This window comes from Aegilops tauschii, chromosome 6 (genome assembly GCF_002575655.3).
Source record: "Aegilops tauschii subsp. strangulata cultivar AL8/78 chromosome 6, Aet v6.0, whole genome shotgun sequence".
In the NCBI taxonomy this organism is placed as follows: Eukaryota; Viridiplantae; Streptophyta; class Magnoliopsida; order Poales; family Poaceae; genus Aegilops; species Aegilops tauschii.
The window spans coordinates 352,203,118-352,272,746 of NC_053040.3; the positions used below are offsets into that span (position 1 = coordinate 352,203,118).

At 46.4% G+C, this 69,629-nt stretch overlaps 2 long non-coding RNA genes across 7 annotated transcripts; both read right to left on the reverse strand.

Annotated features, from left to right (window-relative positions):
- Window positions 1-38,174: 38,174 nt before the first annotated feature.
- On the reverse strand, window positions 38,175-39,048 carry LOC120966514 (uncharacterized). Its single transcript, XR_005760323.3, has 2 exons — window positions 38,795-39,048; window positions 38,175-38,544 (listed from the first exon to the last, which is right to left on the reverse strand). It is a non-coding gene; the product is annotated as an uncharacterized lncRNA (long non-coding RNA).
- A 216-nt stretch (window positions 39,049-39,264) lies between these two features.
- Window positions 39,265-48,034, reverse strand: LOC109742530 (uncharacterized). Of its 6 annotated transcripts, XR_012187894.1 has the most exons (10): window positions 47,540-48,009; window positions 47,180-47,466; window positions 46,762-46,828; window positions 46,267-46,321; window positions 46,054-46,191; window positions 45,755-45,913; window positions 43,455-43,577; window positions 40,650-41,780; window positions 40,030-40,148; window positions 39,265-39,555 (listed from the first exon to the last, which is right to left on the reverse strand). It is a non-coding gene; the product is annotated as an uncharacterized lncRNA (long non-coding RNA). The 6 variants fall into 6 exon arrangements; XR_012187890.1 differs by lacking the exons at window positions 39,265-39,555; window positions 40,030-40,148; window positions 40,650-41,780 and adding exons at window positions 42,269-42,802; window positions 44,216-45,076 and having other exon boundaries at window positions 46,054-46,150; window positions 47,540-48,034; XR_012187891.1 differs by lacking the exons at window positions 39,265-39,555; window positions 40,030-40,148; window positions 40,650-41,780 and adding exons at window positions 42,269-42,802; window positions 46,395-46,429 and having other exon boundaries at window positions 46,054-46,150; window positions 46,632-46,828.
- Between the last annotated feature and the right edge of the window lie 21,595 nt (window positions 48,035-69,629).

Genomic DNA, 69,629 nt, shown 5'->3' on the forward strand with positions numbered 1-69,629 from the left:
TAAAAGTATGCCGCTCAAAATATTATTTATCTCTGCTTTAAAACCGAGCTCTGGCACCTCTACAAATCCCTGCTTCCCTCTGCGAAGGGCCTATCTATTTACTTTCATGTTGAGTCATCACCCTCTTATTAAAAAGCACTAGTTGGAGAGTACCGCTGTCATTTGCATCCATTACTATTAATTTACATTGAGTATGACTGGATCTCTTTTACCATGAATTACAATGTTTAGTCAGTCCTTGATCTTCAAAGGTGCTCTGCATTTATGTTTTGCAGTCTCAAAAAGGGCTAGCGAGATACCATCTTGTTATATCATATTATGATTGTTTTGAGAAAGTGTTGTCATCCGAGATTTATTATTATTGCTCGCTAGTTGATTATGCCATTGATATGAGTAAACATGAGACCTTAATTGTCGGAGTTATTGGCCATGGGTAGCCTCATCTGCCCCCATGGCATTTCAAGACATCGGGGTCAGCTGCGGCCCTCAAGCCTCAAAGCTTGACCGCAGCCTTCTTGCGGCTGGCTGGTCCAAGCGGCCGGCTGTCGGAAGGCGGCGGACCCCAGAAGACGGCCACGAAGCGAGCCGCCTCCTAACGGGCGGCTTCCAGAGAGGCCGGCTCCAAGCAGGCGGCCCCAGGCGCCCTCAAAGTCTGCACCCCCATGAATGAGATGAGACGGGGCGTGGCTACAACAAAGCCTGCCACCCCCGAATCCAGGGCGGGTCATGGCCACAGTGCGCCTTACTAGCCGGAGATCTCCTGCGTGGCGCGGCACTATGGCCCCTTCGCCCATGACATCACCCAAGTCAGAAGGGCCATGCTCCCATGGCGGGCTGTCGACACGGCCCGCAGGCGGCAAGCCTGGCCAGTCGGCTTGGGGGAGAGGCCGGCACCTGGCAGGCGGCCCTCCCCTCCCTAGGAGTTTGTGCGCCATTAACCAGAAGAGATGGGGAATGGCTACAGTGATTGCCCGCCAGGCGTCGGGACTGTAGCCACACTCTCCCCGACAAAGCAAGCGTCATTAGAAGCACGGCTACAGTGATGAGCAGCCGGCAAGACCCGCGAGCGGCGGGCGCGGCCTGTCGGCCAAGTAGAAGACCCAGCAGCCAGCGGAGAAGCCGGCCACAAGAGACACTAACGGCTTGGGCCTACACCCGGCCAGTTTACCATCGTACCCCTGGGGGGTAGGCCTATATAAACCCCCTAGGGCACCCATGCAAAGGGTTCAGATCCTTAGCCAACACACACACACACACACACGTAGAGAGAGGAGAGAGCCAGCCTTGCCCTTCTTCCTCCTCTAGCAAACAACTCAAGGAGCATCTTGTAGCTACTTGTTGATATAGTGAGCATGCGGAGACCCCGCAGAGCAGGACTAGGGGTGTTATCTCCTAGGAGAACCCCAAACCTGGGTAAAGTTCGCCAGCGTATGTGTCTACGCCTCATCCCGCTTCCTGGCACCGGCGACGTCTTACTAGCCCCCACCATGATAAGCCACCCGTTGGCATATGTCGCACCAAAACCCCGACACTGGACGCCCACCGTGGGGCGAGGTGCACTGTCGTTCGGAGATTTGTTCTGGATGGGAACCCTCTTCCTTCCTGCCGAGCGCAGCCAGCCCGGCACGCCAAACGGCGTTTGCGCCGACTCGCTACATGGCGCGGAAGTCGCCTGCGCGGCGAGCTGCCTCGCTGACCTTGTTGGCGAGATCCGCCTCTCCGACGAGCCTGCGTCCGACGCCGGCACCGACGGCCCCCGAGAGCCACCTCGTCAGCCTCCTCGACCAGCTCCGCATCGCCAACGAGCCGGCCTCCGACCTGGAGTCGATCGGCTCCACTGACCTGATGCTCGTCGACTCCGACATGGCGTCACTCGACACGTTCCCCACCAATGTGGTGGTCATCAACGACCCTCTCCCTTGTGCCGACTGCGGCAGCAACACCGTCACGGAGGTGCTCGTCATCAGCCACGATGGAGCTTTCGGTGGCGGCGCCCGAGATCCGCTTGAGGCGACGCTTGGAGACCTGTCCGCACCCATTGCAGAAGACACTGACGCCGAGACGCTGGAAGCCCGTCGCCTCTTGCTCGTCGAGAGCGCCCAGAAGCTACCCAGCATCAGACGCCTCTCGGAGGCTTACCAGCGTGAGATGGACCGCGTTGTTGGCGGCACGCCGGCTCCTGGCGGGCCCAGTCGCATCGGCATGGTCCGGCAACACGGTGCGGCCATTGCCAGCATGTTCGAGGCAAACCGCCCTGTCTATGCCACGCCCATGGAGAACATACGAGCTGCCCAGGCGGCAGCAGACGAGCTGGACCACCTCGAGGGCGACGAGTGTCGCCACACGACGGAGCGCATCTAGCGGCTCATCGACGCGGCTGCCAAGCAAGAAGAAGCCGGCTGCCGCGCCGAAGCACCCAACTGGCGAAACGACGACCTGCCTCCTCGCTGAGATCAAGGCGCGACATCCCAGACGCCGACTGGCGGCGCCCGCAGACGACGAGACAAGGAGCCGGCTGCAAGACGCAGCCGGACGCACATCACCATCGAGCGTGATCAAGACGGCCGCCCACGAGCAGTGGAACGACCGGGCGACTATCAACCTCCCCAGCGCAAAGAAAGGCGCGTCTCCCCGCCGCCTGTTGATCATCCGAGTCTCGGCGGCCGGCTTGGCCCCCGAGAAGGAATCAGAGAGAATGATGCCCGCCATTGGATCGACCGTCTCAATTGATCCCTGGCGCTAGAAGAAGAAGACGCGCTGGGCCCGCCTTGTTTCGGCCCCCGAATCCGCGATGAATCCTTCCCCAAAGGGTTCACGCTCCCAAGAGACACGCCCAAGTACAACAGATCTGTGAAGCCGGAGGACTGGCTGGTTGAGTACTCCACGGCCGTGAACATAGCAAACGGCAACAAGCGCATTGCCGTGAAATATGTTCTGCTCATGCTCCAGGGCACCGCCCGGACATGGCTGAACAGCTTGAAGCCTCGCAGCATCAACAGCTGGGTAGATTTCACCGAGGCCTTCGTCCGCAACTTCACCAGCACGTACAAGCAGCCGCCCAAGCCCCGCCAGCTCTCCTTGTGCGTTCAAGGCCCCAACGAATCAACTCACGACTACCTCACGCGTTGGGCCGAGCTACGCAACTCTTGCGAAGGCATGCACAAGGTGCAGGCTATCGAGTACTTCACAGCCGGATGCAGGGAAGGCGCACTGCTCAAGCACCGACTTCTCTGAGACGAGCCGACAACCCTCGACGAGCTGCTGATCATAGCCGACAAGTACGCCACGGCCGACTCCTCCATGAAGACGGAGATTCAAGTTGTTGCATCCGGCAAAGTGGCTCCTCAGGCCCCTCGGACTCCGGCTGGTGACACCAGCCGGCGACAGCAGCAGAATGACAACAAGCACAAGGCGCCACAACCGGCTTCCACCAGCTGGCAGGTGGCGACAGTTGAAGACCAGCAGCCGGAAGGGCAGCCTGCACCCAAGCGTCAGAAGGGTGGGAATCCAAATTGCTTGCCCGCCTTCTCTTATGAGCAAACCCTTGATGCACCCTGCAAGTTTCACAGCGGCGCGAAGCCGTCCAACCACACCACTCGGAAGTGTCACTGGCTCACCCGAATCGCCAAGGGCGAAGCATTGCTGCCTCCCCCACCAGTCGGCCCGCCGCCGCCGCCTCCTCCCCCGCAGCAGGCGGCCCGGCCAGTTGCCGCTATTCAAGATGAGTACCCAGAAGAGCAAGGAGCCTACGTTGTCTTCACCAGTGTGGCGGGTGACAGGCGTAGCCGACGCCAGCAGTCTCGAGAAGTGAATGATGTAGCCTCTGAAGCCCCAGAGTTCATGCATTGGTCAGAAAAGCCGATCAGTTGGAGCCGAGCGGACCACCCGGAAGTGATGTCTTCCCCGGGTTCCTACGCTCTGGTGTTGGATGCCACCTTTGCTACAGAGAGAAGAGCAGCTCGTTTCTCCCGAGTCCTGATAGATGGCGGTAGCAGCATCAACATCTTGTACCGCGATACCATGGAGAAGTTGGGCATCAAGCAGAAGCAGCTCCAGCCCAGTCGGACCGTCTTCCATGGCATAGTGCCCGGCCTCTCGCACTCACCAATCAGCAAGATCAAGATAGATGTTCTTTTTGGAGACAAAGATCATTTCTGCCGAGAGCCCGTCTGGTTTGAAGTAGTTGACCTTGAGAGCCCTTACCATGCACTGCTTGGCCGACCCGCCTTGGCCAAGTTCATGGCAGTACCGCATTATGCTTACCTCAATATGAAGATGCCAAGCACCAAAGGGATTATCACCATTTCTGGAGATTACAAGAAGTCGTCCGCCTGTGCAGCTGCCAGCAATCGGCTGGCCGAGTCCCTTGTGATTGCTGCCGAGAAGCGACTCCTTGACTGGGTTGTGGCCATGGCCGGCAAGCAGTCGGACATGTCCCCTGATCCCAAGGAGATGGAAGCTGAAGGTTCCGTCAAGCCGGCCAAGGAAACAAAGAAGATACCGCAGGATCCAGAGCACCCACAGAGGTACACTGTCATAGGTACAAACCTCGACAGCAAATAGGAAAGCGAGCTCGTCGATTTCCTCCATAAGAATCGGGACATCTTTGCATGGTCTCCCAAGGACATGCCGGATGTTCCGACGGATCTCTCCAAGCACAAGCTACATGTCCGACCTGACGCCAAACCGGTCAAGCAACCCCTCCGCCGCTTGTCAGAAGAGAAGAAAAGAATTGTTGGTGAAGAGATAGCCCGGCTCCTAGCAGCCGGCTTCATTATGGAAGTATTCTATCCGGATTGGCTAGCCAACCCAGTCCTTGTACTGAAAAAGAACAACAAGTGGCACATGTGTATTGATTATACCAGCCTCAACAAAGCTTGCCCCAAAGGTCCATTTGCCTTGCCACGGATCGATCAAGTGATAGACTCCACAACCGGATGCGAGCTGTTGAGTTTTTTGGATGCATATTCAGGGTACCACCAGATCAAGTTGAACCCAGCTCATATGCTGAAGACCTCTTTCATCACGCCATTCGGAGCCTTCTGCTACCTAACAATGACGTTCGGCTTGAGGATGCATGCAGAAGTGCCTCCTCAAGCAGCTCGGCCGAAACGCCCATGTTTATGTGGATGATGTTGTGGTGAAGACAGAGAAGCGTGGGACCCTCCTAAAAGATCTCAAAGAGACTTTTGAAAATCTGCGCCGATTTCAGATCAAGCTCAACCTAGAGAAGTGTGTGTTCGGAGTACCATCCGGCTAGCTCCTTGGCTTCCTGGTCTCAGAACGCGACATTGAGTGCAACCCTGTGAAGATCAAGGCCATCGAGAGGATGGAGAAGCCTACCCGACTGAGAGACATCCAGAAGTTCACCGGCTGCTTGGCATCCATCAGCCGCTTCATCAGCCGGCTGGGCGAGAAGGCCCTTCCCCTGTACCAACTCCTGAAGAAAACCACTCACTTTGAGTGGAATGACAAGGCGGATGAGGCTTTCCTCCAGCTCAAGAAGAGACCACGCAGCCTGTCCTGGCCGCGCCGGCTGCTAAGGAACCAATGCTTCTCTACATCGCCGCCACCAGCCGGGTGGTCAGCACAGTCATAGTAGTTGAACGCAAGGAAGAGGGCAAGGTTCTGCCGGTCCAGAGATCGGTGTATTACTTGAGTGAAGTGTTGTCAGCTTCCAAGCAAAACTAACCCCACTACTAGAAGATGTGCTATGGCGTGCACTTTACTACCAAGAAGTTAAAGCCATACTTTCGAGAGCACCCCATCACGGTTGTCTGCACCGCTCCGCTTGCTAAGATCATAGGCAGCCGAGACACTTCAGGCCGAGTGGCCAAATCGGCCATCGATTTGGCCCCCTACACTATCTTCTACCAACCTCGCACCACCATCAAGTCCCAAGCACTGGCCGACTTCCTCGTTGACTGGGCCGAGACACAGTACCTGCCGCCAGCGCCGGACTCCACCCATTGGCGGATGCACTTTGATGGTTCGAAGATGCACACCGGTTTGGGAGCCGCCATCGTCCTCACCTCTCCCAAAGGCGACAAGCTCAGATACACATTACAAATCCATTTCGCCGCCTCCAACAATGTGGCCGAGTATGAGGCACTAGTACACGGACTCTGGCTTGCTAAAGAGCTCGGCATTCGCCGGCTTCTGTGCTATGGTGACTCTGACTTGGTGGTCCAACAGTCGTCTGGCAACTGGGACCCCAAGGATGCAAATATGGCAAGCTACCGCTTCCTCATCCAGCAGCTCAGTGGATATTTTGAAGGGTGTGAGTTCCTTCACGTGCCACGAAACGACAACGAGCAAGCAGATGCCTTGGTACGGATTGGCTCCACCCGGCAAGCCATACCAGCCGGCGTGTCCCTCCAGCGCCTCCTCAAGCCGTCCATCAAACCTTTGCCAGAATCAGATTCTATCTTCGTGCCGAAAGCTCCTTTGACAGTTGGATCCGACTCAAAGGCCGCAGCAGTCGGCTCGGGGACTTCGGCAGGCGGCTCGGGGACTGCAGCAGTCGCACCCGGCCTGGGGACTTCAGATCCCAGCCCGGGGACTTCAGCAGTTGGCTCGGGGACTTCAGCATTCGGCTCGGGGACTTCAGTGACACAGCAAGCGGCGGCCGACTCAAACCCGCCACTGCCCAACCCAACCACCCCAATACAAGTGGCAGTACTGACAGTGGAGGAAATCACAGCACCATCATGGGCTCAGCCCATCCTCAACTTTTTGGTGAACAAAGAGCTGCCAACCGATGAGATCTCGGCCCGACAGGTGCAACGTTGGGCAGCAGCATACACCATCCTCAACAGGGAACTCGTGAGGCGCAGTGTCACTGGTGTATACCAGCGCTGCGTGGAGCCGGAGAAGGGCCAAGCAATCCTCAAAGATATCCATCAAGGCGAGTGTGGCTACCACGCGGCCTCAAGATCACTTGTGGCCAAAGCTTTTCGCCATGGTTTTTTCTCGCCGACTGCTCTAGAAGATGCCAAAGATTTGGTCAAGAAATGTAAGGGATGCCAGAAGTTCAGTTCCAAGCAACATTTGCCGGCTTCTGCACTCAAGACCATTCCCCTTGCCTAGCCTTTTGCCGTTTGGGGACTGGACATGGTGGGACCATTCAAGACAGCACGCGGCGGCATGACTCATCTGCTTGTCGCCGTGGACAAATTCACCAAGTGGATTGAAGCCAAGCCGATCAAGAAGTTGAACGGTCCGACTGCTGTGACTTTCATCGCAAACATCACCACTCGGTACAGCGTACCTCACAGCATCATCGCCGACAACGTCACAAATTTTGCCAAAGGCGCCTTGGCCCGTTTTTGTGCGACGCAGGGCATCCGACTAGACTTAGTGTCTGTTGCCCACCCATAGTCAAACGGCCAAGTGGAACAAGCAAACGGCCTCATTTTGTCCGGAATCAAGCCCCGACTTGTCGAGCCTCTGGAACGTTCGGCCGGCTGCTGGCTCGATGAGCTGTTGGCCGTCCTCTGGAGTCTGCGCACCACTCCGAACAAATCAACCGGCTTCACACCCTTCTTCCTCGTGTACGGTACCGAGGCCGTCATCCCAACTGACATCGAGTTCGACTCACCTCGTGTCACTGATACGTCTCCAACGTATCTATAATTTTTGATTGCTCCATGCTATATTATCTTCTGTTTTGGACATTATTGGGCTTTATTATTCACTTTTATATTATTTTTGGGACTAACCTATTAACCGGAGGCCCAGCCCAAAATTGCTGGTTTTTTTTCCTATTTCAGAGTTTCGCAGAAAAAGAATACCAAACGGAGTCCAAACGGAATGAAACCTTCGGGAACGTGATTTTCGGAACGAACATGATCCAGAGGACTTGGACCCTACGTCAAGAAAGCCACCAGGAAGCCACGACGTAGGGGGCGCGCCTACCCCCCCAGGCGCGCCCTCCACCCTCGTGGGCCCCACGTTGCTCCCCCGACGTACTCCTTCCTCCTATATATACCTACGTACCCCCAAACGATCAGATACGGAGCCAAAAACCTAATTCCACCGCCGCAACCTTCTGTACCTACGAGATCCCATCTTGGGGCCTGTTCCGGAGCTCCGCCGGAGGGGGCATCCATCACGGAGGGCTTCTACATCAACACCATAGCCTCTCCGATGAAGTGTGAGTAGTTTACCTCAGACCTTCGGGTCCATAGTTATTAGCTAGATGGCTTCTTCTCTCGTTTTGGATCTCAATACAATGTTCTCCCCCTCTCTTGTGGAGATCTATTCGATGTAATCTTCTTTTGCGGTGTGTTTGTTGAGACCGATGAATTGTGGGTTTATGATCAAGTTTATCTATGAACAATATTTGAATCTTCTGAATTCTTTTATGTATGATTGGTTATCTTTGCAAGTCTCTTCGAATTATCAGTTTGGTTTGGCCTACTAGATTGATCTTTCTTGCAATGGGAGAAGTGCTTAGCTTTGGGTTCAATCTTGCGGTGTCCTTTCCCAGTGACAGTAGGGGCAGCAAGGCACGTATTATATTGTTGCCATCGAGGATAACAAGATGGGGTTTTTATCACATTGTATGAATTTATCCCCCTACATCATGTCATCTTGCTTAAAGCGTTACTCTGTTCTTATGAACTTAATACTCTAGATGCATGCTGGATAGCGGTCGATGTGTGGAGTAATAGTAGTATATGCAGGCAGGAGTCGGTCTACTTGTCTCGGACGTGATGCCTATATACATGATCATACCTAGATATTCTCATAACTATGCTCAATTCTGTCAATTGCTCAACATTAATTTGTTCACGCACCGTAAAATACTTATGCTCTTGAGAGAAGCCCCTAGTGAAACCTATGGCCTCCGGGTCTATCTTCCATCATATTAATCTTCCAACACTTAGCTATTTCTTTTGCCGTTTTTATTTTGTTTTCTTTACTTTGCATCTTTATCACAAAAATACCAAAAAATATTATCCTATCATATCTATCAGATCTCACTCTCGTAAGTGACCATGTAGGGATTGACAACCCCTTATCGCGTTGGTTGCGAGGATTTATTTGTTTGTGTAGGTGCGAGGGACTTGCGTGTAGCCTCCTACTGGATTGATACCTTGGTTCTCAAAAACTGAGGGAAATACTTACGCTACTTTGCTGCATCACCTTTCCTCTTCAAGGGAAAACCAACGCAGTGCTCAAGAGGTAGCAAGAAGGATTTCTGGCGCCGTTGCCGGGGAGGTCTACGCAAAAGTCAACATACCAAGTACCCATCACAAACCCTTATCTCCTGCATTACATTATTTGCCATTTGCCTCTCGTTTTCCTCTCCCCCACTTCACCCTTGCCGTTTTATTCGCCCTCTCTTTTTCGTTCGCCTCTTTTTCGCTTGCTTCTTGTTTGCTCGTGTGTTGGATTGCTTGCTTGTCACGATGGCTCAAGATAATACCAAATTATGTGACTTTACCAATACCAACAATAATGATTTCCTTAGCACTTCGATTGCTCCTCTTACCAATACTGAATCTTGTGAAATCAATGCTACTTTGTTGAATCTTGTTATGGAAGATCAATTCGCCGGCCTTCCTAGTGAAGATGCGGCTACTCATCTAAATAGCTTTGTTGATTTGTGTGATATGCAAAAGAAGAAAGATGTTGACAATGATATTGTTAAATTGAAGCTATTTCCTTTTTCGCTTAGAGATCGTGCTAAAGCTTGGTTTTCGTCTTTGCCTAAAAATAGTATTGATTCTTGGAATAAGTGCAAAGATGCTTTTATCTCTAAGTATTTTCCTCCTACTAAGATTATCTCTCTTAGAAACAATATTATGAATTTTAAGCAACTTGATCATGAACATGTTGCACAAGCTTGGGAGAGGATGAAATTAATGATACGTAATTGCCCTACGCATGGTTTAAATTTGTGGATGATTATACAAAAAATTTATGCCGGATTGAATTTTGCTTCTAGAAATCTTTTAGATTCGGCCGCGGGAGGCACTTTTATGGAAATCACTTTAGGAGAAGCTACTAAACTCCTAGATAATATTATGGTTAATTATTCTCAATGGCACACTGAAAGATCTACTAATAAAAAAGTGCATGTGATAGAAGAAATTAATGTTTTGAGTGGAAAGATGGATGAACTTATGAAATTATTTGCTACTAAGAGTGTTTCTTCTGATCCTAATGATATGCCTTTGTCTACTTTGATTGAGAATAATAATGAATCTATGGATGTGAATTTTGTTGGTAGGAATAATTTTGGTAACAACGCGTATAGAGGAAACTTTAATCCTAGGCCTTATCCTAGTAATTCCTCTAATAATTATGGTAATTCCTACAACAATTCTTATGGAAACTTTAATAAGATGCCCTCTGAATTTGAGACTAGTGTTAAAGAATTTATGAATTCGCAAAAGAATTTCAATGCTTTGCTTGAAGAAAAATTGCTTAAAATTGATGAATTGGCTAGGAAAATTGATAGAATTTCTCTTGATGTTGATTCTTTGAAACTTAGATCTATTCCACCTAAGCATGATATCAATGAGTCTCTCAAATCCATGAGAATTTCTATTGATGAGTGCAAAGAAAGAACCGCTAGGATGCGTGCTAAGAAAGATTGCTTTATAAAAGCGTGTTCTTCTAATTTTTATGAAAACAAAGATGAAGATCTAAAAGTTATTGATGCGTCCCCTATTAAATCTTTGTTTTGCAATATGAATCTTGATAATGATGGGACTGAATATGATCCAACTTTACCTAGAAGGCGTTCCAAAAATTTGGAGTTTTTAGATCTTGATGCTAAAATTGATAAAAGTGGGATTGAAGAGATCAAAATGTTAGATATTAATAAACCCACTATTTTGGATTTCAAGGAATTTAATTACGATAATTGCTCTTTGATAGATTGTATTTCCTTGTTGCAATCCGTGCTAAATTCTCCTCATGCTTATAGTCAAAATAAAGCTTTTACCAAACATATCGTTGATGCTTTGATGCAATCTTATGAAGAAAAGCTTGAGTTGGAAGTCTCTATCCCTAGAAAACTTTATGATGAGTGGGACCTACTATTAAAATTAAAATTAAAGATCATGAATGCTATGCTTTGTGTGATTTGGGTGCTAGTGTTTCCACGATTCCAAAAAATTTGTGCGATTTGTTAGGTTTCCGTGATTTTGATGATTGCTCTTTAAACTTGCACCTTGCGGATTCCACTATTAAGAAACCTATGGGAAGAATTAATGATGTTCTTATTATTGCAAATAGGAATTATGTGCTCGTAGATTTTATCGGTCTTGACATAGATTGCAATCCTTCATGTCCTATTATTCTTGGTAGACCTTTCCTTAGAACGATTGGTGCAATTATTGATATGAAGGAAGGGAATATTAGATTCCAATTTCCGTTATAGAAAGGCATGGAACACTTCCCTAGGAAGAAAATAAAATTACCATATGAATCTATCATGAGAGCCACTTATGGATTGCCTACCAAAGATGGCAATACCTAGATCTATCCTTGCTTTTATGCCTAGCTAGGGGCGTTAAACGATAGCGCTTGTTGGGAGGCAACCCAATTTTATTTTTAGTTTTTTTTGCTTTTGTTTAGGAATAAATCTTTGATCTAGCCTCTGGTTAGATGTGTTTTTATGTCTTAATTAGTGTTTGTGCCAAGTTAAACCTATAGGATCTTCTTGGATGATAGTTATTTGATCTTGCAGAAAATTCCAGAAACTTTCTGTTCACGAAAATAATTGTTAAAAATCACCCGAACATGATAAAATATTGATTCCAATTGCTGCTGATCAATAAACAAATTGTCTAGGTCTTCCTATTTTGGCTTATTTTTTGGAATTCCAGAAGTTTGCGTTAGTTACAGATTACTACAGACTATTCTGTTTTTGACAAATTCTGTTTTTCGTGTGTTGTTTGCTTATTTTGATGAATCTATGGCTAGTAAAATAGTTTATAAACCATAGAGAAGTTGTAATACAGTAGGTTTAACACCAATATAAATAAAGAATGAGTTAATTACAGTACCTTGAAGTGGTCTTTTGTTTTCTTTCGCTAACGGAGCTCACGAGATTTTCTGCTAAGTTTTGTGTTGTGAAGTTTTTAAGTTTTGGGTGAAAGATTTGATGGATTATGAAACAAGGAGTGGCAAGAGCCTAAGCTTGGGGATGCCCATGGCACCCCCAAGATAATCTAAGGACACCTAAAAGCCAAAGCTTGGGGATGCCCCGGAAGGCATCCCCTCTTTCGTCTACTTCCATCGGTAACTTTACTTGGAGCTATAGTTTTATTCACCACATGATATGTGTTTTGCTTGGAGCATCTTGTATGATTTGAGTCTTTGCTTTTTAGTTTACCACAATCATCCTTGCTGTACACACCTTTTGAGAGAGACACACATGATTCGGAAATTATTAGAATACTCTATGTGCTTCACTTATATCTTTTGAGTTATATAGTTTTTGCTCTAGTGCTTCACTTATATCTTTTAGAGCACGGTGGTGATTTTGTTTTATAGAAACTATTGTTCTATCATGATTCACTTAGATTATTTTGAGATTCCTACAAAACATCATGGTAGTTTACTTTAACAATAATAGGCATACAAGATTAGTAAAAGAAAATTTCTTATGAGTGTGTTGAATACTATGAGAAGTTTGATGCTTGATAATTGTTTTGAGATATGAAGATGGTGATATTAGGGTCATGCTAGTTGAGTAGTTGTGAATTTGAGAAATACTTGTGTTAAAGTTCGTGATTCCCGTAGCATGCACGTATGGTGAACCGTTATGTGATGAAGTCGGAGAATGATTTATTTATTGATTGTCTTCCTTATGAGTGGCGGTCGGGGACGAGCGATGGTCTTTTCCTACCAATCTATCCCCCTAGGAGCATGCGCGTAATACTTTGCTTTGATAACTTGTAGATTTTTGCAATAAGTATATGAGTTCTTTATGACTAATGTTGAGTCCATGGATTATACGCACCCTTCTTCCTTCCACCATTGCTAGCCTCTCTAATACCGCGCACTTTTCGCCGGTATCATACACCCACCATATACCTTCCTCAAAACAACCACCATACCTACTTATCATGGAATTTCCATAGCCATTCCGAGATATATTGCCATGCAACATACCACCGTTTTGTTTATTATGACACGCTTCATCATTGTCATATTGCTTTGCATGATCATGTAGTTGACATTGTATTTGTGGCAAAGCCACCGTTCATAATTCTTTCATACATGTCACTCTTGATTCATTGCATATCCCAGTATACCGCCAGAGGCATTCATATAGAGTCATATTTTGTTCTAAGTATCGAGTTGTAATTGTTGAGTTGTAAGAAAATAAAAGTGTGATGACCATCATTTTTAGAGCATTGTCCCAAGTGAGGAAAGGATGATGGAGACTATGATTCCCCCACAAGTCGGGGTGAGACTCTGGACGGAAAAAAAAGAAAAGAAAAGAGGCCATACAAAAAAGAAAAAAGGCCCAAACAAAAAAAATGAGAGAAAAAGAGAGAAGGGACAATGTTACTATCCTTTTACCACACTTGTGCTTCAAAGTAGCACCATGATCTTCATGATAGAGAGTCTCCTATGATATCACTTTCATATACTAGTGGGAATTTTTTCATTATAGAACTTGGCTTGTATATTCCAATGATGGGCTTCCTCAAAATGCCCTAGGTCTTCGTGAGCAAGCGAGTTGGATGCACACCCACTTAGTTTCTTTTGTTGAGCTTTCATATACTTATAGCTCTAGTGCATCCGTTGCATGGCAATCCCTACTCACTCACATTGATATCTATTGATGTGCATCTCCATAGCCCGTTGATATGCCTAGTTGATGTGAGACTATCTTCTCCTTTTTGTCTTCTCCACAACCACCATTCTATTCCACATATAGTGCTATGTCCATGGCTCACGCTCATGTATTGCATGAAGATTGAAAAAGTTTGAGAACGTCAAAAGTATGGAACAATTGCTTGGCTTGTCATCGGGGTTGTGCATGATTTAAATATTTTGTGTGATGAAGATAGAGCATAGCCAGACTATATGATTTTGTAGGGATAACTTTCTTTGGCCATGTTATTTTGAGAAGACATAATTGCTTAGTTAGTATGCTTGAAGTATTATTGTTTTTATGTCAATATGAACTTTTATCTTGAATCTTTCGGATCTGAATATTCATACCACAATTAATAAGAATTACATTGAAATTATGCCAAGTAGTATTCCGCATCAAAAATTCTGTTTTTATCATTTACCTACTCGAGGACGAGCAGGAATTAAGCTTGGGGATGCTTGATACGTCTACAACGTATCTATAATTTTTGATTGCTCCATGCTATATTATCTTCTGTTTTGGACATTATTGGGCTTTATTATTCACTTTTATATTATTTTTGGGACTAACCTATTAACCGGAGGCCCAACCCAGAATTGCTGTTTTTTGCCTATTTCAGAGTTTCGCAGAAAAAGAATATCAAACGGAGTCCAAACGGAATGAAATCTTCGGGAACGTGATTTTTGGAACGAACATGATCCAGAGGATTTGGACCCTATGTCAAGAAAGCCACCAGGAAGCCACAAGGTAGGGGGCGCGCCTACCCCCCTAGGCGCGCCCTCCACCCTCGTGGGCCCCACATTGCTCCACCGACGTACTCCTTCCTCCTATATATACCTACGTACCCCCAAACGATCAGATACGGAGCCAAAAACCTAATTCCACCGCCGCAACCTTCTGTACCTACGAGATCCCATCTTGGGGCCTGTTCCGGAGCTCCGCCGGAGGGGGCATCCATCACGGAGGGTGTAGCGACCAGACCTCAAATGGCCTGTGCTGCTGTGCACCAGTGTCATCCCTGGATCAGTAATGCTGACACACACAGTACAAATGGAGGATTTATAACAGAGTAGCAATCACACACTTATTACATCGAATATCTCCGAAGAGATTAAATATGATAAACATGGCTTAAGGCCATCTAATATCGATAACAGCGGAAGACTTGGAAGATAAGTGAGTCCATCACTCCAGCGGCATCACTGAGTATAAGACCACGACCTAAGGCACCTTACTCGTCGTTTGAAAAGTCTGCAACATGAAACGTTGCAGCCCGAAAACGGGTCAGCACATAGAATATGCTGGCAAAGTAACACATACAGAGCAATGAACAATAATAATGCTATACTATATGCATATATGGCTGGTGGAAAGCTCTATGGTTACAGTTTTGCGAAAAGCCAATTTTATCCTACTTCAAAGGAATAAATTTTATTTAACTATCATGGTGGTTGTGAATCATTGAGAAGGTACCTCCAACTCAATCCCAATTAAGTGTCATCATTAACCCAACAAAATTAATTAAAAGTAACATGGTGATGAGATTCAAATGATAATCCAAGTACTAGATACTCAAGTTGTCCATAACCGGGGACACGGCTAATCATGATCAGTTTGTACACTCTGCAGAGGTTTGCGCACTTTTCCCCACAAGACTCGATCGCCTCCGCTCGATTCTCGCACTGCATGATGTTTGAGAAACGGATGACCGAGACACAGTCTTTCAGAAACAATCACTCTTTACTCTGGGTGGACCGGTACACCTACTTTCCCCTACATCTGCTAGCCCACCTCTTCAAGAGATCCTGTAACCTACTCAGCTATGCTAGAGCCCATAATAGCTTGTGGCTGCACACGGAAGTTTCTAGCATGAATAATCTTATGATCCCTTTGAGCCTGGGTGGCGGACCTTATACATACAGACAACACTGGATTCTCCAGGTGCCTCAATCCACCCAGATGTGAGTTTTAGTTGCCACCTTAAGTTGAACCATTAATAAACATCTCACATCTGTCGTGAATATCACTCAAACCCAAATCCATGTCTACGAGCATAGCATGGCAATATAATAGCAACGTAGAAGTAACTCCCAAGGGTTTGATAAGAAAACAGGTAATAGGTACTACCTCAACTACTTCCCAGAACCCACAGTTTAATTAGATCCTAATCATGCAATGTTTGAGGAATAGATCTAATGCAGTAAAACTGGGTATGAACGGGGTATGATCAAAGTGTTACTTGCGTTGCTGATGATCCGCAAAACCTAACGAGTCGAAGTAACAAGCGGCACACTCCGGGTACTCTATCGCAAACAAACAAGCATACAATCAGTACTCATCTAGTGCATAGGTAAAACTCAAATGAAAGATCCAACCAGAAAGTTCAACTTAAGAACTCCGGTTTGCAAAAAGAATCAACTCGAAAGAAGCAACGAAAGTCAAACGGCGAAAGAAAGAAACTTCGTTTGCTAATCTGGATCTAGGTCAAATTTTACTGTAGCAAAAACTTGTTTGAGTAGGTTAAACGGAAAGAGAATTTCGAGACAAAACTCTAGGCGCTCGAATCGCCTGATTCCGATAAACGAGCGAGAAGTTAAACAGAATCGAAGATTCGATCAGAAATCGAATCTGAGAAAATAACGAGAAAAATCCAACGAAAAAGAAAAACGGATGAACGGTTAAATAACGGACGTTCGTTAACAGAGAAAAACCGACGAACGCGTTCGTTAAAACGAACGGTTCGGTGAACGCTCGCAAAATAATAAAACCGAAAAAAATGATCTAGGGTTTTTTTAAACAAAGGGTTTTTTTAAAACGAAAACCGGCAAAGTCAACGGGGCAGCGGCAGTACCTCGTAGGGCTCCGGCGAGAGCTCCGGCGGGGCTCCGGGCTTCGGGCGGCGGGGTGCGGGGCTCGGGGGGGTGCGGCGAGGGCAAGTGCGGGCGGCGGCGGCGGCGGCGATGAGGGCGGCGGTGGCGGCGGCGGTGAGAGGAAAGAGAGAGGGGGGATATATATATAGGGGGGGCGAGGTGGCTTAGGGAGGGGTCGGCCGGCGGGAGCCGTGCGGGAGCCGGACTCGGCCATGGCGGCGGCGGCGTCTCGTGCGCGGGGAGGAAAGCGCGGGCGGGCCGGCGCTCGGCTGGGCTTCGGCCCAGCGGGCGTCGCTCGTTTTTTTTTAAAAAAAAAAATTCCGCGGAAAATAATTCACAGAAAACTATGAAATAAATTTTCCCCGTCTAGTTAGAAAATATAGAATAGGGTGAACATTTTTTTAAATCAAAATAAATGTTTTGAAAACATGCAATATTTTTAATGCAATAAAAATTGCAAATAAAATCCAAATAAATTCCAAATAATGATTTTAACATTTTTTTTCCTCCAGTATTTCAATTGTTTTGGAGAAGTCATGTTTTCTCCTCTCGTTTATTTTTAGAATGAAATATTTTTCCGGAGAGAAATTATTTAAAACCAAAATCCTCGTCTTATTATTTAATGAAAATCAAATATGAAAATTCGAGAAAATCCCCAACTCTCTCCGAGGGTCCTTGAGTTGCTTAGGATTTATCGAGGATTTGTCAAAATGCAATAAAACATGATATGCAATGATGATCTATGTATAACATACCAAATTGAAAATTTGGGATGTTACAAACCTACCCCCCTTAAGATGAATCTCGCCCTCGAGATTCGGGTTGGCTAGAAAACAGGTGGGAGTGGTCTTTCCGTAGATCTTCCTCTCGCTCCCAGGTGGCTTCATCTTCTGTGTGGTGACTCCACTGAACTTTGCAAAACTTGATAACCTTGCTGCGGGTAACTCGGCTGGCATACTCGAGAATCTTAACTGGCTTCTCCTCATAAGTCAAATCACTTTCCAACTGTATCGCTTCCAGTGGCACAGTATCTCTCAGTGGTATCTCAGCCATCTCTGCGTGGCACTTCTTCAACTGCGAAACGTGAAATACATCATGTACTCCAGACAATCCTTCGGGCAATTCCAACTTGTAGGCAACTTCTCCCATACGTTCCAACACTCTGTATGGTCCGATAAAACGGGGCGCTAACTTTCCTTTAACTCCAAAGCGCTTCACTCCTCGAAGGGGTGATACTCGAAGATACACTCTGTCTCCGACTTCGTGAACGGTCTCCTTTCGTTTAGAATCAGAATAACTCTTCTGCCTGGACTGGGCTACCTTGAGCCTATCGCGAATCAACCTCACTTTCTGTTCAGACTCCCTAATCAAATCTGGTCCAAACAACTGACGGTCTCCAACTTCGTCCCATGACAACGGTGTTCTACACCTCCTTCCGTACAAGGCTTCGAAAGGGGCCATCTTCAAACTGGTTTGATAACTGTTGTTATACGAAAACTCCGCTTATGGCAAATTGTCGTCCCAGCTGGATCCATAATCTAGTGCACATGCTCTCAACATGTCCTCCATAATCTGGTTGACTCTTTCGGTCTGTCCATCTGTCTGTGGGTGGAAAGCTGTACTAAATTCCAGCCTGGTTCCCAATGTTTCATGTAACTGCTTCCAAAACTTCGAGGTAAATTGGGTTCCTCTGTCTGATACAATGGTCCTCGGAACTCCATGCAAACATACGATCCTGGTCATGTATATCTTTGCCAACTTAGCACTGGTGTAAGTGGTCTTTACTGGAATGAAATGAGCCACTTTTGTCAAACGGTCGACTACAACCCATATCGAGTCATAGCCTGAACGAGTCCTGGGTAATCCTGTGATAAAATCCATGCCTATTTTATCCCACTTCCATTCGGGTATCGGCAATGGTTGCAGCAATCCTGCTGGCTTCTGATGCTCTGCCTTCACTCTCTGACATACATCACAAACTGCTACATACTCCGCAATATCCTTCTTCATTCCGGTCCACCAGAAAGTATTCTTCAAATCCAAATACATCTTGGTATTCCCTGGGTGAATCGAGTACGGTGAATCATGGGCTTCTTGCAAAATCAACTTCCTGATCTCCGGATCATTTGGCACATATATGCGGTCCTCGAACCATAAGGTATCGTGCTCATCCTCACGAAATCCCTTGTCTTTTCCTTTGCTCATCTTCTCCTTTATCTCTTCAATCTCCTTGTCTGTCTTCTGAGCTTCTCTGATCCTTTCCATCAAGGTAGACTGAATCTCCAATGTCGCTAAATAGCCTCTAGGGACTATCTCCAAACATAGCTCGTGAAGGTCCTCGGCTAACTCCTGAGGTAACTCTCCTGTCATGAGGGTGATGATATGACTCTTGCGGCTCAACGCGTCTGCTACTACGTTAGCCTTTCCAGGGTGATAATGCAATCTCATATCATAATCTTTAATGAGCTCCAACCATCTCCTCTGTCTGAGATTTAACTCCTTCTGCGTGAAAATGTACTTCAAACTCTTGTGATCCGTGTACACCTCACAATGGTTTCCGATGAGAAAATGTCTCCATGTTTTCAATGCATGCACCACGGCTGCTAATTCCAAATCATGCGTAGCATAATTCTTCTCATGGGGTTTAAGTTGTCATGAAACATACGACACAACTCTTCCTTCCTGCATAAGCACTGCTCCAAGTCCTCGATGAGAAGCGTCGCAATAAACTTCATAATCCTTGCGTTGATCTGGCAGAATCAACACTGGTGAGGTAACCAATCGTTTCTTCAGCTCTTGGAAACTAGCTTCACATTCCTCAGTCCAATTGAATTTGGTGTCCTTCTTCAATAGCTCAGTCATGGGCTTAGCAATCTTTGAGAAATTTTCGATAAATCTCCGATAGTATCCTGCAAGTCCAAGGAAACTCTGGATTTCTCCAACTGTCGTGGGTGATTCCCAACTTGTCACTGTGTCAACCTTGGCAGGGTCTACTGCTATTCCTTCTCCAGAAATAACATGTCCAAGGAATCCAACTTCCTTCAACCAAAACTCACATTTGCTTAACTTGGCATATAATTGATGTTCTCTGAGCTTCTCAAGTACCAATCGTAAATGCTCTTCATGCTCTTCTTCATCCTTGGAAAAGATTAAAATATCATCAATGAACACCACGACGAACTTATCCAAAAACTCCATAAACACTTTGTTCATCAGGTTCATGAAATAGGCAGGTGCGTTAGTCAGACCAAATGACATAACGGTATACTCATACAATCCATATCTGGTGGTAAATGCCGTCTTGGGTATATCCTGCTCTCGAATCTTTAACTGATGGTACCCTGATCGTAGATCGATCTTGGAAAATACTTTAGCTCCTTGTAAGCGGTCAAACAAATCATTGATCATCGGCAGTGGGTACTTGTTTTTGATGGTCACTTCATTCAAACCCCGGTAATCAACAACCATCCTCAGTGATCCATCTTTCTTCTCCACTAGAAGTACTGGTGATCCCCAAGGTGACGAACTTGGGCGAATATAGCCTTTATCCAGTAACTCCTTGTTCTGCTTCTTAATTTCTTCCAAATCTTTTGCGGGCATCCTGTACGGTCTCTTAGATATTGGCCCTGTGCCTGGCAAAAGTTCAATCAAAAACTCAATGTCTCTATCTGGCGGCATGCCTGGCAACTCTTCTGGAAATACATCCGGAAAATCCTTCACCACTGGTACTTCCTCCTGTACAACTCCTGATAAGGAATTCACTTGAGTCCTCTTCGGCATGTGCCGGGATACATACTTGATCCTTTTTCCTTCCGGGGTGGTAAGCAAAATCGTCTTGCTGGCACAATCGATGTTTCCTCCATACAACGATAGCCAATCCATTCCCAGAATCACATCCAAACCTTGCGATTCCAAAACAATGAGGTCTGAGGGGAAAACATGCCTACCAATGGCCAATGGTATCTGAAAACATCCTTGGGTGGCCATATACTCTGCTCCAGGCGAGGTTACTAACATAGGGGTTTTGAGAACTTGGGTGGACATCTTAAACTTATTTACGAATCCCCTTGATATGTATGAATGCGATGCACCAGTATCGAAAAGAACGGTTGCAGTAAATGTCTTAACCAAAAACTTACCTATTACTGCATCAGGCTGAGCTTCAACCTCCTCCACGCTCACGTGGTTCACATGTCCTTTGTTGAACGGGTTCGGCTTCTTCCCAGAGCTTCCATTGCCATTTCCATTTTGGGCTTCAGGACAATCAATTGCATAATGTCCAGTCTTCTGGCACTTGAAACAAGTAATGTGACTTAGATCTCTCTTGGTTGGGGTAGATGGGTTGGTGCGGTTCTGTCCGTTTCCTCCTCCATTCCCATTACCATTCTTGGAGCCATTGTGGTTGTGCGAACTACCTCCTCCATGGGTATGCTGAAACTGTCCTCCCGGCTTCGGGGTAAACCGTGGCTTCTGCTGGGCTCCAGAATTGTACTTCCCTTGTCCATACTTCCTCTTATGGTTTTCAATCTGCTGTTGCTTCCCTTCAATCATGAGAGCTCTATCTACCAGCTCCTGGTAGTTGTTGAAGGTTGCTACCATCAACTGCATACTCAGTTCATCGTTCAGCCCTTCCAAAAATTTCTCCTGCTTGGCAGCATCTATAGCAACGTCATCTGGTGCATAACGTGCTAACTTACTGAAATCCTCCACATACTGGCCTACGGTGCGTCCTCCTTGGCGTAGGTTACGAAACTCACGCTTCTTCATAGCCATAGCTCCTGCTGAAACATGAGCTGTACGGAAAGCTTGCTGAAACTGGTCCCATGTGACAGTGTCAATAGGGTGCGTGGCTGTATAATTCTCCCACCATGATGCTGCGGGTCCATCAAGCTGATGTGCGGCAAAACGCACTCTTTCCGCATCTGTGCATCCTGCAGTGGTCAACTCCCTTCCAACTTTGCGGAGCCAATCATCTGCTACAATCGGCTCGGTGCTACTGGAAAACACCGGCGGGTTTAGCCTTAAGAAACGGGCTAAGTGATCAACAGGTGGTGGTGGTGGTGGGTTGTTGTTGTTGTTGTTGTTGCCTTGGTTCTGCACTAACACTTGCATCAGGGCATTCTGTTGCGGAATCAACTGGGTGATCTCTGGCGGGAAAACAAATCCGGTGTCGCGTCGGAGGCATCTGATAGGTTTAGAAAAGATGAGAGTTAAGAATAGAATGAGGTCTAGAGAGAAAACACTACCCATATGCTCATGAGACAAATCAATCAATAACACTCAATCAATTCAACAAGGCAAAACAATCGATCTAACTAGTGTTACAAAGTGCTTGAACTATACTATTAAATGGGGGAAAACTACTACTGATATGGTGGTCTACTAGAAATTCTGATCCGTTGAAGACTCCATGATGTCTGCTCCAGCTTCATCAACCCAGTCGTCTTCACTTGGTTCCGAGTCGGTGTCGTCGATGATGATGTAGTTATCCGGACAAGTGCATTCGTCGACTTCTGCTTTTGGCACTGGATTTCCCACGAATACTCCAATCTTCTTCTCCAGGTCATCATTCTTCCCTACTAGTGCGTTGATTTCCTCCAAATAATCTTCGCGTGTAGCCTTGAGTTCTTATTGGAGCTCCTTGATCTTCGTTAATGCCTTCTTCATTTCTTCCTTGTCCGTGCACATCTGGTTCTCCTGGCGACGAATATGTTGGTTCTGCTCCTGGATGAAAGCTGCGATTGATCCATCCTTCTTGGTTCTGATCATCTCCCATTGCGCGTCTCGGCGTCCACAAATTTGGTAAATTGTATCCTTAAGCTCCTGGTGGTAGACTTCTCCAATGCGTCCCATGGCGATATGTGCGGCCATGCTCTTCCCTAAACTCCAAGTTGGTGCTTCGAAAACCAATCTCATGGGTTCAGTAATTGGCACAAAAGTCCTTCCTGGAATGATAACTTGAATCTTCCAGCTCTCCTCTTCAGGTAATGTGGCGTTGTAGGTTCCGGTGATGCTTGGTATTCCTATGTTCAAGTACTTGGTGACTTCCTTCAAATGTCGACCAAACGGCGTGTCTTCATCTGGTTGCATGAACTTGCTCCTTGCATTCGCCATTCCTAAAAGAGTAGAAGTGGAGAGGGGTCAGAAATGACAAGAGAGATGCTTTCTAGGGCTTAAGCTTAGTGGTCGTGTCCTACAGTCAACGTGTGCTCTGATACCAACTTTGTAGCGACCAGACCTCAAATGGCCTGTGCTGCTGTGCACCAGTGTCATCCCTGGATCAGTAATGCTGACACGCACAGTACAAATGGAGGATTTATAACAGAGTAGCAATCACACACTTATTACATCGAATATCTCCGAAGAGATTAAATATGATAAACATGGCTTAAGGCCATCTAATATCGATAACAGCGGAAGACTTGGAAGATAAGTGAGTCCATCACTCCAGCGGCATCACTGAGTATAAGACCACGACCTAAGGCACCTTACTCGTCGTTTGAAAAGTCTGCAACATGAAACGTTGCAGCCCGAAAACAGGTCAGCACATAGAATATGCTGGCAAAGTAACACATACAGAGCAATGAACAATAATAATGCTATACTATATGCATATATGGCTGGTGGAAAGCTCTATGGTTACAGTTTTGCGAAAAGCCAATTTTATCCTACTTCAAAGGAATAAATTTTATTTAACTATCATGGTGGTTGTGAATCATTGAGAAGGTACCTCCAACTCAATCCCAATTAAGTGTCATCATTAACCCAACAAAATTAATTAAAAGTAACATGGTGATGAGATTCAAATGATAATCCAAGTACTAGATACTCAAGTTGTCCATAACCGGGGACACGGCTAATCATGATCAGTTTGTACACTCTGCAGAGGTTTGTGCACTTTTCCCCACAAGACTCGATCGCCTCCGCTTGATTCTCGCACTGCATGATGTTTGAGAAACGGATGACCGAGACACAGTCTTTCAGAAACAATCACTCTTTACTCTGGGTGGACCGGTACACCTACTTTCCCCTACATCTGCTAGCCCACCTCTTCAAGAGATCCTGTAACCTACTCAGCTATGCTAGAGCCCATAATAGCTTGTGGCTGCACACGGAAGTTTCTAGCATGAATAATCTTATGATCCCTTTGAGCCTGGGTGGTGGACCTTATACAAACAGACAACACTGGATTCTCCAGGTGCCTCAGTCCACCCAGATGTGAGTTTTAGTTGCCACCTTAAGTTGAACCATTAATAAACATCTCACATCTGTCGTGAATATCACTCAAACCCAAATCCACGTCTACGAGCATAGCATGGCAATATAATAGCAACGTAGAAGTAACTCCCAAGGGTTTGATAAGAAAACAGGTAATAGGTACTACCTCAACTACTTCCCAGAACCCACAGTTTAATTAGATCCTAATCATGCAATGTTTGAGGAATAGATCTAATGCAGTAAAACTGGGTATGAACGGGGTATGATCAAAGTGTTACTTGCCTTGCTGATGATCCGCAAAACCTAACGAGTCGAAGTAACAAGCGGCACACTCCGGGTACTCTATCGTAAACAAACAAGCATACAATCAGTACTCATCTAGTGCACAGGTAAAACTCAAATGAAAGATCCAACCAGAAAGTTCAACTTAAGAACTCTGGTTTGCAAAAAGAATCAACTCGAAAGAAGCAACGAAAGTCAAACGGCGAAAGAAAGAAACTTTGTTTGCTAATCTGGATCTAGGTCAAATTTTACTGTAGCAAAAACTTGTTTGAGTAGGTTAAACGGAAAGAGAATTTCGAGACGAAACTCTAGGCGCTTGAATCGCCTGATTCCGATAAACGAGCGAGAAGTTAAACAGAATCGAAGATTCGATCAGAAATCGAATCTGAGAAAATAACGAGAAAAATCCGACGAAAAAGAAAAACGGATGAACGGTTAAATAACGGACGTTCGTTAACAGAGAAAAACCGACGAACGCGTTCGTTAAAACGAACGGTTCGGTGAACGCTCGCAAAATAATAACACCGAAAAAAACCGATCTAGGTTTTTTTTTTTAAAACGAAAACCGGCAAAGTCAACGGGGCAGCGGCAGTACCTCGTCGGGCTCCGGAGAGAGCTCCGGCGGGGCTTCGGGCGGCGGGGTGCGGGGCTCGGGGGGGTGCGGCGAGGGCAAGTACGGGCGGCGGCGGCGGCGATGAGGGCGGCGGTGGCGGCGGCGGTGAGAGGAAAGAGAGAGGGGGGTATATATAGGGGGGGGCGAGGTGGCTTGGGGGAGGGGTCGGCCGGCGGGAGCCGTGCGGGAGCCGGACTCGGCCATGGCGGCGGCGGCGTCTCGTGCGCGGGGAGGAAAGCGCGGGCGGGCCGGCGCTCGGCTGGGCTTCGGCCCAGCGGGCGTCGCTGGTTATTTTTTAAATTCCGCGGAAAATAATTCACAGAAAAATAAATAAAAATCAGAAAAATATGAAATAAATTTTCCCCGTCTAGTTAGAAAATCTAGAATAGGGTGAACATTTTTTCAATCAAAATAAATGTTTTGAAAACATGCAATATTTTTAATGCAATAAAAATTGCAAATAAAATCCAAATAAATTCCAAATAATGATTTTAACATTTTTTTCCTCCAGTATTTCAATTGTTTTGGAGAAGTCATGTTTTCTCCTCTCGTTTATTTTTAGAATGAAATATTTTTCCGGAGAGAAAATAATTAAAACCAAAATCCTCGTCTTATTATTTGATGAAAATCAAATATGAAAATTCGAGAAAATCCCCAACTCTCTCCGAGGGTCCTTGAGTTGCTTAGGATTCATCGAGGATTTGTCAAAATGCAATAAAACATGATATGCAATGATGATCTATGTATAACATACCAAATTGAAAATTTGGGATGTTACAGAGGGCTTCTACATCAACACCATAGCCTCTCCGATGAAGTGTGAGTAGTTTACCTTAGACCTTCGGGTCCATAGTTATTAGCTAGATGGCTTCTTCTCTCTTTTTGGATCTCAATACAATGTTCTCCCCCTCTCTTGAGGAGATCTATTCGATGTAATCTTCTTTTGCAGTGTGTTGTTGAGACCGATGAATTGTGGGTTTATGATCAAGTTTATCTATGAACAAATATTTGAATCTTCTGAATTCTTTTATGTATGATTGGTTATCTTTGCAAGTCTCTTCGAATTATCAGTTTGGTTTGGCCTACTAGATTGATCTTTCTTGCAATGGGAGAAGTGCTTAGCTTTGGGTTCAATCTTGCGGTGTCCTTTCCCAGTGACAGTAGGGGTAGCAAGGCACGTATTGTATTGTTGCCATCAAGGATAACAAGATGGGGTTTTTTAACATATTGCATGAATTTATCCCTCTACATCATGTCATCTTGCTTAAAGCGTTACTCTGTTCTTATGAACTTAATACTCTAGATGCATGCTGGATAGCGGTTGATGTGTGGAGTAATAGTTGTAGATGCAGGCAGGAGTCGGTCTACTTGTCTCGGACGTGATGCCTATATACATGATCATACCTAGATATTCTCATAACTATGCTCAATTCTGTCAATTGCTCAACAGTAATTTGTTCGCCCACCGTAAAATACTTATGCTCTTGAGAGAAGCCACTAGTGAAACCTATGGCCCCTGGTCTATCTTCCATCATATTAATCTTCCAACACTTAGCTATTTCTTTTGCCGTTTTTATTTTGTTTTCTTTACTTTGCATCTTTATCACAAAAATACCAAAAAATATTATCCTATCATATCTATCAGATCTCACTCTCGTAAGTGACCGTGTAGGGATTGACAACCCCTTATTGCGTTGGTTGCGAGGATTTATTTGTTTGTGTAGGTGCGAGGGACTTGCGTGTAGCCTCCTACTGGATTGATACCTTGGTTCTCAAAAACTGAGGGAAATACTTACGCTACTTTGCTGCATCACCCTTTCCTCTTCAAGGGAAAACCAACGCAGTGCTCAAGAGGTAGCAGTCACCATGTACACCGAGGCGGAAGCAAAAGAAGCACGAGAAGAAGGCGTCGATCTGCTGGAAGAGGGCCGGCTGTTGGCACTCAGTCGGTCCACCATCTACCAGCAGAGTCTACACCGCTATCATAGTCGGAAGGTTAAGCCAAGATCCTTCCAAGAGGGAGACCTTGAGCTCCGGCTGATCCAGCGAACAGCCGGCCAACACAAGCTCTCGGTCCCTTGGGAAGGCCCTTTCATCATCATTAAAGCCTTGGGAAACGACTCCTACTACCTGATCGATGCCCAGAAGCCCAGGGCGCGCAAGAGAGACGACTCCAGCAAGGAAACGGAGCGCCCATGGAACGCAAATCTTCTTCGAAGATTTTACAGTTGATGCAGTATGTACCACGCTACCCTTTCGTATTAAGTACGAAGACTTCGGGTCCCTCAAGGAGCACTCGAGGGTTACCTCCCTTTTATCTATATGATAAGTATTGTGCCTATGAATGTGTTACTTCTTTCTTCCGCCTGGAAACTGGGTTCGACCAGTCGGCCCGGGGGCTTGCCGCCTTGTGTTATGTTAGTGTTTCCTGCAGTCGGACAAGTAATGTGCCGACACCTAAGCCCCCTCTTGCCACAAGCCGCGGCTCGCAGAGCGACTGTTCGCTCGGCAAGAGTTAGAGGCAAGAAACAGGTGCTCACATGAAAAATGGCTAAGGACCAAAACATTGACATATGACAAGCTGGCCCCTCGCCTCACCGACCGGCTGCCGAGCAACCGGCCGGCCGGCTTCCCACTTAGCTTGCAACATTCCAATCGTCCCAAGTACTTGTCTTCCCAAAATGGTGAAGTACTTGTCCAGGCCGCAGTCCGCAGAGCGGCTATCCGACTTGCTAGTAAGCAACCAAGGGAGGGCGGCAAAGGAAAAAGCCAAGGAACAAAAAGCAAGAAAAGTCATAACTCCGTAAAGCACTGCTTGTGCGGGAAATAATTTACAGACCAAAAGGCCCTCGGCCAACATTCAACATAGTTTGAATACACCCCGCCGGTGGAATTGTGCAAATTTAACACAAGTTTGTTGAGAAGAATACTAAGCAGGAAAAGCTACGATAAGTTGGCGGCCAAGGCCAAAGGAGCAGCAGGCGAGTCCAGCAGGTTGGTGGAGTCGGGGGCGCCGGCTGGTGGAGTGGCCGGCTGGCGAGTCTCGGCTTGGTTGCCTTCAACAACAGTCAGCGTGCTTGCACGCAGCTCGTTGCTGGAGGCGCGGTCGAGCTGAGGCTGGTCGTCCGATCCAACCTCCGGTGTGCCGTCTTCATCATCCTTGTCTTCCTCGCCTTCCCCTTCGTTGCTGGAGTCGATGACCTCTGCCGAGTCGTCACCATCATCCGGGTTCAGTCCGAACCACTCCGGCGGCGCCTCGGCGCCGTTCTCGCTCAGCTTAGGGACGAAGACACCGGTGTTGGTGTACTCAGCGATCGCATCCGCGCGGAGAGTGAGGTCGCGCTCCACCGCCACCAATTCGGCACTGGCCTCCTGCCGAAACATGGCCAACTGGGCTAGATCTAGCCCAGGATACCACGCCTTGGCGAACTCCAAGGCTCGCTGAGCTCCTGTTCGGGCTGCAGAGCCCTTCCACGCCTCAAGCCGGCCGGCAGCCACTTCCAACCAGCCGGCAGTCCGACTGGGGGTGCGTGGAGCTTGCCTGTCCGGCCAGAGGGCGGAGATCGCCTGAGCCCCGGCACGCTACAGCTGGCGGAGCATCCGGATGGCCGGCTGGAGACGAGCCTGAATGCTAAGGAGTTGCTCGCCAAGGGTTCGAGGGGCGTCGGCAGCGATCTCCGCGCCTTCCGCCCTTCGCTCCTCGCGGCGAGCCTCAATGGCCTGGTTGGCGACAACGGAATTGCCGGGGAAGAAGTCTGCGCAAGAAAAGCAATAAATCAGAAATCAGAAGTCAGAGGTCGGCTCACTTAACAGCCGACAGCTGAGAAAAAGAGAAGAAAGCTCACCGTCGACTATGTCTTCGATCCTGCCATAGCCGGCAGTCAGCACCGCCTTCGTGTCAGCCCAACTTGTGCGCTTGGTCTCAAACTCACCCAGCAGCCTGGCTTCATTGTCTGCCGCCTGCTTCAAGGCCGCCTTGTGAAGTTCCGCCTGGTCCTTCAGTTCCTTGGCCACGCAGTCGCGCTCCTGGGCTGCCTTGTTGCACTCGTCCTCCTTTGCACGCAGCGCGGTGTTAGCTTCGCCCAGTTGCTACTGCAAGGCAGCGTTGGCTTCCGCAGGAACAAGAAAGAAAAGATATCAGCAATCAAGAAGGAAGAAAAACAATTACCGGAAGATCCGACCCGACTGCTCAGCAGTCGGCTCGCATCTCGGGGACTACAGCCCACGGGTGCGCTGACGCGCCCCCGCGGAGAAAAGAAGGAGTGCTTACTCCTGCTCTCCGTCAAATCGGCGGTCCGTCGGTCCAGCTCCCGGACATGGGCATTAAAGGTGGCCGCACGGATGTTGTGGTAATCCTGCAATAGAGCGGTAGAAAAAGAAGTGAGCCAGAGCTTAGAACCCACTATGAAGTTCCAAGCCGCCTGGTCAGCAGCCGGCCCGGAACTCGGGGACTACACCCAGTGGGTGCGCTGGCGCGCACCCACTAAAGATTACAGGAATCAAAAGCAAAAAGCAAGTACCGTACCCGGACGGTGGCCCGCGTCTTCACGAACGCCTTCATGCACTGCAAGAGGGCGGCGGCTTTGGCCTTGAAATCGGCCTGGACGTCCTGCGCTGCCTTGATCAAGGCGCTCGTCCCGCCCCCATGCACCCACTCGGCCGGCGCGGCGCTGGTTGCTTCGGCTTCAAGGGTCGTTGAACTGGCGCTCCCGACCCCCGTTGGCCTCGGTACCGATGCCGCTTTCTCCACACGACGGTGCACTGGAGTGCGGGCCGTGGGACCCGAGCCCACCACCAGCTCCCCTCCGGCTGGCGTCACCAATGGGGCGGCCGGCTGGCTGCCCTGCGCATCCACAGTCGGCGGCCGCGGAGGCACCTCCACCTCTGGCAAGACAGCATCGTCACCTTCCCTCTCCCTGACCGGCTGCTTGTCGCTAGCTCCTCCAGTCGGTGCTGAGAACTCTGGCGCTGGTGGCGCAGAGCGCAGGGGAGTGATGAGCTGCGGGATCTGCTAGCGCACGGCGTCCTCTGCCCTTTTCTTCACCGCAGCGTCGGCTTGGGCCTGGGCCGCGGCATCCGCGTCCACTTGCGCTGCCTTGGCTGCGGCCGCCTTGTCGGCCTCCGCCTTCTTGGCGGCGGCTTCTTTCTCCTCCCGCACCTCCCGTGCGTTCCTCTCCTGCCCCTCCCGGAGATCAGCGGCTGGGTCTATGCGGCGGTTGTTGGTGGAGCCCTCCGCCACCCTAACGACGGAGGAAGAGGTTGACCGCTTAAGAGAGAGCGGGGCCCTGCTCAAAATAAAAAGTAGAAAGAAGATTCAGAAGGAGTCATCAAGACAAAAAGAAAAAAAGAAGACAGGAGAAAGGTTGAAGACTTACGCCGACACCATCGGAGGCTGCTTGGGGGCCTTCTGGAACTTGACCGCCTTCACGGCGGCCTCGCGTCGCTTGGTCGCGGCAGCCGTGTTCTTGGCCGCGACGGCCGAGTGCTTGGGCTTCTTGGGATGGCTGCCGAATAGCAGCACGCCTCGGTGTTTCGACCCGCCGCCTGGTGCGGTTGGCATGGCCGAGGAGCTTGGGCGCGCCCTGTCGGCAGGCGGCGGACGGCGCGGCACCTCCTCCTCCTCTTCTTCCTCCTCATTGTCATCCGACTAGTCCACCACGCCTCCTCCTCCTGCGGAGCCGCCTGCTCCACCACCACCGCCTGTGGCGTCGTCCTCCAGGGCAGCCGCCCCCAAGTCGGGGTCCGCCACCGCTCACTTCCCGGTCCGGCATGAAGTCGACATTGGGCTCCAGCTGGAGGGGGAGGACCTGCATCATGGTCGAGCTGGTCAGCCGGTGAGAGAGAAGCCGGCAAGAGAGAACCCAGCAATAGAGAACCCGGCAAGAGGAAAAGAAAAGAATCAAGAGCTTACCATAGGCGGCAGATCTGCGCGGGAGTACGGCCTCTTGCCAAACCGCCACTCCGGCTCGAGCTTGAGGTTGGCAATCTCATTCACCAGATAGGCCACCTCGGCAGTCGGCATCTCCTTGGTGCACATCCGGCATGGGTCGCGATGCCCACTCATCTGGCTTATGATGTGAGGCCGGCCTTTGAGCGGGAGGACTCGGCGCACCACGAAGGCGAGTAGCAAGTCGAACGCCTTGAGGCCCTCCGACTCCTTCATCACCTTGAGGCGGGTGATGGCGGCGGAGGTGTCGGGCGGCAGCAGCTTCGGCTTGAAGCCCCAGTTGGTGCGGGGCTCGGCAGGCGGACCGGCCACGTACTCCGGCAAGTTGATGAAGTCGATCGCCGGGTTGACGTTCTTCACGTAGTAGTACGACTTCTGCCACAGCTTGACCGACTGTATCAGCATGATGGCTGGGAAGGCGTTTCGAGCACCCGGGCGCCGCACGACAATGAAAGCCCCATACTGAGCCACCTCCTCCCTCGCGGAGGTGCCAAGCTTGGTGTAGAAGAAAGCCCCCCAAAGCTCGATGGTGGGGAGGATGCCGAGGTACCCCTCGCAGAGGGTGATGAAGGCCGACAGCAGCACCACCGTGTTTGCTGTGAGGTGGTGCGGCTGAAGTCAATAGAAGGTGAGGAACGAGCGGAGGAAGCCGCTCGCCGGCAGGCCGAAGCCACGGAGGAAGTGCGAGCGGAAGATTACACGCTCGCCTTCCTCCGGCGCCGGCGAGATCTCGTCGACGGGCGGCACACGCGTCTTGATGTAGCCCGCGTCGGGCAGCCGCCGCGTGTCGCGGAGGAACGTGAGATGGTCTTCATGGACGTTGGACCCATCCCAGTTGCCGGAGCGCTCCATGGCGGCTCGAGCTCGACGAAGACGAAAGAGGGCGACGAGCGGCGAGCTCGCCGCGGAGCAGAGAGATGGCTTAGAGAGGAGAAACTCGAAGGCAACGGCGAGCCACGGCAGCACTTCGGCGAAGCGCGAGTGCGGCGGCGGCGAAGAAGAGGAAGCGAGGGATAGGAGAGCGCGCGTGCCTTTGCCGCTCCCCTCTTCCCCCGATTTATAACCCCTGGCTACGAAGCCGAGGGGGCGGGGCGTGGGGTCATGGGATTAACTGCGCCCATGTCCCCACGACCCCGCATTTACCGCACGGTAAAGGCGTGTGGTAATGGCGCGTGGGATCCCAACCGCCCTGCCTCGGCCGCAGCGGATCCGCGCGTGTGCCGAGGCCCGGTAGTGGCGGTGGTGGGCCCGGCTTGCAGAAATGTCCCATCGCGCGTGGGCTGGCAGGCCGGCCCGGCCAGCTGATGCCGTGTGGCGTGCGAGTGGTGGGCGGCTAGCCTAGAGGCCTAGCTAGCAAGCCGCATAGCTCCCGCTGCAGCGATTCAAAATCCATCAGGCGGCCATCCGTGGCGTCCGAATCCTAGTAGTCGGTGTACCAGAAGACGGACGAGACGAGCAAACAAGACTACTCAGAGTAGGAAGCTGTAGGGGCACCCCGCCTTGTCAGCCGCGGCGACCCACCAGCTTCGGGGACTACTGTCGGACTTATTGGCCATGGGTAGCCTCATCTGCCCCCCGTGGCATTTCAAGACATCAGGGTCGGCTGCGCCCCTCAAGCCTCAAAGCTTGACCGCCGCCTTCTTGCGGCCGGCTGTCGGAAGGCGGCGGACCCCAGAAGACGGCCATGAAGCGAGCCGCCTCCTAACGGGCGGCTTCCAGAGAGGCCGGCTCCAAGCAGGCGGCCCCGGGCGCCCTCAAAGTCTGCACCCCCATGAATGAGATGAGACGGGGCGTAGCTACAGGGAAGCCTGCCACCCCAGAATCCAGGGCGGGTCATGGCCACAATGCGCCGTACTAGCCATAGATCTCCTGCGCGGCGCGGTACTGTGGCCCCTTCGCCCGTGACATCACCCAAGCTAGAAGGGCCATGCTCCCATGACGGGCTGTTGGTATGGCCCGCAGGCGGCGGGCCCTACCTGCCTGTGAGAAGCTAGAAGGCGACAAGCTTGTCCAGTCGCCTTGGGGGAGAGGCCGGCACCCGGCAGGCGGCCCTCCCCTTCCCTAGGAGTTTGTGTGCCATTAACCAGAAGAGATGGGGAATGGCTACAGTGATCGCCCGCCAGGCGGCGGGACTGTGGCCACACCCTCCCCGACAAAGCAAGCGTCATTAGAAGCACGGCTGCAGTGATGAGTAGCCGGCAAGACCCGTGAGCGGCGGGCGCGGCCTATCGGCCAAGTACAAGACAGCCGACGGTGCCCACCAGTCGGCGGGCCCCAGCAGCCAGCGGAGAAGCCGGCCACAAGAGACACTGATGGCCAGGGCCTACACTTGGCCAGTTTACCATTGTACCCCTGCGGGGTAGGCCTATATAAACCCCCCAGGGCACCCATGCAAATGGTTCAGATCCTTAGCCAACACACACACGTAGAGAGAGGAGAGAGCCAGCCTTGCCCTTCTTCCTCATCTAGCAAACAGCTCAAGGAGCATCTTGTAGCTACTTGTTGATAGAGTGAGCGGAGACCCCGCAGAGCAGGACTAGGGGTGTTATCTCCTAGGAGAGCCCCAAACCTGGGTAAAGTTCGACGGCATACGTGTCTATGCCTCATCCCGCTTCCTGGCACCGGCGATGTCTTACTAGCCCCCACCATGATAAGCCACCCGTTGGCATACGTTGCACCAAAACCCCGACATTAATGTTATTATGAATATGGTTAGTTCATAGTCTTTGCTGAAAACTTGAATGATGGCTTTACATATTTGCAACAACAAGAGCAAACAGAGTTTGTAAAAGTTTTTCTTTATCACTTTCAGTTTGTCAACTGAATTGCTTGAGGACAAGCAAAGGTTTAAATTTGGGGGAGTTGATACGTCTCCGTCGTATCTACTTTTTCAAACACTTTTGCCCTTGTTTTGGACTCTAACTTGCATGATTTGAATGGAACTAACCCGGACCGACGTTGTTTTTAGCAGAATTGCCATGGTGTTATTTTTGTGCAGAAATAAAAGTTCTCGGAATGACCTGAAACTTCACGGAGAATATTTTTGTAATTAATAAAAAATATTGGCAAAAGAATCAAGGCCAGGGGGGCCACACCCTGTCCACAAGGGTGGGGGCGCGCCTACCGCCTAGGCGCGCCCCCTGCCTCATGGGCCGCCTGGTGCTCCACCGACCTCAACTCCAACTCTATATATTCACGTTCGGGGAGAAACAAATCAGAAAGAAGGATTCATCGCATTTTACGATACAAAGCCACTGCCAAGCCCTAATCTCTCTCGGGAGGGATGATCTGGAGTCCGTTCGGGGCTCCAAAGAGGGGAATCTGTCACCATCGTCATCATCAACCTTCCTCCATCACCAATTTCATGATGCTCACCACCGTGGGTGTTAGAATCATTACTATGTAATCTAGATTATTGACTCTAGTGCAAGTGGGAGACTGAATGAAATATGCCCTAGAGGCAATAATAGTGTTGTTATTTATATTTCCTTATATCATGATAAATGTTTATTATTCATGCTAGAATTGTATTAACCGTTAGTACATGTGTGAATACATAGACAAACAGAGTGTCACTATTATGCCTCTACTTGACTAGCTCGTTAATCAAAGATGGTTAAGCTTACTAGCCATGGACAAGAGTTGTCATTTGATGAATGGGATCACATCATTAGAGAATGATGTGATTGACTTGACCCATCCGTTAGCTTAGCACTATGATCGTTTAGTTTATTGCTATAACTTTCTTCATAACTTATACATGTTCCTATGACTATGAGATTATGCAACTCCTGAATACCGGAGGAACACTTAGTCTGCTATCAAACATCACAACATAACTGGGTAATTATAAAGATGATCTACAGGTGTCTCCGATGGTGTTTGTTGAGTTGGCATGGATCAAGATTAGGATTTGTCACTCCGATTGTCAGAGAGGTATCTCTAGGCCCTCTCGGTAATGCACATCACTATAAGCCTTGCAAGCAATGTGACTAATGAGTTAGTTGCGGGATGTTCCATTACGAAACAAGTAAAGAGACTTTCCGGTAACGATATTGAACTAGGTATGATGATACCGACGATCGAATCTCGGGCAAGTAACATACCGATGACAAAGGGAACAACGTATGTTGTTATGCGTTTTGACCGATAAAGATCTTCGTAGAATATGTGGGAGCCAATATGAGCATCCAGGTTCCGCAGTTGGTTATTGACCGGAGATGAGTCTCGGTCATGTCTACGTAGTTCTCGAACCAGTAGGGTCCGCACGCTTAACGTTCGATGACGATCGGTATTATGAGTTTATGTGTTTTGATGTACTGAAGGTTGTTCGGAATCCCGGATGTGATCACGGACATGACGAGGAGTCTCGAAATGGTCGAGACATAAAGATTGATATATTGATGACTATATTCGGACACCGGATGAGTTTCGGGGGTCACCGGATATATATCGGAGTGCCGGAAGGGTTATCGGAACCACCGGAGAAGTAATGGGCCTTATTGGGCCTAGGGGAGAGAGAGGGGATGCCAAGGGCTGGCCGCCCTCCTCCCCATGGGCCTAGTCCGAATTGGACTAGCGGGAGGGGCGGCGCCCCCTCCTTCCTTCTTCTCCTAGTAAGACTAGGAAAGGGGGGTCCTACTCCTACTAGGAGGAGGATTGCTCCCCCATTGGCGCGCCTATGAGGGCCGGCCGGCCTCCCCCTTGCTCCTTTATATACGGGGGCAGGGGTGATACGTCTCCATCGTATCTACTTTTCCAAACACTTTTGCCCTTGTTTTGGACTCTAACTTGCATGATTTGAATGGAACTAACCCGTACTGACGCTATTTTCAGCAGAATTGCCATGGTGTTATTTTTGTGCAGAAATAAAAGTTCTCAGAATGACCTGAAACTCCACGAAGAATATTTTTGGAATTAATAAAAAATATTGGCAAAAGAATCAAGGCCAGGGGGCCCACACCCTGTCCACGAGGGTGGGGGGCACGCCCCCTGCCTCGTGGGCCCCCTGGTGCTCCACCGACCTCAACTCCAACTCTATATTCACGTTCAGGGAGAAAAAAATCAGAGAGAAGGATTCATCGCGTTTTACGATATGGAGCCGCCGCCAAGACCTAATCTCTCTCGGGAGGGCTGATTTGGAGTCCGTTCGGGGCTCTGGAGAGGGGAATCCGTCGCCATCGTCATCATCAACCTTCCTCCATCACCAATTTCATGATGCTCACCACCGTGCGTGAGTAATTCCACCGTAGGCTTGCTGGACGGTGATGGGTTGGATGAGATTTATGATGTAATCGAGTTAGTTTTGTTACGGTTTGATCCCTAGTATCCACTATGTTCTGAGATTGATGTTGCTATGACTTTGCTATGCTTAATGCTTGTCACTAGGGCCCGAGTGCCATGATTTCAGATCTGAACCTATTATGTTTTCATGAATATATGTGAGTTCTTGATCCTATCTTGCAAGTCTATAGTCACCTATTATGTGTTATGATCTGTTAACCCCGAAGTGACAATAATCGGGATACTTACCGGTGATGACCGTAGTTTGAGGAGTTCATGTATTCACTAGGTGTTAATGCTTTGGTCCAGTACTCTATTAAAAGGATGCCTTAATATCCCTTAGTTTCCAATAGGACCCCGCTGCCACGGGAGGGTAGGACAAAAGATGTCATGCAAGTTCTTTTCCATAAGCACGTATGACTATATTCGTAATACATGCCTACATTACATTGATGAACTGGAGCTAGTTCTGTGTCACCCTATGTTATAACTATTGCATGAGAATCGCATCCGACATAATTCTCCATCACCGATCCATTGCCTACGAGCTTTTCACATATTGTTCTCCACTTAGTTACTTTTCCGTTGCCACTGTTACAATTACTACAAAACTGCTACTGTTACTTTTGCCACCGTTACCATTACTTGCATACTACTTTGCTACTAAATACTTTGCTGCAGATATTAAGTTATCCAGGTGTGGTTGAATTGACAACTCAACTGCTAATACTTGAGAATATTCTTTGGCTCCCCTTGTGTCGAATCAATAAATTTGGGTTGAATACTCTACCCTCGAAAACTGTTGCGATCCCTTATACTTGTGGGTTATCAGGGGGGCACCCTAGAACACACAAGTTGACAGTTGTCTTAGCCGTGTGCGGTGCCCCCCTCCACAGATTTCCACCTTGGTCATATTGTTGTTGAGCTTAGGTGAAAGGTATTTTTGTATTTTTGGTTTAATAGATCTGAAAATAAATGCAAGGAAAAAGTAGATCGCAAAGGCAAATATATGAGAAAGAAGACCCCAGGGCCGTAGGTTTCACTAGTGGCTTCTCATGAGAAAAAGAGCAAACGATGGGTGAACAAATTACTGTTGGGCAATTGATAGAACTTCAAATAATTATGACGAAATCCAGGCAATGATCATTATATAGGCATCACGTCCAAGATTAGTAAACCGACTCCTGCCTGCATCTACTACTATTACTCCACACATCGACCGCTATCCAGCATGCATCTAGTGTATTAAGTTCATGGAAAAACGGAGTAATGCAATAAGAACGATGACATGATGTAGACAAGATCTATCTATGTAGAGATAGACCCCATCATTTTATCCTTAGTAGCAACGATGCATACGTGTTGTTTCCCTTTCTGTCACTGGGATCAAGCACCGTAAGATCGAACCCACTACCGGGCCCCTCTTCCCATTGCAAGATAAATAGATCAAGTTGGCCAAACAAAACCCAAATATCGAAAAAGAAATACGAGGATACAAGCAATCATGCATATAAGAGATCAAAGAAACTCAAATAACTTTCGTGGATATAAAAAGATAGATCTTATCATAAACTCAAAGTTCATCGATCCCAACAAACACACCGCAAAAGAGTTACATCATATGGATATCCATGAGACCATTGTATTGAGAATCCAGCGAGAGAGAGGAAGCCATCTAGCTACTAACTACGGACCCGAAAGTCTACAAAGAACTACTCACGCATCATCGGAGAGGCACCAATGGAGGTGGTGAACCCCATCTGAGATGGTGTCTAGATTGGATCTGGTGGTTCTGGACACTGCGGCGGCTCGATGAATATTTCGTCGACGTGCCTAGGGTTTCTGGAATATTGGGGTATCTATAGAGCAAAGAGGTGGTCCGGGGGGCACCCGAGGTGGGCACAACCCACCAAGGCGCGCCTGGGCCTCCTGGCGCCCTGGTGGGTTGTGCCCCCCTCGGGGCACCCCCCATGCTTAGCTAGGGCCCGTTGTGTTCCTTCTGGCCCATAAAAATTCTCCGTAAAGTTTCGGGGCGTTTGGACTCCGTATGATATTGATTTTCTGCGATGTAAAAAACATGGAAAAAACAACAACTGGCACTTGGCACTATGTCAATAGGTTAGTACCTAAAAATGATATAAAATGACTATAAATGATTGTAAAACGTCCAAGATTTATAATATAACAGCATTGAACAATCAAAATTATAGATACGTTGGAGACGTATCACACCATAGTGCGCAAGGCAGTCCTCTAACATCTTCATTGCATCTTTGACTTCAAGTCGGAGCTGAGCTGAAGCAAGCCTTTCCGCTTTAAGTTGAGAGTGAAGAAGTCAAACTGGTTGAGGCAGCTACTGTACAGAGGTTGTCTCACACCTGCTGGTGAGTAGCTTCAACTCACCATCTTCATCAAGACAATAACTCGGGGTCATCTCGCTCTCCTAAAGATGGTTTGGCTCACTATCTTCGCTAAAGTTCTGCCTAGCATAAGACATGCGACTTTGAAAGAGAAACAAGGAGACACATAACAGGTTTCACAATTATATAAGGAAATAAATGGATCTGTTCTGCATAAGGAACATGTTTTTACAACTACAATTTAAAACTGGTAGTTGTTGCGAACATCCAATCAGATGTAAACGGCAAAGTAAACAGCAGTGGAGGAAATTATGCCTATCCAAATCTATACTAGAACAAAGTTTGAAGGCTCTAGAAGGATGAACTTACATTACATGTTAACACGGGCTAGACAAAGCCCTTCTCCATGTTGATGGAAGGAGAATTCAATAAATTCCCTAAAGAAACTTCTTTATAAGCATTGCCATTATTCTACATTTTGCAAAGAGTAAATGTAGATCAAATAATATTGGAAGAAATAGAGTATAATGAAGCTCAGGTGTAGACTGATGATACATAATCAAATAGCAATTAATTAAGTACAACGTTACAAGGCAAAAGGTACTCACAAGAGGAATGCAGACATCAACGTGTGCAGTGGCATTGGCTTTATTCAACATTTTGGTAAGAGTAAATGTAGATATGATAATTTGGAGAAAGTGGAGGGCAGGGCAGATAAGATGCAGAGTAATGCTAGACAATCAACCATCTCTTGATGCAAGTACAGTAATACCACCACCCTCCGTTATTACTTGTCGCTCAAATGGATGTATCTAGCACTATTAAGTTCTAAATACATCTAATTGATCAACAATTAATTCGATACAGAGGGAGTACATGACAAGAGGTACTTACATGAGCAATCCAAAACATCATAACCATTGTGTTAATTCTACATTTATCTAAGAGTAAATATAGATCTTATAATTTCAAGCAAAGGGAGGATAAAGAAGCGAACATTTACAGTGATGCTACATAATCAAACAACAATGGGTGTAGTATGCTGACAAAGGGCAAGAGGTACTGACAAGAGCAATGCAGAGCCCAGTATTGTTGTGAGATCCTATGATCCTTTGAGCAAGGAGATTCATCTGAAATTAGTTTTCATACAAGAGAGAAGGTAAGGCACATGCAGAATTTTGGAGTTCAAATTTTGAATTGATATCATAGATAGTACCTGATGTTGGGCTCTCAGCAGTTCTAATAGGGGTTTGGCCAGTGGAGTAGGGGTGAAGTGTGGTATAGTTGGGCCTGTGTTTTCTGTGGCTGCTAATCTATCTGATTTAACATGTATCGCTACCTTTTCCAAATACCTAGTTTGTACTCCTTGAGGATCTGCACTCACCCTCTTCCTTTTGGACATCTATTACGAAAGAACAACATTTGACTGGAAAAACATAGTATGACGACACATGGAATAGGTACAGAAAATGGATAGGTATGGCATATACTCGTATATGATGCTTAAACTAAGCAGATGGTGTAACAAAGACGTAGAAGTAATGCAAGAGGTTAGATGCAAAATATGTGCGACCAATACAACCTTGCCAAGTTAGAGCAAGCACCTTGATGGGTGAATAAGATAGGCCATCCTCCACCATGCCAAGTTTGTTAGCCAGTGGATTGTTCCACAATATTCCTCTCATGCACCCATTCTCATATTCATTTTGATAATATTCAGTACCTGACATGCATGAAAACATAAAAACAAGTGAGATTATCTTAGTAATGCAGAAGTGATACTAGTCCAATACTGCCTCCCTGTAAACCCCTTTGTGCTATCTTTGCAATTCTCCTCAGAGATGCCATGCATGCTGTAATTTGGTGTGTGCATTATTACAACTAGATGACCAGTTGCGCCAAATGGCGCAAAGACCCGTTTAAAACCATGTTTGTGTTGAAAATATTTGCATTTTTTGAATAACCGTATATTGGAGTACATTTGGTAAGAACTTATACCCATATATATAAAGGAAATTAAATGCAAATATTTTCTTAAGGTAATAATGCCACAAATTAGATCATCGATAGGTCAAGATAGTTGAGTCTGCAATTAGGAACTCCGAGTAGCTGTAAACTTGCATTAAAAAAAGAGTAAACACAAGTGACACAATAAAATGTACTTAATACATGAACTCGTGAACATTGTGTATAGGAGAAGTTAATAGAGATAGTGGCCAGTTACATCATATAATTTGGTTCTATACCCCTTTGTGATCAACTCTTTGTCCTTCGAATCGAATGGCACAACTACTGCCCCTTGTGGAAAAAGAAAGGACTCTGTAATAGCCATACATGTAAAAGGAAAACATCATGTGATGCATCTCAACCTGCACAAGACAATGTAAAAACCATACATGCTATCTACATACTCTCATTGTCTAGCAAAGCATAAGTAGCTGAGGGGCCATGTACAAAAGAATTGACAATTAGCAAGAAAGAAGCATGCCATCAGCTGGCTAGACAACCATAAAAAAAGAAGTGGCAAAAGCCCCATCAGAATTAGCATTTGCCATCCGGTTTATGAGGTAATGTTGAGCATTCACCAATCGAACAAACATATTAAGCATAAGCTATAAAACAAACTCTATTTTCCTAATAAGGCAACATAGATATGAAATGGGCAAACTCTATTTTGCCATCTAGTTTATGAGCTAAAGTGGAAAGCTATGGTCACAAATGCATAAATAAGCAATATAGAAAATTAGTTAAACAGATTCTGTTTTTTCCTTGAAATACCTGAAGGAGCTCGCTAATTCCACGTGTGATTTGAAGAAGTACAATGTATTACTTGTTTTAGTTGTGGGCAAACACATTCTGCCTTATAACCTTTGATGATAAGATATACATAGTTCTGAAAAGGATGTGCATTTTTAGAAGCATGTGTGTTTTGAAGTAATTTTCTGTGTGAGCAAGGATGCATGGTAAAATTTTATGGCCTTGCATATAAAAAAAGAAACAGAGAAGGAAAAGCAATCAAAAAAGAAAAAAATATAATAGAGTCGAATAGAACCCTTAGAACCATCTCAGGGGAAGTAATAGGCCTGGGAAAGTAGTAGAAGACCAGCGTGCAGGGTAGCCCTCAGTGGCACCCCCAGTGCACCACGTTCCATGCTCCCCTAGTGCACCGTAAAACCACCTTGCACCGCGTTCCATGAGAAAGCCCTCGGTGGCACCCCCTCTGAGGCGGTGTGAAGACACTGTCAAAGCCCCTTATCTTGCTCCCTCCATATGCTCTAGATGAACAAAGAGATAAAAGTGTTCATAGTCTTATTTTGCTCACCCTGCATTCTTGACCTAGCATCATGCCATTAGCCTGTAGAGCAAGATTAGTAGGTGTGACCTCGTTTCAGAACATTATAAAAATAAAAATAAAAACCTAAAGGCCGTCAATAGAAAAGAACACAAAAATCTTGAGTATTCACCGAGGCATCTCTATGTAAATCTGGAAGAGACAAAAATCAAAGACATCACAACATAAAACAGGGTAGAGAAATTCATCCAAATCACATGGACACGCTGGTTGCGTGTACGAGTCAAATGCATACAGAAATGAGACCGAGAGGCCAACTTGTTGCTATTTCAATGCACACAAACTGTATCTTGTATGAATCTACTCCCTTCGTTCCTAAATGTAGGTCTTTCTAGAGATTTCAACAAATGACTACATACGAAGCAAAATGAATGAATCTACACTATAAAATATGTCTATATACATCAGTATGTGGTAGTCCATTTGAAATCTCTACAAAGACTTATATTTAGGAACGGAGGGAGTACAAAATAGCCTAAGACGGAGCACAATTCTAAAATACTATTTGATGGAAGCTTTCATTGCAAAACAAATAAAACGGTTATATCTTACTGTTGTTTGAGGTATCATAATTCGAGAAGAAAAACATTGTCTTTAACCAACATACAACAATGTAACCATCTATCAAAGAATGAAAAATATTGGGGGCTTCCTCTTGTAGTGCTCATTCTGGCCCAAGATGAGCGAACACCTTGACTATATGAACCGTGGACACACACGGCAACTCGCCTGGTTGCACTCATCCAACTTGACAGCATGCCTCGAGTACTCGCTCAGGGTGCCCCTACTGGTCTTGTTCTGGACACGGCTCAGGATGAAGATGCCCAGCCGGTAGCACGGCTGTTAAGGCTCATCAGAGCCGGGTCATGAACACAAAGGGCCGGTTGACCCAGCCCTGCCAGGTCTTGAACGCCTACAGCCGCAAAGGTGAATAATCCTCTCCGTTACTAAAAAAATATGTGCTGAGGATTTGGGCAGTAGTCTCCAGTATATCTGCCACTACTTTTTCCTGAAGATGCCACTACCTACTGTGAAGTTTAATATCAATGGACCGATACTAATTTCAAACTGCAAAAATAGAATGCCGATAGAAACCAATGATATTCAACTATCTAACAATCTCATGAGTTAAAAAGAGGAAGGCAAGAATATGGAAACATCTGCATGATTTGACTACAGTTCAAACAAAACCTACATAGGTATACATAGGTAGCCATATGGAGCTGTAAACCAAGACAGAGGCCACCCAAGGCAGAACATCAAACAGTGACAAAGGAACATCAAAGCATTATATAGAACACTTGGCAATACACAGAGCAGAGAGCCTAATGCTTGAACTCTGATGGAGTTATCAATTTAAGCTTTAAACACTATCAAGAGAACACAAAAGGATCATGTAACATGGTTCTTACCTTCTGCCATTTTGGAAATTACTGTATGCTGAAATCTACAGCTTCTACCGGACAATGAACATATGTTAAGAAGAAAAGTATAGTTTAGGAAGGTGTGCATAACAAAATATGGAGCGCACGTCCCCTCCTCCCATCCTATTCTACCCTGCAACGACAGAGAGTAAAAAGTCCCCAGTTCTTCGGATATCTATGAATCAAGCTTTTGGTCCTAGGATGCACAACCAATAAAAAGTATTACAATTTTACAAGGCACGAACAACTGTACCTTGAAGCACGATCAACATGCAGGACCTAGCTCGTAATTCTATTTAGGAATCATCATCTTCATAAAGTAATCTGTAAACTTGGTCATCCATGGACCGACTGTAGCTTGCTTGCTAATTTCCACCTATGTCATAAATAAGAAATCATGTTCGAACTGAAGGTGAAAGCAATATACATTCAGTTTCTTATTTAATTTAGTATACTGATAAAATCTCTATGAAGAAGGAGACCAACTGCTGGAAATAAACTGGCATGGAACAAATCAGTGCCACAAAATCATATAGACATGCATGCTCATCAAGCATGTCATACATTTTACCCTTAGCTAGTGCTGGTACCCTACCTCAAGAACCTCCAGCCCACACAATAGAAATTCGTCCATCTCATCCATGAATTCACTTAAATAGGAAACAAAATAAATGTTTTCCTCAGACACAGTACACTGAAGAAACAAAACTATGCAGGCTGAACCGATAAGCTCTTATGACTGAACAACGCCCATATGCATACATCATCATTCTAGGCAAGAAAATAACTGAATAAATCCCATCTGTAGTTATGACATTGGTCCCCAGTTTGGCACTTAACTCTTAAGGCTTTAGGTCCCTAGACACATCGATTTGATGTATCCATATATATAATCGTAGGAGTACACTATTGGAAGATTAAAAAGATAGTTCAGATGTATTTTCCAGAATTTTCTCTAGGATGAACACAAGAGCTTGAAAGGAGGGCCAATACTGGGTTTACCATGCAACAGACCTGTGCACCATCAACAATGGCATAATTCGGCCTTGCAGATGATCACTGGGATATGAAAAAAGATAGAAAAATGCATTGAAAGCTTGGACCTGAAATGTAGAAGATTACCACCTTGATGTACCGATGGGAAATACACCTAAGCATCAACCAAATGCAATCACAGTCAAGCATGATTTCTTTAATCTATTTAGGGTGTTTTTCACGTACTATGCCAGTAGCAAGGGGCTGTTCTTCAGTAACAACATCTTATTAGCTTCAAATGATGCCCATTGACACTATACTGCTAATTTAAGTTAAGTTGTGATCCTAATATTCGGGTAAAAAATCACATGGAAGAAACATGAGACGGGTGCCATTGAACCCCTAAGATGCAAGAAACATATATCGATAACTATACATATAGTTCTTATTCAATAGCTATATATACAGTTCTTACTCCATACACATAATTGTTTAAAGACACACATAATTGTTTAAAGACCCACACGATAATTCAAACACATTTTTCTTTCCTTCACCTGATCATGCTACTATAAAGAAGGAAAAGGGGGATAAGTCCCGAGGGAAATAGCAATATAGCTATAGGAAATAAAGTAACACATGTACATATGACTATGGAGAAAGCAAGCTTTGTGAGAGAATTTACCCTAACATCTTAATACTTCAAGGTTTTAACAAAATAAAAACATATAGTCTAGGAATAAATGGACTAAAGGAGTATAGGAGGGGAGTGAAGCGATCATATCAATTTAACGGCTTCAGAATCACCGGTGTAAGAAAACTTTGATGCCCATTACTACATACTGATCGCGGACAGCTCCTTGCCTTCTCTTATCGAATCGACAACATGTAGATTTTGAGCTGCAACATCATATACAAGGCGCGGGCATAAGCACAAAAAAGGAGATATGCTTCTTCTGATCTTCTCTACCACTTTCAAGCCCTCAGTAAAAAGAGGGCGCAATCTTGCAGAGCCGGCTAGGATATTTTACTGTAGTAAAGCAGTATTGCAAGGATTCACTTACATATTATTATCATTCACAGGTAGTTTTTGTATAACCCTATTTCATCAACAGGCTTTATGTGATAATCTATGTCAAACTAATTACAAAAACTAGTTGATCACCCGTGCGGAGTAAAAAAACTCATAGCAAGCAAGTGATCACACATACAAACATTCCCAGGGAAAATGCATAAACCCACAACTCAAAATAACTACTAATAAGACCATATATGAATTCATAGCTAATTAGGCATCTATACAAAATAAAACAGTGTAGGTAATCTCCTCACGAAACCATGTATGCCTATGCAACCACAAAAGTATCTATAGCAAACAGCGACTGAAAACATCTGTGTAGAACAGATCAGAAAAGTTAGTTTCGTCTTTGTAGTCTGCACTGGAATCTCTAAAAAAACTTATATTTAGGAACGGAGGGAGTACATGACAGCCATTGTCAAACAATCAGTCTAGAGAGATCATCGATACTGAAGCGGGGGCAAGAGACATTAGATAGAACAAAAATATACATTCCTCACCTTAATGTCAAAGGCCGAACCTAAGAGGAAAGCACTATGATCTTGATGTTGCTGGAAGCCATCGAACCTGAGAAGCACCTGCCAGGCCAAACTTGCTCCTCCTGTTCCCCTAACCACCTCCATAAATTTATCTTCGTTAGGAACAAGTTTCATAGCCACCTGCAATGTCCCCACATATGGGTAATTCATCAAAGAAGCTTTCAAAAAAATCATCAAAGAAAAACACAAATGAAAGGCAAGCTTACTAAAATGTTGTCCCAGTTCCGTCAAGCAATCTAACAATAAGATAGCAAGCTTACCTAAATGGGGATGGCCCGTGACCTGGATCTCAGCAAGATTTTTCAGCTAATTCTCGCGGCGCCCGGGATGGCCACGGCTAAGTGATGCTGACTTCCACTGCAACCAGCCGGTGGTCGAGCACTTCAGAGGGACTCGTGCTCACATCAACACAAATCATATTATCAAAATGCAAGTGCAAACTTGATTGGGTTTGCAAGACGGTTAAAATTCACCTTGGCTTCTTCAACTCTTCAGCTAAAATTGTTCTTCATCTCTTCTTTCTCCGATCTGCACACATCATGTTTAGAAAATCCACATATTAGGAAACTAAAATGTGAATAAGAGACAGATAGAGGGGCACCTAATTTTCTTGGCCCTATTTCTTCTTTCTTAGATCTCCACATGTTAAGTCAACAATCCAATTAGATATACATATATATGAAGCTATGTATATTTAGTAATCAATAATTTCCTTTCATCATATACACATGGCTATATAGTACATCAAACTCTGGTAACGTTGAAGTATGAACAGCAAGAGGATCTCTACAAAAAGAAATCAAAGGAAAAAGGAGCTGTGTAGATTTCAGGAGGGTACCATTCAATCCATATGTCCATCCGTGCAAAATTGTAGCAAAAAAAGATACAAATTAAGCAACTATATCTCATTGTCTAATCTCTAGATCTGCACCTCTCCTTGAAGAGAGGGGGAGGAGGAGCTATCGTACCTGCAGATAGGCAATTGATGGCAAGGTCGCCGGCAAGGAGACTCAGCTCCAATGGAATGAACATCAGCTACATACACGATAGCTAAATTTTAGCAAATAAACATAATGACATATCCTCCATTACTTCTTAAATATGAAAACTGAAAATAAAACTTCTCATTGGCTCAGACCCTTCTTGTCAATCCTTGCCTCTCACAGGAGTTTTCAGTTTCACAAATAAATGGATATGAAATCAACCAGCACAGGTAGTAGTAGAACCAGCAGCACCCAACAACATTGAACACATATACAAGTATACAACCAACATCACACATCTAGCAGCAGCACAAGTAGTAGACGTACCCCTCAAACAAACAAAGCACACAGTACAGTAGTAGTACTAAATCAAGGGAAGATCAAGGAGGAAGCAGGAGCTCACCATACTGACGGAGACGAGAGCAGGCGGAGGAGGGGCGTGGGCGACGTGTGGCAGCGGTGCTGGCACTGGTCACCAGCCTGACCGAGACGAGAGCGAGCGGAGGAGGGGCGTGGGCGACATGTGGCAGCGGTGCTGGCACTGGTCACCAGCCTGACCGAGACGAGAACAAGTGGAGGAGGGTAGTGGGCGAGCTTCCCCGTGCGCCGCGCGCAGCACGTTCTTCTGGCTCGCCGTGCCAGTCACCGTCACCTTGTCCCGCGCTCCGTCCACATCGACGTAGTGCACGCCTGCACAAGACGAACGACAAAATTATCTGGACATGCTCCATGCATGCTGTATGGCAAGTAAATCTGATAGTACCACAATCACGATGAGAAAATCCTTTGGTGGTGCGTAAGCCTGAGCACCACCAGCCTCGCCTAACCTAAAGCCCGATTTGCTGCTGCTCCCCTCCTCCTGCTGAGTCCGGGCCGCACTCTTCCTTCCCCCCACCGCCGTCCTCCTCTGCTCCTAGACCTGCGGCCGGTCAAGAACCACGGCGCACAACAGCGGCTGATGGAGGATGGGGATGGTTCGTCCTACAGGAGTCGCGTGAAGAAAGAGACGAGCGGCGGCGGCCATGCGGTGGCGGAGAGAAGTGGAGAGGAGGAGGCAGCACAGAGGAGACGAGGCCGAGGTGGCGGCGGCAGGAGAGGAGGCGGCGGCAAGGATTGCGGGGGTGACGCGGAGAGGGAAGGCGGAGGCCAGCGAGGAGTCGGCGTCGAGGGAAGAGGAGAGGAGGAGACGAGCGGGGAGAGGAGGGGCGGCGTGGGGGAGAGGAGGAGACGAGCGGGGAGAGAGGAGCCGGCTGCGTTGCTTCTTTTTACCCCTTCGGTCTAGGGTTTGATCCTTTTCTTACGCAGAATTGGGAAAACGACGCGCCATTCTCTCGACCCCACACATAACGAGCCACTTGTCATCCACTCTCGAAGCAGCCATGAACGTGAAAATCAACAGACGGCTGACCAAGTGCCGGCAGTCAAAAAAGAGCACAGTAGAAAGATCGCACGGCCCAACCAGCGTCGCGCGCGGAGGCCTCAGGTTGGCGGGTAGTCTAGGAGCGTTTATATGTTCAATGTGGCCTACTACTCAAAATATGAAAGCTCCAGGAGTGATGATACTTCGCAGATGACAGCTTCAACATATAGTAAAGAAGAACAAGTCGACCTGACCTGACAGATTCAAAATATACTAACGGAGAACAACTCGACCTGACCAGTTGGCCGCAAATGTGTCTGCTACTCTTCCCAACAAGGAACATACTTATTAAAGAAGAGAAGAGGATCATCTTAAAGAAGAGCAGGCAGATTGAAGATATTACAAGTCTTTCTATACAATGTCGGTTGCCCACCCATGATGAACCAGAACGCACAGAGAAATACTATTCCTTCCGGTCTCTCCATATGTGGCTCACATGCATTTCAAAACTAAAGTAGGAACATTTAGCTGACCAATTAAACATCTCTCAGTTTTCCTAATATCAACATAATATCATATTTGAATTTGTACAACTAAGCTTGTTTAGCTCGATGGGTGGAGCAATGCTATTACGACACAAACCACGTAGGCTGATCGTGGTCATCATAAAATGGGGAAACCGTAAGCATGATGAGTATAGTGTTGACCGTGGCAGTGGGATGGCAGATCTAAAGCTGCAAACCGCGCAAAGGGTAGTTAGCAACCGATGTTTGCTTTGAAATAACAACTAAGATTTGGTATGGACAAGCAAGTACAGTCAACAAGTGAGAAAGAAATGCAATTCTGTTGTCTCTCTATATGGCGCGACATGCATTTCGAAACTCAAGTGGGGCCTTTAGCTAACCAATTAAACGTGTCTGTTAACTAATATCAGTATCATATCACAATCATATTTGAACAACTAAGCTTTGGAATTTTGAGTGTTGTGTTGTTTAGCTTGAAGGGTGGAGTAATCCTAGTACGACAGAAAGCACCTACGCAGATCATAGTAGAGTAGATAAAAGGGGAAAACCCTAAGCATCAAGAGTAAAATCAAGAAAGTGGAACTAGCTGGACCACTGGGTGGCGCACATGCTTTTCGAAACGAATATAGGAACATTAGGTGACCAATTAAATGTTCTCTGTTTTATTAATATGAGCATCATATCAGATTCATATTTCAACACCTAAATTTGGAATTATGAGTGGCATGTTGTTTCGCTTGATGGGTTGAGGTCTTGAGGAGCAGTGCTAGCCTGGCACGAAGCACCTACGATGATGGTAGTGAATATAAAGGGGGAAACCATAAGCTTTACGAGTATAGTGACTGTGCCATGGCGGATCTGAAGGTGCAAACCGTATAAAGCTACTTCGCAACCAATGTTTGCTTTCAACTAGCCACTACGATTTGCTACGGACAAGAAAAGTACAGTAAACAATTTATGATCTATTTTCCGAGTGAGATCAATAACTTAAGCACATATGGAAGAGTACCACCTCTCTTGCGCTGCCATGTAGGCCCCTGCTGATACGTTGAGGGTGTTGCGGGTGCGATGGCTGTCGGCGGCGGGGAAGAAGACTTTAGACGGCAGACGGCCGGGTCGGGGGATAAATTCTGTTGTCGTGGACGAGGCGGTCGTAGGAGCGGCAACGGCAAGGTGGACGACAGCACCGATGAAGCAAGAGGACGCGATGAAAGGATCCTGGTCTGGCGTTGTGGATGAGAGATGTCCATCTCTTGCAGTGGACGGCGGGGTAGGGGTAGCGACTCCAGCAAGGTGGAGGATGGGGTGGCAGACGGAGGAGGCTGGCCGCAGTGGGGAGGTTGTTGTGGTGCCGACGGTGTATGAATGGGGAAATGGAGGGGGAGGGGGGATCTCAAACTTTGGGAAGTGCTTGTCTGAAATGTGGGAAAGTTACGAACTTATCCCCCGTTTAAAATTTCGGACATCGCGTCGGTTGGGGATAGGATGGTAATCTCGCATCTCGCAAATATTTGCCGGTAGCGATTTCGGGCGAGGAGAGGGTGTTTTGCCACCCACGGTTGGCGCCCACGATGTATGAACGGGGCTGACAGGTAGGGCAGTTGTGTCACGTCTAAGGTAAGTTACACATCTGCCCCTATTTAAAATATTTGCCTACATCGATTTCAGACGAGGAGAGTTTGTTTTGCCGCCCACCGTGTATGAATGGGGAAATGGAGGGAGAGACACATGTCTTTCGGACGAGCTTGAATCAAATGTGTTTTTCCGCCAACGTTTGGCGCCCACCGTGTCTGAATGGGCTCAGAGGCGGTCGTGTCACGTCTTATTGAAGTTACTAGTCTACCCCTATCGACAGTAGTGTAAATACGGTCGATAAGGATGTCAAGTGTCAGGGGTAGACAGTAATTTCCATCTCGCAAACACTTGCTTCGGGCAGCCCACAAATGATAGTGGGTGTTTAGCCGCTTCGTTCAAAACTTGGGAGAATTAGCATTCACATTTGCCCTGGGCCCTGGAAACTAAATTCAAATCCAATTTGTATTCGATTACGAATATCCACAGATAATTCTACGTTTTGTTATTTATTTCTTCAAAACCACGACAAAGATTTATTCCACCTTTATATATGATTATGATTTAGAAATGCTGTTATCTTCAAATTCAGTAGGCTGGATACACTTTGAGTCAAACAGTTTTTTCATCCAATACAATATGCTCACACAAAAACAGTTAACCTTATGTCAATCATACAAGTACTCAGGATTACCTCGCCTAGAAAATTTGGATCATTACAACACATGGACAACATAGGGGGTCTTACAACATAATCCATTCAGAGACATTACACAACATGCAAGTACAATAATCTAATTACAATTTCAACTGGTATCTAAAGAAGAACTGGGATTACCCTGGGCTTCAGATAGCAGAAACAGCAGGACCTCCCCCGTCTTCAAATGCAACATTCTTACTTCCTCCAATTCTTGGGTTGCTTGCATAATGCGTGCAGCTAATTGCATAATTTCCAGCTTCAAGATCAAGATTACCTCATTCATGGCAGCCACACCATCTCTTTCTGCCTCTAGTAGAGCCTCAAGAACTATAATATATGTGCTCATACTGCTCTCCGGCGGTGTTGTCTCCGAAGTGCTACCATCTGGTAACACTACAAAAAAATACACTTATGTGATGATATGTGTTTGTCACAGTAGGTCACGTTTTCTGTCATGCATGTACATCCATGACGATTTTATGACAGAATCAAGATAGTCATACCTGTGTTGTCGTAGAAGTGTTCCATGACATTACCAAAATTATCATCACGGAAGTGTCCACTTCCATGACGATAAATCCCGCGTCATAGAAGTGCTTTCATCAAGGGTGACCGACACGTGGCATCGACCGCAACGGGTCGCCGTTAAGCTATCGGGTCCGGTTTTGGATCCGATAACCCGTTAACAGCCCGGGCCAATGGGGATTTTCCATGTGTAAAATTCTCATTGGCCGGAGGAAACACGTGTTTGCTCACCGATGAGACAGATGTCATCCACTCATTGGACAGGAGGCGCCTATGATACGTCGACACGTGGCACGGCCCAACAGAGGCCCATTCCGGTGAAAAGGCCGGCCCAGCTAAAGGCCCACCATGTTTTTTCAGACACTAGTGGGCTGGCCCGTTAACAGCCTTCTATGTTTTGGGCCAAATTAAGGCCCATAGCAGATCAGGCCCGTTCACAGCCTGCCGTGTTTTGGGCCAAATTACGGCCCATATCGGATCATGCCTGTTAACAAGCCACTGTTCTTTTGGGCCCATTCTAAGACAGGTTTGTATTTCAGCCTGTTAAATGCCCGTTAACCCGTTCGGCCCAATAATAGTTTCGGCCTGTTAGCGGCCCGTGGTGCATCTGGGACGTTGTCGGCCCGGTTTAACTTTAGGCCCTTTAACGGCCCATGCAGAAACTGGGCTATTTCTTGTCTAAAGTAACTTTAGGCCTCTTAACGGCCCGTGGTCTTCGTGGATAAATTTCAGCCCAACAGGCCTATCGGCCTGTTAATGGCCCGTGGAACAGTTGGGCCTAATTATAGCCCGCGTTGAATCAGGCCTGCTTAAAGCCCATCTGATAATGGTCCGTGACACTTTTGGGCCTATGGCCCGCGTGGATACCGGCCTGCTTAAAGCCCATAATTTTATTGGGCCAAACTAGCCCGAGATATATTTTGGCCTGTTAATTGCTCGTCCTATTTGGGCCAAACATGGGCCTTAGGCAGTTTCGGCCTGTATTGGCCCGTGAATTTTTCGGCCCAACGCTGGCCAATCTAGGTTTTAGCCTATTAAAAGCCCATGGTATTCTCTGGCCCAGCTAGCTAGAACTTTGCTCGGCCTGTTAAAGGCGGGAAACTACTATAGGTTTAGACCTGCTAATGGCCCAAGATGATAATAGCCCCACGTTTTGGCCCAAATGAGTGACGGGCCGACCTGAAGACCGACAACACTTAGATCCACTGAACATTCCGGCCTATATTACAGCATACCGACCAAAGAATAAACCTAGACTATACAATAAAGAAATTACGGCATATTACATCCACTGGGAATCAAAGTTCGCTACCGGTGATAATAAAGCGCAACGTGACCGCAGATTACATACACTGGGCATCAAAGGTCGCCACCAATGCATATAAACGTACCGACAAAAGAATATATAAAACTAAGAGCACTTCAGAAGGCACGAGGCCTGGCCAGGGCGGGCCCCACAAGCAGTCGAATAAGCTAATGAGACCTCAGCTGTGCCAACGATAGATGCTCCATCCCTAGCTGTATGGCACCATAGTGCGCAAGGCACTCCTCTGACATCTTCCTTGCATCATTGACTTCAAGTCGGAGCTGAGCTAGAGCAAGCCTTTCCACTTTAAGTTGAGACTGAAGAAGTCGAATTGATTGAGGCAGCGACTGCACAGAGGTTGTCTCACACCTGCTGGTGAGTAGCTTCAACTCACTGTCTTCATCAAGACAGGACCTTGGGGTCATCTCGATGTCCTTAATATGATTTGTCTCACTATCTTCCCTAAAGTTCTGCCTGGCATAAGAGATACGACTCTCAAAGAGAAACAAGGAGACACGTAACAGGTTTCACAATTATATAACCAAACAAATGGATATGTTCTGCATATGGAACATGTTTTTACAACTACAATTTAAAACTGGTAGTTGTTGCAAACATCCAATCAGATGTAAACAGCAAAGTAAATAGCAGTGGAGGAAATGATGCCTATCCAACTCTATACTAGAAAAAAGTCTGAAGGCTTGAGAACGATGAACTTACATTACATGTTAACACGGGCTAGACAAAGGCCATCTCCATGTTGATGGAAGGATAATTCAATAAATTCCCCAAAGAAAATTCTTTATAAGCGTTGCCATTTTCTACATTTTGCAAAGAGTAAATATAGATCAAATAATATTGGAAGAAACAGAGGATAATTAAGCTCAGGTGCAGACTGATGATACATAATCAAATAGCAATTAATTAAGTACAGGGTTACAAGGCAAAAGGTACTGACAAGAGGAATGCAGACATCAACGTGTGCAGTGGCATTGGCTTTATTCAACATTTTGGTAAGAGTAAATGTAGATATGATAATTTGGAGAAAGGGGAGGGCAGGGCAAATAAGATGCAGAGTAATGCTAGACAATCAACCATTTCTCGATGCAAGTACAGTAATACCACCACCGTCCGTTATTACTTGTCGCTCAAATGGATGTATCTAGCACTATTAAGTTCTAAATACATCCAATTGATCGACAATTAATTTGATACAGAGAGAGTACATGACAAGAGGTACTTACATGAGCAATCCAAAACATCATAACCATTGTGTTAATTCTACATTTATCTAAGAGTAAATATAGATCTTATAATTTCAAGCAAAGGGAGGATAAAGAAGCGAACATTTATAGTGATGCTACATAATCAAACAACAGTGGGTGTAGTATGCTGACAAAGGGCAAGAGGTACTGACAAGAGCAATGCAGAGCCCAGTATTGTTGTGAGATCCTATGATCCTTTGAGCAAGGAGATTCATCTGAAATTAGTTTTCATACAAGAGAGAAGGTAAGGGACATGCAGAATTTTGGAGTTCAAATTTTGAATTGATATCATAGATAGTACCTGATGTTGGGCTCTTAGCAGTTCTAATAGGGGTTTGGCCAGTGGAGTAGGGGTAAAGTGTGGCACAGTTGGGCCTGTGTTTTCTATGGCTGCTAATCTATCTGATTTAACATGTATCGCTACCTTTTCCAAATACCTAGTTTGTACTCCTTGAGGATCTGCACTCACCCTCTTCCTTTTGGACATCTATTACGAAAGAACAACATTTGACTGGAAAAACATAGTATGACGACACATGGAATAGGTACAGAAAATGGATAGGTATGGCATATACTCGTATATGATGCTTAAACTAAGCAGATGGTGTAACAAAGTACGTAGAAGTAATGCAAGAGGTCAGATGCAAAATATGTGCAACCAATACAACCTTGCCAAGTTAGAGCAAGCACCTTGATGGGTGAATAAGATAGGCCATCCTCCACCATGCCAAGTTTGTTAGCCAGTGGATTGTTCCACAATATTCCTCTCATGCACCCATTCTCATATTCATTTTGATAATTTTCAGTACCTGACATACATGAAAACATAAAAACAAGTGAGATTATCTTTGTAATGCAAGTGATTCTAATCCAATACTGCCTATCTGTAAACCCCTTTGTGCTATCTCTGCAATTCTTCGGAGAGACGCCATGCATGTTGTAACTTGGTGTGTACATTAATATAATGTGGCCTACTACTTAAAATATGAGAGCTCCAGAAGTGATGATACTTCGCAGATGATAGCTTCAACATATAGTAAAGAAGAACAAGTCAACCTGACCTGACAGATTCAAAATATACTAAGGGAGAACAACTCGACCTGACTAGTCGACCGTAAATGTCTCTGCTACTCTTCCCAACATGGAACATACTTATTAAAGAAAAGAAGAGGGTCATCTTAAAGAAGAGCAGAAGAGCAAGCAGATTGAAGATATTACAAGTCTTTCTATACAATGTCGGTTGCCCACCCATGATGAACCAGAGCGCACAGAGAAATAGTATTCCTTCCGGTCTCTCCATATGTGGCTCACATGCATTTCGAAACTAAAGTAGGAACATTTAGCTAACCAATTAAACATCTCTCGGTTTTACTAATATCAGCATAATATAATATTTGAATTTGTACAACTAAGCTTGTTTAGCTCGATGGGTGGAGAAGTGCTATTACGACACAAACCACGTAGGTTGATCGTGGTCATCATAAAATGGGGAAACCGTAAGCATGATGCGTATAGTGTTGACCGTGGCAGTGGGATGGCAGATTTGAAGCTGCAAACTGCGCAAAGGGTAGTTAGCAACCGATGTTTGCTTTGAAATAACAACTAAGATTTGGTATGGACAAGAAAGTACAGTCAACAAGTGACAAAGAAATGCAATTCTGTTGTCTCTCTATACGTCGCGACATGCATTTGGAAACTCAAGTGGGACCTTTAGCTAACCAATTAAATGTGTCTGTTAACTAATATCAGTGTCATATCACAATCATATTTGAACAACTAAGCTTTGGTATTTTGATTGTTGTGTTGTTTAGCTTGAAGGGTGGAATAATGCTAGTACGACTGAAAGCACCTACGCAGATCATAGTAGAGTAGATAAAAGGGGAAAACCCTAAGCATCAAGAGTAAAATCAGGAAAGTGGAACTAGCTGGACCAGTGGGTGGCGCACATGCTTTTCGAGACGAATATAGGAACATTAGGTGACCAATTAAACGTTCTCTATTTTATTAATATGAGCATATATCGGATTCGTATTTCAACACCTAAGCTTTGGAATTATGAGTGGCATGTAGTTTCGCCTGATGGGTTGAGGTCTTGAGGAGCAGTGCTAGCACGACATGAAGCACCTAAGATGATGGTAGTGAATATAAAGGGGGAAAACCATAATCTTTACGGGTATAGTGACCGTGCCATGGCGGATCTGAAGGTGCCAACCGTACAAAGCTACTCCGCAACCAATGTTTGCTTTCAACTAGCCACTACGATATGGTACGGACAAGAAAAGTACAGTAACAATTTACGATCTATTTTCTGGGTGAGATCAATTACTTAAGCACATATGGAACAGTACCACCTCTCTTGCGGCACCGTGTAGGCCCCTGCTGATACGTTGAGGGTGCTGCGGGTGCGATGGTTGTCGGCGGCGGGGAAGAAGACTTTAAACAGCAGGCGGCCGTGTTGGGGGATAAATCCTGTTGTCATGGACGAGGCGGTCGTAGCAGCGGAAACGACAAGGTGGACGACGGCGCCGATGAAGCAAGAGGACGCGATGAAAGGATCCTGGTCCGGCGGCGTGGATGAGAGACGTCCATCTCTTGGAGTGGACGACGGGGTAGCGGCTCCGGCAAGGTGGAGGATGGGGTGGCGGACAGAGGAGGCTAGCCGCAGTGGGGAGGTTGTTGTGGTGCCGACGGTGTATGAATGGGGAAATGGAGGGGGAGGGGGTCTCAAACTTTGGGATGCGCTTGTCTGAAATGTGGGAAAGTTATGAACTTATCCCCCGTTTGAAATTTCAGACATCACGTCGGTTGGGGATAGAACAGTAATCTTGCATCTCCCAAATATTTGCCGGTAGTGATTTCGGGCGAGGAGAGGGTGTTTTGCTGCCCACGGTTGGCGCCCACGGTGTAGGAACGGGGCTGACAGGTAGGGCGGTTGTGTCACGTCTGAGGGAAGTTACACATCTGCCCCTATTTAAAATATTTGCCTACATCGATTTCGGGCGAGGAGAGTTTGTTTTGCCGCCCATCGTGTATGAATGGGGAAATGGAGGGAGGGACACATGTCTTTCGGACGAGCTTTAATCAAATGTGTTTTGCCACCCACGTTTGGCGCCCGCCGTGTTTGAATGGGCTCAGAGGCGGTCGTGTCACGTATGATTGAAGTTACTAGTCTACCCCTATCGACAATAGTGTAAATTCGGCCGATAAGGATGTCAAAGTGTCCGGGGTAGACAGTAATTTCCATCTCGCAAACACTTGCTTCGGGCAGCCCACAAATGATAGTGGGTGTTTAGCCGCTTCGTTCAAAACTTGGGAGAATTAGCATTCACATTTGCCCTGGGCCCTGGCAACTAAATTCAAATCCAATTTGTATTCGATTACAAATATCCACCGATAATTCTACGTTTTGTTATTTATTTCTTCAAAACCACAACAAAGATTTATTCCACCTTTATATATGATTATGATTTAGAAATGTCGTGATCTTCGAATTCAGTAGGTTGGATACACTTTGATTCAAACAGTTATTTCATCCAATACAATATGCTCACACGAAAAACAGTTCACCTTATGTCAATCATACTAGTACTGAGGATTACCTCGCCTAAAAAATTCGGATCAATACAACAAATGGACAACATAGGGGGTCTTACAACATAATCCATTCTGAGACAGGACACAACATGCAAGTACAATAATCTATTGACAATTTCAACTGGTATCTAAAGAAGAACTAGGATTACCCTGGGCTTCAGATAGCAGAAACAGCAGGACCTCCTCCGTCTTCAAATGCAGCATTCTTACTTCCTCCAATTCTTGGGTTGCTTGCATAATGTGTGCAGCTAATTGCATAATTTCCAGCCTCAAGATCAAGATTACCTCATTCATGGCGGCCACACCATCTCTTTCTGCCTCTTGTAGAGCCTCAATAACTATAATATATGTGCTCAGACTGCTCTCCGGCGGTGTTTCCTCTGAACTGCTACCATCTGGTAACATGGATGGCGCACTGCTTACACAAATAGATTCTAGGGTTGTACATTGTGTCCTAGTGTGAACGGCATCCTGAAAGGTTTCCGCTGGACATAAGTAAGAGATAGTTATCGCATGATCCAGGCAGTAAGCTTACATAGTAAACGACATATGAATTATTGCCGAGCATGGAAGCTACATTTAAATGGTTCAAAGCAGCATCAGTCGAAAATAAATTAAAATGGTAAGATGAAACTAGGGATGTAAGTGGCAAATGAACGACATCCGCCAGTCCAATCTAGTTAGTTTTTGCTAGCTCCCTAGTTCATTTTCGTCAAAAAACAAAAACTCTTTTGAACTATCATACCACTAGTGGACTTTAATCGGGATTAAACGGGGCCCAGTTGACATCCCTAGTTGAAAGGGAGTGTACCACCGCTATATTTAAGTTGCCAAGGCATCTAAGCAGTTCAAATAATCTGAGAAAGCACTTAACAGTGTGGCCTCATATAAACTACGAAGACAGTCTTGTGATGAAGTTCAGAGGAAAAGTTAAGGACTCAAATGAACTAGGCATGCATTTCTTTACGATAGTACAACAAGCACTGCTGACATATTGGCCAACTCATGTATAGCCTAACAAGTAACAAACAAGCATTCGAATCAAGCAATACAGCAAAGCAGACAACTGAACTATTTGTAATTCTGTAGGATTACAGGTTGAGGCCACAAGCCAAGAAAGCAGCCCACACGCATTAGATTTCACATGTACTAAAACACACTGGCTTACCATATGTTTTTTTAAGGTTAGGACAGTAGGAAAGGCTCCTACTGCATATATATTAAATTAACATGAACAGTTACATGGTGGTATTTACAAAAATGGGGGGATGGGGTGGTCAGACCCTATACATAAACCCTATGGTTGATGTGGTAGACTTTGCAAAAAGGAAGAGACAACATGTCTCTTATTATCAGGTAGTCTATATCTAATGTTGTCAAAGTCATTCTTGAACCTACTGAACCATGAAGCAATGGAGGGTGACACGTGTCTAAAGTAGTTATTGTTGCGTTCCTTCCAAAGACTCCAGGCAGAAGTGAAAAATATCTCCATGATCATCTTGCGAGGACGTTGTGTCTTCAAGTTTTCTACCAGAGTCAACCTATCACCTTGCATCGTCCATGAAATGTTTAGTAGGCACCAGCATTTTTTGCTGAAGGTGCAACGAAAGAATAGGTGTTCCACGGTTTCTTCGATGTGTAGTCCACACAGCAGGCAGTCAAAATTTGTACCAATATTGTAATGCCTTCTTCTTAGCATGTTCCTTGTGTTGAGCCGATCAGAGAGCAAGAACCACCCAAAGACTTTTACTTTGGGCTTACCATATGTTGCTGTGAAGCCTCGCTGCTGTTGCAATGTTCCTTGAAGATATCGTCAGCATCCCGTGGTTGCAAATCTAGTTGTTGTAGTTTATTCTGCACCCTCTATTTAGGTAAAATTAATTTTAATCTCATGCACTGGTTCGAATTGATCATCAATGGTTCATCTAAACTAATGAAAGAAGGGTGTGTGCTTACACGACAATATATCTGCTTCACTCTATTTTTATGCTTGTTCGAGGTGCCAGCCCCAAAAGAACAAATATTTTGCTTGATGGGGTTGGCAGCTCCATAATTAATAGAAGCATCAAATTAGTCATGCAACTTTGGAAGATCAAGAACACACAAAAAAGTAATGAACAGAGGCTCGGAGCAGTGATGTAATAGCTAGCATCAGAAAATGTAGGGTAAAACGAACAAAAAGCAGCGGAACCACATGCTAGTTTGCTGATGTGTAATTAAGCATAGAGAACATGAAGCAGTCTGATGGAACCAACAGGTGGCATCAGAACAACACCATTATCATAAATATAGCATGCAAGAAGTAAAAATAGTAGGCAGTGATATCTAGGAAGTACAGTAATACTTAGAGCAAAACTAAAGCATATTAACTATATGTGCACTGGTATGTAAGTTAGCACATGTAACATGTTCACTGCCATAAGTATGGCCCTACAGGTGCAAGCAGAATAACGCGTCTCATGAAAAATTGAATGATGCCCTGAAGAAATTCAAAGGTGCGGTGCTTATGCTAAGAAAGTGAACATAGGCGCCGGCCGTTGGAAAATAGTACCTGATTCTCGGCGGCGTATGGGTATCGTTGTCATACTTGATAGCTAAGGATCATCGATGGTGCTCGTGTTGCGGTTGAGTTTGGGCCGGCTGTCGCCGTCACTGAAGCCGCTCCGGTGCTTCGGTTGCGGCGCCTGTCGACATACAAGAAAGCTCATCTGTGGTAAGTGAACAGTTGCACAATAAAGAAGAGAAAAACCGAAGGAGTACAAATCGAAATAACCTGATGAGGCTGCGGCGTCAGTAAAGCAGGGCTGGTGGAGTTGAATATGGCGTCCGTGGAGCGGGTCCGGTGCAGTCGACGAAGGCTTCGGCGGGCGCGGTGTACAGTGCTTTCGGTGAGGCGGATCTGTTGCAGCGCACGAGGGCTTGTATGAAGGGCCGGCGATGGGGCGGACGAGGGAGTCAGTGAAGGGCCTACACTGTGGTGGACGAGGGCGCCGGTTAAGCAGATCCAGTGCGGTGGACCATGATGGCGGTCAAGGAGATCTGGAGCGATGGACAAGCCAGTCGGTGAAGCGGCTCCGGTGAAGTGGTGAGTTGGCAGTTGGGGGTTCCAAGGTGCGGAAGGTAGATCTGGCGGGGTGTGAGGTCCACCGCTGAGGCGGAGGACTAGATTCGGCGGCTTGCCGTGGTTGGGGGGTCGGGAAGGGGAAGGGGAGGGGCTCTGGGAGGAATGTTGGGTGCAAAGGGGGGAAAACAGTAGAGTTGCCAAAGCAGCCCTTTTCCGTTCATGTGGCAGGCGTAAAACAGGAATATCGTAGGGCTAAACTTTCGGGCGCGAGATATTTCGATGTGAGCGGGAAGTTTGAAGCTTTTGGCGCATGAAATTATAAGTGGTCTGCTCTTGTACGGCCGACTATGATATCATGGCCGAGAATTTATTTGTTTTGCAAAAAAAGTGCAAGTTTGAAAACCAATGTCTCCAACTCAAAACTTAGACTGTCCATTCAATTCAAATAGGGATCATTGAGCTAGTACAAGAAAATACCATCATACGGTCCAATTCAAATGAAATTCCAAATGTGTTTATCCTAAATATGACGACAAAATCAAAATTGTGTAAGTGTATGAATAAAGTGGATGATTATAAAGTTTGGACATGCTCATATGTGTATATCTCTAGGTTTGATATATGAATTTGACATCACAAAATCCCAAAAATTGTACCTCCATTTAAATGAATTACAAAAGCTAATGATGGATTCGAAATCCAAAATTCCAATCTTAGGTTTGTAATTTTGGTACATCAAGGTATATCACGCATGTTCAAAAGTATCGTTATCTCATAGTCCAAACTGTGAAACAAATTGATCAACCATGAGTGCACACACTATTGACCATATATATCTCAATTACGCGAAAGTCCCTCAAATATAGACACCTAACTCATTATCTGAAGCCAACCCCCACCCCCTCCGTCGCCCCCCCCCACACACACAGACACGCTGTTCTCTCCCCCAGACACGAACACACGAGCACATTAACACCCCCCTCTCTTCTAAAGTCTGGACCCCTATATAGGTCTCTTATCACTTTGTCTCTCGGGCATGCACACATCTCTTCCCCCACTCTCCAGGTCTTCCGGCATCTCTCTTTCCCGAGCACACGCACTATGTAGAGTGTATCTTTCCCATACACACAAAACGTCGCCCCAAACGTCTATCTCCCTAGTTATGTGGTTCTCGCACACTCACCTCACACACCACCCCCACTGCAAACAAGCACACTTTGTCTCCTTGTGCACCACTCTCCTCTTTCTATCTCTCCCACACGCGGACCCGCCCCAGCTCCATCCCTGTATACATATATGCCATGACTCTTTCCATAGCTCCCTAATGTATCATCGTTCTCAATCTCGCATGTTGTTCTCTACACCATCTATTCTAGATCTCTCATGAAGTCCCTATCACACACACGATGACTCACTTCCCTTGCGTCTCCGTACATAGGCCAATTTCGAACAACATCAACAATGTCTCCCTATCTATACGCCACTTATGGACACAAACGACCCCTCTCTCCCCCCTCTCTCTCTCTCTCCGTCGCTAGCTCTGTCACTCGCTCTCACACCCCTCTCCCACACACACTCAATGTCTCTTCCAAATAGTCTGCTCCCCGCTCGCACCCATGCTATCCCGCTACTACACATGCCTTTGTCTCTCTTTGACACACATGTCACACCATTCCCCCTTCCCTTATACTAGGTTTACATCATTAGTGGTCTCTCTACTCCACATACACACACTCCCTCTCACACTCAAACGCGCGCACAAACACACACAGACACACACAAACACCCATCTAGCTATATGGATCCTTCTTTTAAGACACACACCCTTGCATATTCTCTACAGCTCTAGATATGTATATATCCCCCCTCTCTAGCTCAGATGCACACCAAAATTCTCCATCTGTCTAACTCACACATCTATCCCCATGTCTGCATGTGTATCTCATACACTCACTCTCTCATTATGTCTATGTGTCTCCACGTTACACAACACAAAGCCCCATGTACATGTCTCTCTCTATCCTCCACACACACGTAGACACAAAGAATCTCTTATCATTGCCTCAGTCTCTAGACATATCACTCTCTCTCTCTCTCTCTCTCTCTCTCTCTCTCTCTCGCAAACACGCTCAACAAGGGTTTCCGCGTGAATAGCTTACCATCTATTCATCAACAGTCGTGGCAATACGACGAACACGAGACGTGAAAAAGAATAAATATACATGTGCGTAGACCACCTAGTATGACTACTAGGACTAGAGCAAGCCGAAAGCGCGCCGCCATCACCCCCTCCTTATCGGCGACGGGAAAACCTTTGTTTTACACAGTCGAGAAGTCATTGTGCTAAGGCCCCACATGCTGAGCCGTTGAATAGAATGTAGATCCTAGTTTACGGAAACAAGTATCGATAATTTGTTTGTATCTCCATACTTATATTTCTTCTCTTATAAAAAAACCAAGTTGGTGATGATGGTATGCGTGCCATCTTGCAATAGACCATCCGATCTATATCTGACGGATGGAAATTAAACTAAAAGATACCCGCACCTCTCTCCACATTTGCAGACAAGGCCTTCCCTCGTTCATCCTTGTCTCCAACAACCTCATTGTTGAGCAATTAAAAAAGGAAGCCTCTGGAACAAAGTGGCCTGGTGGCCGCTGCCGGCGTCGTCCATCCCCTTGCCTCCGCTCAGTCCGACCACCAATCACCACCACGCCCCACTCCTCTTCACCTTATCTCCTCTTTCTCGAGATATCATTAGTTTGTACACATGGTATTACTCCTGCATGGGTCAATCACAACAAGTGTTTTATAAAAATATGCATCTTAATGTTCCGTGCAATGCACAGACATCTTGCTAGTACTCCTATAGAAGACTAAGTTGGTGATGATGGTGTGTCTGCCATCCGTCATTTCTGACCATTAGATCTACTTCTAACGACTGTGAGGTAAGTTGTTGCCTTTTCTCACCAACATCCCACTTCTCTACCAATTTGCGGAAAAACCCATAATTAGTATCTTAAAACCAACCACACCCCTCCCTCACCTCACCAAAACAGCCCAAGGAATATTTTCTGATTGAAACATAATATATCTCTAGTGATATATGTATATCAAAATTAGAGTGTTTTGTATCAAGTTTGTGAATAAGTATTATTCTAATTATGATCCATTGTAACACACGTGAACATTGCTAGTATTTCCAACCATTCCCAAAAAATGCTAGTATTTCCATAGTTTCGAGTTTTCCATCAAGATATTAGTCACTCATGGTTGATATTTACTTTCAATCATGTACACATAGGCACTATGTAACTAGCCTTGCTTATTGGCTTCCAAAGCTTAAATTTCACTCCTACTTACAATATGTAGAGTATTTAACAAAAAACTACCACTTTCAACCAGCCCTAGGAAGAAACTATTGTACAAAAAATAGCAAAAACATACCCCAAAATTTCTCAATCCGTGCCAAAAACTACTACCTAGTGCCGATTAGGCTCGTTTAAACACGTTTATGACAGGGTTAGCCCACACGTCCATGTTGACGAGGCAGCTTAAACCAACACATTTTGTTTGACTGTTGACACGAGGGACCCACATCTGACCTTCTATCCTGTTATATTCCCCCTCAAATCATTATTTTTCCTGAACATTACTTCAAACAGTATTGATGCGTGTTCGTTGGTAGCGCCGGTGATGAGGGAGTTGGCCGCCGCTCCGCCGGACGGGCCGGACGCCGCGCTGGCCTCCACACGGGTTGGCAGGCTGGCCCGAGCGCGACTCACGCGCGAGCAAGCCACCGCGCTGGCCTTCGCTCGAGCCAGATGGCTGGCCTTAGCGCAGCGCGCGCGAGCAAGCCGCCGCGCCGCCGTGCCAATCTAGCTAGCAAACCTTGCAGACAAGCAGCTGGATGGAGCTATCTTGGCTAGCTAGCGGCCGCGAGCGCCGGACGGAGCTGGCATCCGGGCTGCCGCAAGATGGGCTCCGCACCACCGGCGGTTTTGACCTCGCCTTCTGCCGGCGGCAGTAGCTGCGTCCCATGGCCGAGGATGACTAGGTGGACGGGCCGGAGGTAGGAGGTCACTCGGGGATTTTTAAGCGGACTGACATGTAGGTCCCACAAGTCATAACACCTAACTTGCCGGTCGAATAGAAGGCGTTGACTTAAGGGGCGACATGGGTTGAAACGTGCCTATAACGGCACTTTGTAGAGTAGTCGCTTCTTGGTAGGGCTGGTTGGCAAGGGCATGTACAATGGTTGATAAGGTAGTCTTATCTTAAGTCTGCCATGTATGCAAGTGGTAGTAGTTTCTTGGCATTATTAGTGGTTTCTTGGCATTATAAGTGGTTTCTTGTAAGGAACAATGTACTACTAGCGACAAAAGGCGATTCTAGGTTGCGTTGTACTCCAACGAGTACTACTAGTGGTCGCGGGAGTACACACCTTGTTTTGTGGGTTTGACCCCGGCCGAACGCATGGTGGCCTTTTTTTTAATAGTAACTTCGCTGTGAGCCAATATTGTACACGGGTAGTTTGAGTTTTGAAGTCGAACGGACGTGTCGCACCACAATCTTGGTGCACTAGATTGCCCAGCCACGTGAATGGGTTTTCCTTCGCATCATCTCGTGGCTCGCGTGCTCGCCCTAGCCGCACCTCGCTTGCAGCTTCCTCATCAGCTAGTAGCATATTTAAACTAGTGCCTCCCAATTAAGCCCGAGGAGCCGGAAAAGCCTGGCGTGGCATTGCGAACTGTGCAATATGGCTGCGTATGTAAAGTGCTAGTACTCTACTACTCTGTAGTTTGTGGCGTTGCACACATGGACTTCACTCCATTATCGGCTCTCTAAAAGAAATTCCTCTTGACGTGATTTTTTTTGTTTTGAAACAGAGGCAAAAGCTTTGCCTCATCTCATTCATAAAGAAGGAACTACTAACAAAGTTCGACGAGATCCATTACACCTCCACAAATGGAAGCGAAAAGCCTAGTCTCGCTGTATCAAATAACTCAACTGTTCTGCCCCCGCAGTAACCGCTGCTGATAAAGAGGCTGCTAGTGTGTGCGTGAGAGGAGCGGCTGAGTAGGCCAGCTACGCGCTTGAATAGAGCACCGAGAGTACCCACTACGCAGGTGTACTTTCCCTGCATTGATAGCACAGCGATGGTTCTAGAGAACAGTACTACCCTCCACTTCCAACTGTAGCTCCTTGGCCCTGAGATTCAAGAGTTCAAAACTGGTGCACTATACTAGAAGTACAGTACTACATCGACTACTAGTTGATAAAGTAGTACTATTACTGCTATAGTACGAGTACGTAGTAAATAATAGCCTCACCCCTTCGCTAAGGAATGATCGAGGAGGTACAATTGGAAGGGACGAGGCCCTGCGGTTACTACGCTCTTATCTCCTCCACGCCAGTTCCCCTCCCACCGAAGAGAAGGCAGTTCGTCGCTGCTCCCATGGATTCGCCAGGCGGTTCTCCTCCTCGTCGGGGCTGGGAGACCTTGGACGACGATCCTCTGGGAGAAATCGCACGCCGCTCCGACGTCCTCACCGCCGCAAGACTCGGTGCTTCCTGCACCAACTTTTTCAAGACGGTGCTTAAACGGGCTTGGGAAAAGGCCATGCTTGTTGGTCTTCCATGTGTCCTCGAGGAGAAGGTTCTTCTATGGGACAATCCTTCGAATAGTCCACCGCTCCCTGGCCATGGTTGCACGTTGACTCCGCTAGAGTTTTCAACGTTGAGAGGTAGTCGGATTTTGTCCGATGAGCAGGTCAGTCATGGAGTTTGATCATGTAGTACTTAGTTATTCCATTTCCATCTCGTAATTTCTCTGCTGCCCACCGTCTTATATATAGGTCTGGGTTGGTGCCAACGAAGATTGGCTTGCATACCTCCGGCCGGATACCACCATCATTTTGCACAACATCCACAGCAGTGCGGCCGTTCCCGTAGACCCCTTCTCAACCATTGGGATCGGCCTTCCGGACTGGCTGGGCTTGAATACGTATGATGATGCCTACATGAGATTGAAGAAGATAGCAATTGCGGACCCGCCGACAAAGCGACGCGGCCTCGATGATTGCTATCTCATCGCGGTGTTTGACATAAGGATTGCCATCAATGCAAGAGGCGGTAACGGCAGAGGCTGGCGCATGTTGGCCGCGGCAGATGTGTACCCCTACACGTTCGAAGACGCTGTGCACCATCTAGGCCGCATCTTCGCGGTGACAAGCCAGGGGACTTGTTTCATCTGGTTTCCATCCTATGGTATGGGAGATTACAAACGGAATTCACAAACCATCATTTGCATCCCTAACGGTACTCCATTATTTTGCAGGGACCAGTCATCGCCCGATCAAAATAAGACCGCCGATCCTGGATGTGCATTTGCATCCACGATTCGGTCTAACCTGGAACCTTGTAGCTGACTTTGGCATATTGGGATCAACTATCTTAGCAGTCGTTACCCATGGTACCACTGATGTGCAACATGGTCACACAATCTACCACGATCGGACCGTCACCATCTACCCAGGTATTCCATTTAGTATTATATTTTTTAACCCTCTCGCCTTCTCTTTCGTTGTTGTACTACTTACTAATAGGAGTACTTTTTACCTTGGAGGGCGCGTATAGCTAGCTAGGCCCTTGAAGACTTGAACCCACTAGCTGCCACCATTTTTGTTTTTCCATGTCTTACTATCTCATCCATGTAGCCAAGAGTGGCTATATATAATAAGTCGGTTATTTTACTTCCTCTATACCAGAGTAGTACTATTTGTTGCACAGTATTACTGACTGCCATATTTGAGCACAACATTATTATGCATGGACCTTGATTGTGTATGTCACCATGTGTCCAGATCTGAGATGCCGCGTGTACCAGATGAACGGCGCCGAGTTCGACCCCCGTGATGCTACGTGGGTGCCGAGGAACACTCTTGGAGAGTACTTGCTTTTCATTGGGGACAGCTACCCCATTGTGAAGCAGATGCCACCTTCCGTGCACTACACCGAAGGCCCACTGTTCATGAAGCATGGTTGTGTCTTTAGTGCGCACCGCCAGATGAACGACATGCTGGGACACGCTATCCCTGATTTATGCCGCTTCAGCTTGGATGAGTCTCCATCGTGTGGACCGGACTAGAAAGCTGCGACAATGATTCCCGTTGCCCACCGCTATGGATCGTGCCATCCATGAAGAACACCTGGGACTGGATCCTGGAGGAGGACATGTAGCCCATCTATAACGTGTAAGTGGGGTATGGTAAATTGTGAACGGTAGCGCTGTAAATATATGTAGACTAGTCGCGCACAAATTTATCACATGAATTGGAGATGAACTTGTGTGGCATACTCGCATTTGTCCTTTAGAATTTATTACTAGTAAATGTGTTATGTGTACGTGCAACTTGTGTGGTTGTTGCACGGGCTCCAACACGCTCTTTGAGGAAAAAAAAAAGGTGTCACAGCTTTGGATATAGGTGAGGTGGCGGCATCATACAGTAGCATCGTTCGCTATCGTTATAATACTCCTACTAGGATGACAACTCCTATAAAACCTTGCGCTTGGCTCTTTGCCTCTTCGGGAAGTTCAAGAATTCGTACTCGTGTGAACCTTGCACTTGGCTCTTCGCCTCTTCGGAAGGTCCAACAATGATGATACTACAGTACAATATGCTTCTGATAATCTTACACCGATTGAACTGCTGCACGTCCACCGCAAGGGCGAGGGCGAGCGAGAGGGAGAGGGAGAGGGCGCTGTAGTCAAAACCCTCTCCTCGTCCTGCGAGCCACCGCGCGCGTGGGCGAGGGAGAGGTGTAGTAAGCAAGCTTCTCCTCGTTCGGCGAGTTGACGGGACACATTAAAGCAGTACTAGTACTAGTCCTTTCCAGTTAATATGGCTTAATTTGAAACGAGAAAAATACACTGGCGGTCAACGTATGTAACAATACGCTCTTTACGGTCACTATATATAGTTTTGCGGTGATTATATGATCACTAGCTCATCGTAGAGCACCGTATTGCACCCTACTGACCGGCCACATACTCGACGTGGCACTTTGTTGACTGGTTAAATTGTCACCTGGTTTCTGGGTCCCACCTGTCAGTTGGCAGAGCAAAGAAATCAGTTAAACAAAACTTTACGCAGGCTCGACAGGAGTCCAACCCTTGCGCGCGAACCACCCTAGTTGTGTATGTGAGAGCATGCACGTGTACTCCCTCGGTCTTCCAACAAAGAGTGTACATCAGCTAAAAAACAAAGAGTGTACATCTACACTTCCAATGCATTTAGCCTTTAATCTAAAATCGATATTGATTGACTAATGCACCAACTTGTGCTCTAGCTATAGGCTACATGTCTATCCTTAATTACAGCATGCAACAACCTTCATTTAATCTTCTTCTCTTAATGGTCGCATGCACACATAAGTCTGCTACTTTCGGGCGTTAATTATGCCCTGGTCAATGTGTAAATCTCTAAATGTGCAGTCTTTCACGGACGTAGGGAGTAGGTTGAGCACCTGAGCGTGAGCTTGTGTGTTGCATCGTGTGCTGTGTGCCGCATGGGTGCGTGAGTGTTGCGTGTGTCCATGTGTACGTGTGAGTGTTGCATGTTGCATGCATGCATGAGGCTTTTACTCCCTCCTATTGACATGTTCATATTTCAAGCTTCCTCTGTTCCCTCCATATGGTGATACTCCCTCTGTTCCCAAATACGGAGTAAAAGCCTCCCTCTGTTTCCAAATACGGAGTAAAAGCCTCCCTCTGTTCCCAAATATGGAGTATTTGTCTTTCTAGAGATTTCAACAAGTGACTACGTACGGAGCAAAATGAGTGAATCTACACTCTAAAATATGTCTACATACATCCGTATGTTGTATTCCATTTGAATGTCTAAAAAGGCAATATTTAGAAATGGAGGGAGTAGAAAATA